Source organism: Silene latifolia, chromosome 1 (genome assembly GCF_048544455.1).
Source record: "Silene latifolia isolate original U9 population chromosome 1, ASM4854445v1, whole genome shotgun sequence".
NCBI classification, from domain to species: Eukaryota; Viridiplantae; Streptophyta; class Magnoliopsida; order Caryophyllales; family Caryophyllaceae; genus Silene; species Silene latifolia.
The window spans coordinates 51,702,321-51,774,409 of NC_133526.1; the positions used below are offsets into that span (position 1 = coordinate 51,702,321).

Here is a 72,089-nt window from a genome sequence, read left to right on the forward strand (position 1 = left end):
TCGATCGTCCACTGGACCAGATCCCCCCGTGGGGGACCGCAGCCGTACCCACCAAATCCCCGCTCATCATACCGAGCGATAACCCCGTCCATTAATGTGCACATCCCCTTTCGTGGCGGGTTCCACGAAAGGCGAAACTAGGGCGTGAAGCCACTCCCGCAAGTGACCCCACTCAGCCGAGACGCATCTCGAGAACCAGAGACAACAACCACAATCACCATCACAATTGTCGCCATACAATTACGACACTAAGCAAACACCAAACAATCATAACAACTGACACGCTAGACCATCTACAGAAACTGAGTAGGCGAACCTACCTTTAAGCCACCGCAACCAATCCACGCCGACAGATAACATGTCCAGCGACCAAGCAACGCCTATAACCAGAATACCATTATCTATTACTAACAGGCAAACCCTAACTAAAAGAACAAGGACACGGATGATGATTATGACATACCTATTAGGGAGAAAACTCAGCAGGAGACCGCTACCCGACACAAGTGACGCCCTCCTAAGGTTCAAGGATCTTCAAAAAGGCTTCCATGGAGGTTTTGAGGTGAAGGGAAGGGAAAGAGGCGACTGAAGGATAGAAGGAAAGTGGCGGAAGTGATTTGCGGATTTAACAAAACGCGATATAAAACCCTCGCTGAAAACTAGGTACTCGATCGAGTACCCAACATACTCGATCGAGTGGCCCCCTACTCGATCGAGTAACCTAGCTACTCGATCGAGTAGCCTCTACTCTATCGAGTACCACTCTTAACACGCAGCCCAAGATGGTTTGGCACACTTTTCTAAGACTACTCCCGCTCCCACGGTCAGTCAACGCTGGTCAAAGGGTCCCTAAAAGGGCGGGTATTACAAGATGGGTGCTATGAAGTGCCCTGCAGCCCTTGCAGCTATAGCGGCTAAACAGCCGCTTAGTATAACATGGAACGCGAAGGGTTTGCCTACTGGTCCAAATGCGAAGGATTTATCCACTTGGATTGGATGTGTAACAAGACAGTTTGTGCCTATCCATTTAGATGAAATGAGGAATTTGAATCCTGTATTGGAGAAGTTATTCTTGGATCGTATAAAGGTATGATAACTTATGTAGCGAAACAACATTTTATTTTGGAGGTACATTGAATGCTATGTAAATTGAATGATATGATGATGCAGGAAGCCTTTGATATTGCCGAATGCTATGATAAGTATTTAATAAATAAGGAAGGGGGTGTCTTAAGGCAGTGGAAGTGTGACGTTGGTAAGTATTGGTTGTATGTGGACAAAACGACGGGGGAGATGCGTAAGATCCCACCGTCAAACAAGTGTCACACCATCACTCAGGAACAATGGGATCTTTTCAAAGCGATTCAAGCTAGTGAGAAGTTTGAGGTTAAGTATCCTCGCCTTTTAATGATTTACCTATCATTTTTTTAATTAATGAGTTCTCTATAATTTTTTTATTATCTCATCTACTTGCGCTTTTATATAATTTGAAGTCCGTTAGCAAAAGAAATCGTGCTAACATTTTATGCAAGAAGGGGTTATGGTATGGTTCTCGAGGCGGTTACAGATTGATAGAAGACCAACTCGTAAGTAGCATCCCCCTGTTTATTTGATTTTTTTAATCACACTTGGACTTGATACACATCTATATATATAACTGTTACCATGTTAATGTGTAGATGGCAAAAGGAGTGACCGGCTTGAACCGGCACGTAACTTATAAAGAAGGGCACACGCCTAAAGGATCCTGGTCATGTGACAAATATGATCAGGAAGTGTTGGCGAACATAGTAAGCATTATTTTATTAAGACGAGTTCATTACTAACTTTATTATTTTAGTCACAAATATAATTTGAAGTTTATTTAATATATTATAGGAGAAGGTATTGAAAGAGGTACAAGAAGGGAAATTCACTCCCAATGGTCGTGATGACGTTCTTGCTAGAGCGATCGGCCGACCCAAACATCCAGGTCGATTAAGGGGCGTCCCGTTACATGTTGGAGTCACGAAATATTATGGGACAACTGCCCCGAAAAAGAAGAAAAGGAAGGCTAAGGCTAAGAAGGCTGACATGGTACCATTTATTCTATTATTTTCATTTAAGTTCACATGTTATTGTTTTAAACAAATTGCTTAAACATTACATTTTTGGCACGCAGGTTCAGTTATTGGCATCCGTGATACTAAAGATGAATTCTGGAGGCAAGCCTTCCGAAAAAGAATTGAAGATGATGGAGGATGTCATTAAAGGGGGTAAGGTACAACAGATTGGTCAAGAGGCCGAGAACACTACTAACTTGGCAATACATGAGGAGGAAGTATCGGTCAACGAGATTTAGAAAGATCAGGTACCTACTGCTTCAGAAGTTTTAACAACTAAAGCCGATAAGGTAAATATATGACTTCCTTATTTTTGTTTTCTTTTTTTTGGGTAAGATCAGGGGGTGTGTTCCATGCCAGCTCTAATGCTATAACTTCTGACATCGTGCCATTGGTTAATTTTATTAGGTAAATGAGTCTGATGAAAAGGGGATGCAACTTGAGTTATCCGCCACAGCTGACAATAATCAGGGGATACAACTTGAGAAGACGGCTTATGAAAAACAGCAGCATACATCCCCTTCAAATCAGTTCCCAGTTTTCGGCAAGGTATGCATGAAGTCTTTAGTGAAATTTATATGAATTATATTAAATTTTGGGATATAATGTATAATGTATGTGTATTCTTCAAGCCATAAACAGGAAGGTAGTTATTCTTACTGACCCTAAATCCGCGAAACATGTGCGTGTTGGCCGGGGTCTCGTAGACTTGCCCACCAAATCAGCGGAAACTTTATTGGTTCATGGCAAACCACTTTTGCCGAATCATAGAAAAGTGGAGATAACTGAAGTCCTTGAAGGCCATGAAAAATTTCAACTGCCCGTCCCAGTCCGTGACGACATTACCATTCTGGCAGATGCGGTTGGAAGTTTCATCCAATGGCCTTTTTCTCACATCTTCCTGGCTAGTTCGTCTCCGACTCAACCGAAAGCAGTTGGGGTTAGAAAAATACCTTTATATGTTAAATTTATATGTTATTTTTTTTTGTAGGGAACAAAAAACACGGATAAGCCGGATAAGCCTAAGTCCCCAGACATGCCAACTACCTCGTCGAAACAACAACTTGATGAGGTATTTAATTAACTTCTCCATTTTTTAAAAAACCTCTCTTTATTTATGTTTTTTTCTGTATTTCTAAAAAGCATGGAAATTTTGTGTAGGGGACAAAAAAGACGGATAAGCCTATGTCCCCAGACATGCCAACTACCTCGTCGAAATAATAACTTGATGAGGTATTTAATTAACTTCTCCATTTTTTTAAAAACCTCCCTTTATTTATATTTTTTTCTGTATTTCTAAAAAGCATGGAAATTTTGTGTAGGGGACAAAAAAGACGGATAAGCATAAGTCCCCAGACATGCCTACCACTGCCTTATCATTGAAAGAGAAAGTTGATGAGGTATTTAGTTAAGTACTCTTTTATTTTTATTACTCCAACTAGGATATGTTACCTTTGGATTTTTTATTATTTTATTTATCTACATGTATAGGCTGGTAATACTACAAAAAGAGAAAAGCATTATTTCCCCGAACTGAAAGATGTTAGGAGTATAACCTCCACTAATTTTTCTGGGAGCGAATACATGCAAAAAGTAAGAACGCTGAATGAGGGAACTATATTTGGAGGATAGCCGTCGCATAGCAAACGAGCAATTGATAATTATTTCGCTCGATGAGGATATTTTAGAGATTGAGCGTGAAGCAATTCTGTCATGGGAGCTGCTGGCCATTTGGGCTGGCCTTCTCGAGATTGATGTCCAACACCTATTTGTTTGTATGAAGTAAGTTTCTTAATAAATCATTTCATATTCTAATATTCTGACTAGATAGTGTTTTAAATACCGGAATTAATACCGTAATAATGTAGGTTCTTGAAATCGAGAGTGATGCCCGAGAACAAGATTCCATGTGATCTATACGGATTCCTGTGCCCCTATATTTTATCTATGCATATCACGTTGATTTCGTACGAAGATCGGATAGATTATATTGCTCGGGAATTGGCGACAAACAAAAAACTCATTTTTGCCCCTTATAATGAAATCGGGTAATAAACAAATTAATATTACTATTCCACCTACAATTGCATTTTCATAACTAATATATGTACTTGTTAATAGTGATGATGTCTCTTGATGTAGAAGTCATTGGGTGCTAGCAGCCATCATGTCGACCAAGAAGAAAGTTTTTTTGTTGGACTCTTTGCATAGAGAACCAAGCGAGACCTTTAAGGGCTTGATTATTAAGTAAGTTTATAATACTGATTTATTTATAATAACATTAAGTTTCAATTTTTATTTATAGCAAAAAGCTTGTTTTTGCCCTAAAAATATGAGTTTCTGCCTCCTTTTTTTTATAAAAAAGGGCCTTTGAGAAGAAAAAGAGCTAACGAGGATCAACCCACGAAAGATTCTGCTGATGACCCTACTTTTATTACGATAACAGGGGTACGTGCTCAAATACAATACCTTAAGTGCAAAAATCTGTCTTTAATAATAATACGTGCGCAAATACAATACCTAAAGTGCAAGATTCTGATGTGGGCCTTCTCGTCTCTTCGTTTTTTATGTAATAATAGGTCCCTCGCCAGCCGGATAGCATACAATGTGGATACTACATTTGTCGGTTCATGTTGGAGGTTATTACGCGAAGATATATCCTTATTCCAGAAAAGGTTAGTAATTTAATAATGTGTTTATTACTTTTTTAAAATTAGAGCTGATGTTGTCTTGCTTGCTGCTATACCATGATGTTGCTATGCTGAATGATGTATGTTGTTACACTAATGAAAAACACTAATGCTGCTGTCAATCAATAATGTCTTGTCTTTGTTTTTTCCGCAGTATGTAATCAATGCGCCACAAGTACCTGAGTACAAAAGGCACCGAATAGACGAGGTAAGGGACTTGTTGGGCAAATACGTCTTAGAACATTGCAATGAAGACTAAATGCATGATACTTAGAGCTTAGATCAGCTTAGTAAATTTTTTGTTGAAGTTAGGGAATGATCTTTGTAGATAGAGCTAGGGGGATGCACAGTTTTAGGAATCTTAGTTCATATAAAGTGATCAAATTGTTAGCATGAATTAATCTGAAAGTGAAACGAATTGTAAGTATGATGCTGCTGTTGTGGTTGAATTGTATGTATTGAGTTCTGATGAACCCAGCTCTAATTTATGTTGCTGCTGATATATACAGGATTTTGAATGGCATGAAACAAATTTAATTTAAAAAAAAAAATTACGAAAAAGTAATAAAAACGGTTACTAAAAAAAACCGTTGTAAATACCTTTCACAAATACCCGCGCATAATATTCAACAACAGGTTTTAAAAGAAGAACCTTTGTAAATACCTTTCACAACGCGCATAATATTCAACAACAGGTTTTAAAAGAAGAACCGTTGTTACTAACAATTTCAACAATGGTTATGTTCCGTATACCCGTTGTTAAAAGTCTTCAGAATTTTGGTGGGAAAGATACAACAATGGTTTTTTATATTGTAACCGTTGTTATATCTTTCCCACCAAAATTTTGTCAAACTTTCCACAACGACTTACTCGCAACAACAACGGCTTTTAACCGTTGTGAATAATTTCCACAACGGTTTTAGTAAATAACCTAAACGTTGTAAATACCTTTTACAACGTCCGCTTTAATAACGCCGCTTTTTGTTTTAACAACGGTTTTTACCCGTTGTTATAGCATGTATTTGTAATAGTGAATGGGCATTTTGTGAGAGGAAACGGTATCCGTCACAAGCTTGTGACGGATATCGCCCGTCTTCAATGAGATTTTGTGAACCCGTTAACCTTTTAACTCCCTTCTTACTGTCAAGATAAAAACACTAAACTTTATTTCTCCCAAATCTATTCAATCTATACTAAATAATAAAACAACAATCACCACAATTTTTTTCCCCGCCTATCTACACATACTTCTTTTTAATTAAAAACTAATTTTTCCTATAATAACTCCTAAATTAAATCCATAAAGAAAAAAATATTTAAGTTTATTTCCCACTTTTCAAAAACCATGCATATATATTTTCAAAATTTCTAAGTTTTTAGGCAATTAATGTATTAAAATGTAATCTGTAACTATCGATTGATTTCGACGTTCTTTGTTCGTATTATACAATTATCTAGCCTTACATGTAGCATCTGGTAAAAAAATAATAATAATTAGACAATAAGTCTATAGTGAGAATCATGTTTGTTGTAACAATTTACATGGAATTATTTTTACTGGTAATATCATCTATGAAATAAATCGAATTTTGGAATCTTAAATAAATAGTTCGGACTGAATGTCTCAATTTTATTAGACTTCTCTACTTTTGAGCCATCTGTGAACAATATATATAGAATCATTTTTTTTTTTTTTTTTTTTTTTTTTTTGGTGTAAGGTAAGAATATATTGATATCAATAAAAGAATACATCCCAAGGTATGAGTTCAGATCATCTATAAGGTATACAGTAAAACACTAGTTATCTAAATTGAGATACGACTTATCCAATCACTATCCCTAGCAGTAATAGTAGAGTAATTTCGACTCCAAAATCTATTAAGCACTGACTGTAACACTTGATGCACAACTGTTTTTGGATGACGCACATGAAGCTCTAATCTTGCTTTATTTCTGATCTGCCATATGAAATAAACTAGACCCACATGACAAGCACACACCAGACGTCTGATCAAGAGACTCTTCATTCTGGAACTCTTACTCCATTGGACTAGCAGTTCAGGGGGGAAGTTCACCTGCAGAGACTTTTGAAGAAGGGAGACACATAATTTGCTGAAGGGACATTGATAGAAAAGATGAGAATGGGATTCATCTTCACTACCACACAAGAAACAGAGAGGATCATGGAGAATACCCATAGCCATTAATCTGTCTTTAGTAAGAAGTCGTCTGTGTTGTAGAGCCCAGAAAATAAAGGACCATTTAGGTACATTAAGTGAGCTCCAGCACACAAACCTCCATTGAACTTTGGGACAGGAAGGGGAGAGCCACGATAGCCGGCGGCTACGATGTAAGGACCATCCTTGCTCAGCCATTGATTGTTGGTATATGCAGATTTGAAGGTGGACATAGTGTGGGCAATTTTTTTCCAAGACCAGCTACAGTCATTAGGAGGATTGTAGCTTGTCCAGGAATCAGTGCTCATATAAATGTGACTAATCCACTTCACCCACAAATGATCTTTCTTACTGGCAATCCACCATGTGTATTTGCCCAACATAGCCTTGTTCCAAAGACGAGAGTTTTTAATCCCCAAGCCTCCAACATCTTGGGGTCTGCAGCAAGTTAACCAGTTTACCTTGGGCGTTTTCAGATACTTATCATTTCCCCCCCACAGGAAATTCCTACAAAGTGCATCAACTTTAGTCATAACACCAGCAGGGAGGAGAAAAATAGCAGCCCAATAGGAGTGGAGATTGGTGAGGACAGAGTTAATTAAGGCAAGCCGACCTGCATAAGAAAGATGTTTGGCCCCCCAGGATCTTATTCTAGTGGTGATCCTATCAGTGAGTTTTGCACACTCATTTTTAGATAACTTCTTAGAGGAAATAGGGACACCAAGGTAACGAAAGGGAAGGGTACCCAGCTTGAATCCAGATACCTGCATAATATCTTCCATAATATTCCCAGGAACACCATTAAAATAGATGTCAGATTTCTCTTTATTTAAGCATAAACCACTGGCAGCAGAGAAAGTGGAAAAAGCGCGCAGAATCCACATAATAGAGCCAGGATCTCCTTTTGAGAAAAACAGAAGATCATCTGCAAAAAGCAAATGATTCAGCCTAAGGGATCCACATAAAGGATGGAATCTGAAGCCTTCTTGCCCCCCTACTACAGTGAGAATACGAGAAAGATACTCCATACAAATAGTAAAGAGTAGAGGTGATAAAGGATCACCCTGTCTAAGGCCTCTCTCCCCTTTGAAAAACCCAAAATTGTTCCCATTCAAAGCAAGGGAATAAGTAGGAGTGGTGACACAGATCATAATTTTGTCAATGAAGTCTTTAGGAAACCTCAGAGCTTCCAGCATTTGCCTCAAAAAAACCCATTCCACAGTATCATAGGCCTTCCTTAGATCAATTTTAATGAGACATCTAGGGGAGGCACTTTTCCGCTTATAAAGTCTGACCAAGTCTTGGCAAATAAGGACGTTCTCGACAATACTCCTCCCTTTGACAAAACCTCCCTGACTAGGATTCACAATATCAGGTAGTATCTCCCCAAGCCTAGTGCATAGTAGCTTTGCAATGCACTTGTAGATGAGGTTACAACAAGCTATAGGCCTGAACTCAAATACAGAAGTAGGATTATCAACTTTTGGAATGAGAGTGATAGTAGTAGTGTTTAGCTGTTTCAGAAGCTTGCCAGTATGAAAGAAATCCATGATAGCTTCACAAACATCATGTCCAATGAGGTCCCAGGAGTCCTTAAAGAATTGGCTTGTAAAGCCATCAGGTCCAGGAGCTTTGGTAGAAGGAATAGAAAATACACACTCCTTTATTTCCTCATAAGTGACAGGTCTAGAAAGCATAGGAAGATGATGGGGTTGAACCAAATTACCAGTTTGAACAGTAGAAAGATGCACAGGATGAGTCTCTTGCCTGGATCCCAAAAGATCAGTATAGTAATCCAAGAAAGCCTTCTCAATGGACTGAGGGTCACTTTGAAGAACATGCTGCTTATCCTTAATGTTGAGAATTTTGTTCTGATATTGCTTTGCTTGAATATGTCTATGAAAATAAGCTGTGTTCTCATCCCCAGCTTTGAGCCAATCCACTTTGGCTTTCTGCCTTAAAAAACTGAGATGAGCTTTGTGCAAATTATAATAAGTATCAGCTGCCTCTTTTTCCTCATGAATGAGATTCTCATCAGATGGATTCATATGGAGTCTTGTTTGGATAGAATCAAGTAACACTCTTGCAACAGAAGTAGCTTTTTCAATGTCTGAAAATTGATTCCTATTAAGAGCTTTGAGAGGTTTTTTGAGATTTTTCATTTTGGTAAGTACTTGAAACATTTTAACCCCTGTAACAGTAACACCCCATTCATTCTGAATAATGCTTTTGAAATCAGGTGCAGTTCCCCACATATTGAAGTATATAAAGCTAGGCTTCCTAATAGGGCTCTCACTCCTCCTGTAGCAAACACAGGGAGTATGATCAAACAATCCCTCATTCAAAAAATAAGCATAGCTACCAGGATAGAGAGAAAGCCAATCCTTGTTAATAAGGAATCTATCAATTCTGGAGTAAACTCTAGTATCAGGCCCCTGCTTATTAGTCCAAGTGAAGAAAGAACCTTTAGCTTTAATATCCATGACATCACAGTAGTCAACACACTCTCTAAAATCTCTGATTTCATTCCATAAGACAGTGCTCCCCAGTCTCTCATTGAAATTAAGTAAACTATTAAAATCACCCCCAATACACCAGGGTCCATTACAACTGTCCTTAATATCTTTAAGTTGCTGCCAGAGCTCAGTTCTTTCAGTATCAGAATTAGAACCATAAACAACAGTCAACCAGAAAACATCCCCAGAAGATATTTCAGTAACAGCTACCGTCAAGTGTTGATCAGAGGAATAAAGCAACTGGATATGAAAAATATGAGGCAACCATATGATCCAAATCCTTCCCCCAGGATGATGATTATTATTATTGATACCATTCCACCCATGCCCAAGATTATTAAAAATAGAAGAAAAATTAGGAGTTTTGATTTTTGTTTCTACTAAACCATAAAGCCCAATCTTATTTTGATGCAAAAACCACTTAATATCTATTTGTTTATTGATGTTGTTCATACCTCTAACATTCCAAAACCCCAAATTATCCATCCCCTTGATTTACAGGTGGTACAGTGCCCTCTTTCAATTGTGTAGATGGTACTTGGCTAGTATCCTCTGGCATTTGTGATTGAGATTCAGTAAGTATAAGGGAGGTCTTTTTAGTTGGAGAAAGTATAGCTGCATAAGAGGTGCCAGCAGTACACTCACCTCCAAGACTCTGATGCTCCGTCTCACAATTTGAGTAATATTTGAGGGTGGGGATAACAAAATAGAAGAGTCACAGACTGTTGGTCCTCCATAAGGTGCAGGAGTTTTAGTAACTGGCTGAGGTATAACCTTAGGTTTCCACACTTGCACAACCTTAGGCGCTACCTGAGGTGCAATTGGCTTCTTCCTACATTCTCCTGTGGCATGCCCAACTCCTTTACAAAGCGAGCACAACATAGGCTTCCATTCATACTCCACCAGGACACAATTCTCAACCCCAAATTCATCATTAAAATAGAGTTTATCAGGGAATTCCTGACCCACCTCTACTTCAATCATTAGCCTAGCATAACCCAGACGAGTTTTCTCCAAAGTAGCTGTATCAGATCGAACATACTTACCAATGAGAGAGGCCAATTTCTCCAAACATTGACTACCCCAAAATTTTAACCCAAGTCCACATAATCGAAGCCATATGGGAACTGCCTTAACTTTTTCTTTAGTGAGTGTAGTCGCTGGAGTCCATGGTTTCACTATTAGGGGTTTGTTGTCAAACATGGGGAATCCCTGCTTAAGAACAAGATTGCGACATTCCAAAGTGGGAAACCTCACAAGGAACACACCATTAGGAAGAAAAGACAGTTTATCAAACTTATATTTTCCCCACAAACGTTGAACATGCCCAGACAGCAATTCCCAAGGTGGATTTCCTCCTAACACATAACAAACTACTGCATACTCCAAAGAATCAATCTCGGGTTTCACATCTTCTGCAGAAATTGAAGGATTTTCTTAGCGAGGCGAGGAAGGGGCGAGGCGATTTACCTTTTTCCTAGATACTTCCGTCCAAGCTTCCTGGTTCGACCTCGGTTCACTTTCAATTTCGCTAGCATCTTCCACCACCGGGGCTGGTTCAACTATAGTATCAAGATCAATTGTCGAATTCCCACAATAGCATTCAACGACTTAGACGTTTTGGCATTCTCGTTTGAGGAATACCGAACTCGAAGATCGGCAAAGACCATTGGGATATCAGAGTTATCTAAGAATTGATTGTGAATATTACTGAAAGACATGTTGAGCCTCTTTTGAAATGCATGCCACGTGTCATGTCATATGTTATTGCCACCTAGCATACCTATTTATACAATAATAAATCAATAAATAATAATAATTTTCTTTTGTAAAAAAAATGAATAATAATATATTTTCACTTAATAATACGGAATAAATGCACATAAATCTAAAGAAATCAATAGCTATTTTCCTACCCTTCAATCTTCCCAAGAAAAATATTAAAAAGTCATAAAACACTCTACATAATAATAATAATAATAATAATAATAATAATAATAATAATAATAATAATAATAATAATAATAATAATAATAATAATAATAATAATAATAATAATAATAATAATAATAATAATAATAATAATAATAATAATAATAATAATAATAATAATAATAATAATAATAATAATAATAATAATAATAATAATAATAATAATAATAATAATAATAATAATAATAATAATAATAATAATAATAATAATAATAATAATAATAATAATAATAATAATAATAATAATAATAATAATAATAATAATAATAATAATAATAATAATAATAATAATAAGGGAAGGCGATTTTTGAGAGTGTGGGAAGGCGATTTTTGAACGAGCTGTTGCCATCATCTCTGCTGACGTCAACGCTCTTGCCCTCGACTACGACACCGTTGCACCTGTCTCACGCCGGCCATCATCTTGTCGGCTGTCAGGTTTCCCGGTGTTGGGTTTTAGGGTGTCTTGTAACGGGTTTGCGTGTTGGGTTTTTTTGGTTTGCGGTCTTTACCCAACAGTTCCTTCTGCCCCTTTACACCATCAACAACCACCCCGGGTCGACCTTCAGACCGCACGTCACCGGTCGAGGGTGGTCGTTTGTTGGTTTACTATGTGGGTGCTGTTAGGGATCTGCGACGGGTGCAGGTCGACGGGAGTTGTCGGTTTTGAGATCTTTTCGTTTTCGGCTACTGCGTTGGTTGTTGTCGGCTTTGCTCGACGTTTTCTTGGCTGTCGCTGCCGTCGATCTTCACTGGCTGTCGTCTCCGGTCAGGTTCGTTGTGTCAAGGCTTTCCTTTTGTTTTTTTTTTCGGCATTTTTGTTTTCCTTTTCCTCTTTGTGTCTCCTCGGCCGCTTTCTCCGGTGGTGGTGATGCCTTCTGCCCGATGCTTTTCCTCGGTCTGTTTGGGCCGTGGTGTTTAGGGTTCAGTCTGTGGTGGCCGCTGCTGGTTTAGGGGTTACTTGGGTTCGGTGTTTTGGTGTGTTGTAGCGTGGTGCAGGTTAGCTGGGGTATTTGCAGCGTTGACTTGTTGCGTTGATTATGAGTTGACCTGCTTCATGCTGCTGCGTTTTTGAGTATTTTTATTTTAAGCTTTTTTGGTGTTGCGTGGGTCCCTGCATGTGAGGAGGAAGGCTTTTATTCCTTCTTTTATGCCTGAGCTTGTGCGGTATCATTGTCCCTTTTCGGGTCTTCATGCGTGTCGGGATGGTTTTGGTAAGGGCCTTACTAAGGCTGCATGGCAGAAGCATTTTCAGGACCGACATTGTCATGAGGGGGCGTTGGAACTTACACGTCAGACTCTTACTGATAGTTTGACGGTTTATTCTAACGCCGAGAGTTATTTGAGACGGATGGGGCTCTGGTTGTGTGGGGTATGTTTTAAAACCCGTACTACTCAAGCTAGATGTCGGCATAGTCGGGGTGATATTGTGAAGTATCCGGAGTGTGTTGATGGCCTCTACACCTTTCATATTTATGGTATTCCGAGACCTTTGGCTCCTTCTACTTCGGTTTCTTCTGATGATAGTATTGAGCTTGTTCAGTGGTCTATATCTTCGCTTGATCGTTTATTGTCGTTAGGACTTCGCACCGTGAAATCTATTCCTCCTAAATGCCGTCTTGGGTTTGCTCGGGCTTTGAAAGGGGCCATGGATGATGTGGCTGGATTACCTGGTGATCTCTCCCGTTGGGTTCGTTTGCTTGTTCTACCGCTGTGTCTGCTTAAGACTTTCTCTCCTCGGAGTAATCATGAGTGTAGGACTGCTATTCGGCGTCAGCGTCAGGAGGAGAGTATTGCCAGGGCTATCCTTGCTTTGGGGGGTCCCAGGGGGGGGTTTGCGGTTTTGCGCGAGTGTTTCGATGAGGGTCCTTCTTCATTTACTGTGGACGAGAATCTGGATTTGAGTGAGCTTAACCTCCGCCAATGTCGGCGGAAGATTTGTGACGGCCACTATACTGCTGCTGTCAGGGTGCTTTCTTCCTCTGGTGTCGCCCCCTACTCCGATGCCACTCTTGTGGCCTTGCGTGAGAAGCATCCTGTCGCCCCGCCTCCTTCTTTGCCTCCTTTGTCTGGAGATCATCATCCTCTGGTTGCCTCTTCGACGGTGGTTTTGGATATGATTCGTAGCTTCCCACGCGGTACTTCTTGTGGGCGGGATGGTTTTCGTGCCCAGCACCTTATGGACTGTTTGAGTGGCGCTGCTGTGGCTATCTCTGATGATTTGATCACTTCTCTTACTAGGGTGGTTAATCTTTTTCTTGAGGGCCGGTGTCCTCTTCCTCTGAGTGAGTACATTGCCAGCGCCCCTCTCACGCCACTCGTTAAACCGGGTGGTGGGGTTCGTCCTATTGCTGTTGGCACGGTCTGGAGACGGCTTGTCTCTAAAGTTGGTGCTTTTATGGTTGGTCCTTCTTTATCTTCATATTTTGATGGGCTTCAGTTTGGGGTGGGTGTGTCCGGTGGAGGAGAGGCTATCTTGCATGCCTTGAACCGGCTCATTGAGGCTCGGGGTGCTGAGGTGGGGCTTTCTATGTTGCTGGTTGATTTCCAGAATGCGTTCAACCTTGTTGATCGTGTGACCATGCTTCAGGAGGTCCGCCGTCGTTGTCCGGTTCTTTCCCGTTGGGTGGGGTTTTGTTATTCCAGCCCGGCCCGTCTTTTTTATGGGGAGCACTGCTTGTGGTCTTGTCAGGGTGTTCAGCAGGGTGACCCGTTGGGCCCTTTGCTTTTCGCTTTGGTTTTGCATCCCTTAGTATGTAAAATCCGGGACACTTTTGACCTCACTATGCAGGCATGGTACTTAGATGATGGCACCATTGTGGGTGATACTTTGGAGGTTGGGAAGGTCTTGAATTTGATTATGGTGGATGGCCTTCGTTTTGGACTGCATCTTAATGTCTCCAAGACGGAGGTCTTTTGGCCTGTTGAGGATCCCCAGAGTCGGCTCCCTGGAGTTTTCCCCCCTTCTATTTCTCGGCCATTGCGTGGTGTTACGATTTTGGGTGGACCTCGGATTGTCCTGGTTTTGGCAGTGAGATTGTGGCGAAGAGAGTAACTAAGACCATTGAGCTAATGGACTTGGTTGCGAGGATTGAGGACCCGCAATGTGAGTTGCTTCTACTTCGAGCCTGTACTGGTATTTCTAAGCTCTATTTCTCACTTCGTACTTGCTCCCCTAGTGTTTTTGGGTCTGTCCATCTTCCTTTTGATGCCGCTCTTCGTTCAAGCTTGGAACGTATTGTCACCGCGTCTGGCCCGGGTTTTGGGGATTGGCAGTGGCGCCTTGCTACATTCCCTTTTCATCTTGGTGGTCTTGGTGTCTATGCGGCGGGAGATGTTTTATTTTATGCTTTTATTGCGTCCCGTTTGCGATCTGCTTTGGTTTGCGGCTAAGCTCCTCGGCCCTTCCGGTATTGTAGGCTGGCCCTTTTGATGATGCCGCACGGGTTTTTACTGCTACTACGAGGCTCGGTATTTTAGGTAACCCTAGTGAAATTGCGCCCCCAAACTTATGAAGAAATTGCGGACATTTATTTCGCGACGGTTCTTTCTTTGCCTCGAGTCTGTTTTCACCTTGACACCACGACTGCTTGCTTTATGGCAGTCTCAGCAGGGTTCTCACTCCTCTAATTGGTTACGTGCGGTTCCTATCTCGGGTTGGGTCAGACTATGAACGGGAGGACTTACCGTAGTGTGCTTGGGTATCGTCTGGGTGTTCCGTTATTCATGGTATCTAGGCCCTGTCCTGCTTGCTCTCGGGTTTTTGTTGAGGATGTTTTTGGGGACCACGTTGTTTCTTGTACTGGTACTGTGGGCGTTAAACATCGGCATAACCTTGTCCGGGACACTCTTTTCGACATCCGCTTTAGATCCGGTATTCTTTGCGGGAAAGGAGGTTGATATCGGTTTGGTTGATGGGCATGGTGGCTCTCTTCGTCCTGCGGATTTATTGCTTTATTCTTGGGACGGGGGCGTGATGTGTGCGTCGACTTGACGGTTCTTCTCCTTTGACTCGGAGGATGACGGATTTTGTGCACTGGCCGGGTTGTCGGCCCGATCTTTGCTCAGCGAAAGTGTGCTAAGTATGGGGATTTGTGCGCGATGGCGGGTTATGGTTTCCTTCCTTTCTCTTTCTCTTCACTTGGGGAGCTGGGTTCGGATGTTGTTGCCTTGCTCAAGCGGATCCAGAAATTCTCGGTATCTCAGGATGCAGGGGCTCGGGTGGCCGCTTACATTTTTACTAGACTTAGCTTTGCTGTTGCTAAGGGTGTGGGAGCCCAGCTTGTTTCTCGGCTCCCTACCAATTTCATGTAAACTTTTGTTTTTCATTTAATGAAAGCTGCGCGCATCCTTATATAAAAAAAAAAAAAAAATAATAATAATAATAATAATAATAATAATAATAAATAATAATAATAATAATTATTATTATTATTATTTTACAAAAAATGAACAATAATAAATTTTCACTTAATAATACGGAATAAATACACATAAATCTAAAGAAATCAATAGTTATTTACCTACCCTTCAATCTTCCCAAGAAAAATATTAAAGAATCATAAAACACTCTAAATAACTCAATAAATAATACAGTAATAATAATTTTTTTTTTTTACCAAAAAATGAATAATAATAAATTTTTATTTAATAATGCCGAATAAATGCACATAAATCTAAGGAAATCAATAGCTATTTAACTACCCTTCAATCTTCTCAAGAAAAAAATTAAAGAGTCATAGAACACTCTTTCACAATTTTAATGACCTCCATAACTACAATCCCTTCTATATAGTGTCATCTTTTTATTTTTATCTTCTTTGTTTCCAAAACATAATAATAAATTTCAAGTATAAATAAGAATCAACTCAAAACACATTTTATCATTATTCTTATCATAAAAACAAGGTAAGTGTGAACTTTTTTTTATTTAAATGTTATGATTATTAAACTAATCTGTGTTTATCTGTGTTTTGATAATATTGTTTTAGATTGAAAGTTTTAATCATGGAATGCTTTAAATTGTCTTTCAAATGAGGTATTCATCAAATTTATTTCTTCCATTATTCAAGAATTGAGCTTATTTAAACATATATTTTTTGTTTTTCAATTAAGCGAGTGTCAAAATATGTTTATATACCGGTTATAAATGATTAAAATTTGAATGGCAGGGAAAATTAAAGAGCAGAGGAGAAATCATCCAAAGTTGAAGAAAAAAGTAGAATATGAAAGAAATAATATAATTGGTTAGGTGAAGACTTTCCCTACTACTTTGAGATAAAACACTTTTCGTTTTTAGTTTTGAATCAATTGGCACAATAATCTGCTGTATGTAGTCAGACGATTTGGTAAATTTGGTATGTAAGTTTCTGAATCAATTGGTATGATAATTCATCTTTTGAATCAATTGGTATTTATGTATAAAGTTGTTAATGGATAAGACATTATTCTTGTGATATCGAGTTTTATTAATGTATTATTACGGATTATTTCTAGGGAATAAGATGGAAATTGTGATAATATGCGGATTTGGAAAACAATTTACATTTTCGTAAATTTCTAGCTAATTTATCTGTTAATATTTGTTACTTTTGAGCTCTCATATTTTGTTTGCTATATTAATTTACCGGTCATATTTTTTTCGTTTATTTAGATAAGATGCTTTCTTTTTAAGATTACTTTTTTAATGCATATCAAGTTCCACAAACTCCAATACGATTGAAATATCTTGCCGATGTTACTACATTTTCTTACTTTTCCGAGGGCCGAGGTATTTGTATCATGTACTTCCATTTATGAGATACCTGGAGTTGAAGTTATAAAACCTACATATCTATCATTTGATCAATTCATGATTAAAATTTTTATTAAAACCACGCAAGAAAATCATATAGTAAAAATATAAACCTAAAAAAAGCCTTTAAAAATCCCGTGATTTTCACGGGATACAAAACTAGTTTCTTAAACAATGAAAACCCTAGATTAATTTCCCCAATTTGATTTCCTCTTTTAACTGGGGTGCAAATTGATCAACAAGTGCAATTTTCATTGTCATGGCAACCCGTATCTCTTATTTGGTTTATTCAACTCATCAAAAGCAACAATTTCCCTTTCCTCATTTTCAATCCTCCTTCTCGACCTCCTGATATTACGACTCACAAGCAGAAAAGCCATTAGAGCTAGTCCTAGTCTTGCATCTCCTCCTAAGATCACCACTCAGTTCCTTAACCATATCATGACGGTCAGAAAGTCGAGTCCTGGACTTTGCTTTCGCAGAGGGAGATAGATGAACACAACAATAATATTAGTCTTGATAATTGATTTCAAGAATATGTGAAGAAAATTGTTCCAAGATTTTGATTGACAAGTAGCTAGAATGATTGAGTGTCCAAGATATTTTTATGTGTATAATATGTATATCATGCAAAATGTTTCACTCATTTGGATTGACTACTTAGTTTTGATTATGGGATGAACTAAAATTGATATTTGGCTTATGAACCAAATGTGGGGGTTAAATAGTTTTTTTTTCAATTGATATACATACTATCTTAGAAATATTTGTGTGTGCGACAAATGTTGAAAATGAATATTTGTCAAAGCTTCATAAAAGTAGATTATGGAGATTATAAATTGTCATGTACAATTATATGATAACTAAAAGTTGAGATGATTAATGAAGGAATAATGTGTATATTTTGTTTGAACGAGTATGTTTGTCACTAATTTGTGGCGTGACAACATGTGGGGGAAGACGTTCAATTTATTATTTGATAAAATTATTCATCCTGTTTAGATTTGATATTTCAGTTGTGTGGAGTATGTATCTAAGAAATATTTTGATTGTGGGGATACATAGAAAATAACGAGTGTATGTTTTATACATGATTAACTGACCAAAATATTGTAGTGTATTTTGTTGGTTACGTCACTTAGCTTATACCATACTATATGAGATTATGATGATTGTTATTATATGAGTAAGGTGTAAAATTCTTTTTGTAAAATATTATGGATTTGCAAAGAGTAAATATAAGTGAAACAATCATCGAGATTCGTTGTTTTCTAATATAAGAATGATGATGTATATAGAGCTTTTAGTAAATAATATGATTTTGGGTGCAAAATCATAAACACTAAGTGTATGCTTTATTCTATGCCAATTTATTAGAAAGAGAAAATAATAAAGAAGATTATTTATTCTTTTAAACGACATGAGAGTGGAGCTCTATATTTAATTAGAACAATGATGCTAATGAGTTATAAGAGAACATGTTTTGACTATTGTGAGAAGTCTAATATGTATAATTATAGTTGCTTCAATGTAGCTTATGCAGCTAAGTACATTTTGTTTGTGTATTCATTACCAAAGTTATCATTCACATTTGGTAAAGTGCCTAAGGCGCAATATTAAGAATTGCACTATGTTGAGTATCTAGAAAGATATTGGATCTACCAAAAGGTAATGACGATCGACAAGGTGAGATCTATGGTGAATACTATACATTTCCACCTTTAATGGTGATCTTGTTTTAAGTCTATTGAGAAGACTATTATAACCTTGTCTATTATGTAAGCATATTATATTGCTCTTAATCTTGCAGGGTAAGATGCAGGGTGATTGTGAAACTATTATTAGCTACTACTTAATTGTGGGGGCATGGAGTTTTGCCTAATGTTTATCGTTAGCATAATGCTAATATCAACTTAATAATGCTAAAATAATGTGTATAATGACTTGCAGATTTACACATTTTATGCAGATTTGATTTGAGAAAGTTGATTGAGAATAATATGCTCACAAATTAATATCTTTGTGAAATTTGAGTGGAGCATATTTAAGCTAATGGACTAAGAAAGAAATAAGTCCTAGAATTGCCGAGGGGAATGGGGCAAAAGCCTATTAGTTGAGGAATTTGTGGTGGATACCGGAATTTGCTATGCAAGGGTGGTCTAACGAAGTCATAGGTAACTCATACTTGTGTACACATCCCATTCCTATGACATGTACACTATTTTGGAAGGTTTAGCATATAGCTCTTAATGGTCTTAGCCCAAAATTGGGTGGTCCTTGTGAGACGGACTTGATAAGATCACCGTAATGATGGAGGTTGAGATATTTCTCTTAATAAATCTATATCCATTTATTTGGGTGGTCCTATTGAGAAGGACTTGATGGATTCACCGCAATGTTGAAAGGTTGAGCCTTAGAGCTTTTAATGAATCTATATCCTTTTATTTAATTGGGTGGTCTTATTGAGAAGGACCTGATGGATTCACCGCTATGTTGAGAGGTTGAGCCTTAGAGCTCTTAATGATTCTATAGCTCATGCGTGAGTGGTTTATATGGAGATAGACTTGTTGGAATCACCTACGTGAGTGTGAAGGATTGGCCTCCTTTTATGAGAGACTAGGCTATCTCTCTAGAGCACTTGTGAGAATCCCAAGGTTCATTTGGCCATAAATTTGTTGAATTGTATCGCGGAACTCGTCTGGAACTTAAGGTGAGATATGTGTTTGGAATTTACCCCGGAGTCTAGGAGTTCAAGATTCATTCACTCTCTAGGTGATGAAAGAATTGTTCCATTTCACTATGTGTTAGTTCAAATCGAAAGATACTAATGCTTAAGTATCAATCCTTATTAATATGCTCAGAATTTTGTATATCCTTTGCATTAGTGGGGAATTGTTGGAAGTAATGCAAAAGGCTAGTAATGTTATCTAGATACATTACATTGTAGAGAAGCCTTCTATTACCTCGTAAGAGAATCTCTCCACTCTCTCCACTAAATGCATGTTTATAACCCCATTAACTCCATGTTTATGGTAGTGGTTATGCCTCTTATAGTGCTAATTAATCACTATAAATATGAGAAGTATATAGTCATTTGAGACATACATCTTCATATATCTCTACTACTTCTCTATGATAATTTTGAGCATACCATATGAGTTTCAACTTCTAGTGGTTGAGTACACAACTTTTAGGAGTGTTGTGTGACCATGGGGGACGACGCCAATATCGATTTGTACAGTAGTCGGGGCGATTTCGTTTCTCATTCAGTGGCCTCCATACCACGACACAACAACAAATACTCTCTAATTATATCTTCGCCCCTATAGTGATACTATATTTCCAACATTAGTAAATGAGAGCTTTGATGTTGGCGGGGTTTTTCGAGGTTTCGTAGGAGATGGTGAAGGTGCATATTCAACTTGGTAATGTGGGATTTGATGGGTCTCCGATTCGCTACCTATATCGAGATTCTTGGTTAATATGTGAGATAATCTTGATGCTGATTTTACTTTGTTTGATGGAGGAATTCTTATTATTGTTGCTGATGCTTCCATTGATGAAGAATTGATTAGGCTTTTTAAAGAAAATGTTAGATTAAATGCAAATAAAAGAAAGAAGAAGAAGAAATAAAAGAGAGAGTAAACTGAAGAATTGAAGAAATTAAGAAGAAGAAACAGAAAATTGAAGAAATGATAATGTAAGATATGAAGATTAAACAGAAAAAAAAAAAAAGAATAATGGGACCCATATGGTCACCTGTAACGCCCCGTAAATTTTGGACCGTTAATATATTTCGAAAATAATTTATTAATCAAATAAAATTTGATATTTAAGTATTTAAAGTAAAAATAATTCAAAGAAATATAATTTTAGTATATTTTGAAGAAAAGTATTTATTTTGATAGTTTCGAAATGTTTAAAAATAGTTTAATTTGTGTAAAACTTTTTATTTCGAAATAAGGGCATATCGGGGGGAAAATGACAATTCTTTTGAACGTTGGGTAAACGAATTTGGAAATGGGTCGTATGAGTATTCAATTTTCTTGTAATCTCGTGTTTAAGAACTTTGGTCTTGTCGGAATTTGCATTTGACCTACGGTTTTAATTATTATCGAAACGAGCCAAAACCGACTCGTAAAATCCCGACTCAAACCCGCTCTCCTCCTTTCCTTTCTCCCTTTCCCGCGGACAAACCCCCTTCCCCTTTCTTTTTTTTTTTCTGATTTTTCTATTCTTCATCTTCTTCAACATTCTAATCTTCCCAAAACACCATTTTTATACATTTCAAGCTAAAAATCATCACATCTTTCTCGTTTCTTATCGGATTTTCACGAAATTTACATTTCCGGAATCCTCTCGTCGAGATCTACAACCTGGTATAATTTAATTTCAGTTTTCTTGAAGTTGTTTTAAGACGAAATTCGGTAATTTCGGTATTTTTATGCTTATTTTTGTGTTTTATTTGTTTATTTAGGTGAAGAATTGGAAGACGAGTTTGGGGACTCGTATATTGTGGAGGATAGCGGCTAGTGCTTGTTAGGGTTTGGGTTTTAAGGTGCTAATTGCTCATTTTCTAGCTTAAGGTAACATATTTCGAGTTACTCGACGAATAATCGTCACAATCTTTGTTGTTTTTGTATGTTTTGTGATTTTCATTTAAGTAGTTAATTCCATATGATAAAATGGTTGCATGCATGGCTAATTCATGTATTTTTGTTAGTTTAAGTTAACATGTTAGTAGTGGGGACGATTAATTATGTTTCAGACGGTCTTATACTGAACAAAAACGGAAAAAAATGGAGGTGTGGGGGTGGGGCAGCAGGCCGGCAGGCCCATGGCAGGCCCACGGCTAGCCCGGGTCGGCCCGTTACTTGTTTCGTGATTTTTCATGCAACATTTGTCATTTCGGGTTCATTAATGATATGTTTAGTATAAGTTACACTTGAGTACACTTTGAATTGAATCATGTTAGTGGTGAAAATTGGGTTAATAGTAAAAATTATGCTTATATTAATAGTTTTCACATGTTAGGGTAAATTATAAAATGAAATTGTAACGATTAGGCTCAAAATTAATTATATAGCTATAATTGTAATGTTTTGATGATTGTGCCGAAAACTGAGCCTTGGTCCCTTTGACTGATTCGATGTCAGTCAATTGTGTGATTGGTCAGCCGCAATTTAACCCGTACCTGTCGCAGGGCTGGGGTTGCGGGTAAAAATTCGGTTGGATGAAGTTTTATATGAATTGGATAATCGGCCTTTTTCTTGTTTTAGGCCATTTATTATATTTATGTTTCACATGTGTAGTTAGTTGATTTGAGTAGCTACTTATATTGTAAAAATGGCCCTAGTTTCCCCTAAAGCCTTTAATATTGTTAAAATTTGCTAGAATTGAAATGGGTATTGAATATCTCTTGCAGGTTGTTGTGTTTGTCATAGATAGGTCCTTATAGCCTTTGACGAGTATATGTTCACTGCTTGATAGCCTTTGTCTTCCTGACTAGTGGATTTATATCCAAGTTGGGGCATGACCTTGTTACTTATTTTGATAGTAAGTGGTCAGCTTAAGTACTAGCCAACCCTTTGGTGGACTCCTTAGGGTACTCACTTTGTTTTAAAAAAAATTGTGGGTCTTGGGTGCGGTGGTGTGTATCCGCATGTCTAGGTCTGCGCAGATTTTAGGCTAGGGTTGTGTTGTGTCTTGGCCATGTTTTATTAATATGAACCGCTGAGCCAAGATACCGGTTCGATTACCTTCCCTACCTCGTGGTATAGACTCGAGTTACAGAGTGACTATTGACGGTACTAAGAACTTATGCCTGTCTTTGATATATTGCCCTTTCTTGTATGGTGATTTTATGAATTTTAATAGGTGAGATGTAAGCCGGTTACAATTGATAAAGTTTGGATTACAATTTGTTATATGTTTCACATGATAGTTTAAATTGGTCAATTTAGTATTCATATGTTATAATACTTGGAAATTAGATGAATTATCATTTGGTTCACATGTTTTACTACATGTTACATTAATTATGACGATTCGTGGCTGGGAGGACTCGAAGTTACTCCCCACTGAATTGTGGCTTTCGTGTTTGTATAAAATGCGATTGACAGGTTGATGATGCTTTGTTGGGGTCACAGACGAGCTAGTGAGCATAAGGAACCTTGGACCTAGTTTGGGCTATTCTTATAGTAAACCTTTTAACTTTTGGTTTTGTATATAATTTGAAGGGACATATGTCTCCCTTTTCTATTTTGGGTTTGTATCATTACATTTTCTTATCGTTAGCTATAGCATGTAAATTAGTTCGTTAGCATTGCAGGTTTTGGCACCCGCCTCTTGGGAATGTTGGAAATGTTGTGATTGGTTTAGAAAAATTTTTGAAATTACAGGTTTTTATATAGTTGGACCAATTACAAACATATCCTACCAGTTTTTCCGTAGATTTTAGGTGTTAATTATCGCATTTTTAAGGGTGTCACATCACCTGTTTAGAAACTGGTACTAACAGGTCAAAAAAGAGGTTGGTCTAATACAAGTTAAACACAAATTCTCATTTGTGACGGCGATATCCGTCACAAACTTGTGACGGATACCGTTTCCTCTCACAAATGACCCATGAGAGGTGAGTGGAGAAGCACATGGGGGGTGCCCCACCTTGTCCCCTCTCCCTTTTTGTGAGAGGTCACAAGCTTGTGACGGGATTAGCCCGTCACAAGCAAGACTAGCTGCAAGTTAAATGAGGTCAAAGACGAGACTATTCTCAGTTAAACGTTAGGATAGATTAATATGAGAAGAGGGGGAATATGATGGATTGTTCTCATGAAAAACCCTAAAAAAAAGTTTTTAAGCTTGTTTTCTTTAGGTTTTAGATTGAAAACTCATGATTTTACCTTGGAAATATTGAAATAGCTCTCACCTTAAATGTGGGATAAAACTCATCACTTTAATTCTAAGAAACTTGTGTTTTAACTTGAAAACATCATGTTTTAAGTTAACAACTTGAACTTAAAACTCAAAGTTTACAATATATAACTATGAGTATTCAAATTATAACCATTAATTAAAGTTTAGAAGTATTGAATTTTTATTTAAAGACATGGGTTTTGAAGATCATTTTCCTAACTTACTTGGTGGTGGTTAGCTACAACGGATCGACAATGATTATTGACGGTCTTGATCTTTTCGTTTGAATGATTAACGGAGGGAGAGAGAGGGTCGAAGTGTTGGGAACGAAAATTGCAAAGGTGGTAAAGGAGATGGTGGCAGACTGGTGGCAGTGGTGGTGGGGATGAGAACGTGGAGAAGCGGTGGAGGAATAGTTTGCATAGATGGTGTCGTATTGAAGGTGAGGAGGTGGGGTGGGTATGAGAGGGTGAGACTTGAGAGGAGTTATGATTTGCACAGTTTACTTTTATTTTGGGCTGACTTCTTCTATTTGGCCCGTCCTATGTTATAGGACGGTCCTATAGGAGAGTTACTGTTTGAGAAGAATAGTAATTTGAGCGGTAAATGGGTACCTGGCAAACAGGTCAATCAGTCGGGTTTAGGTTGGGTCAGGTTGTTTTCAAGTTATTTGGGGATAACAATTAGTTTTCAATAATAAACATTTGGGTTGGCCTGACTAAGTTGGGTCAATTTGGATTTTGGATCAAATTCAGATCCTTAATTTGGGTGCAAGTTGGGTTCGACTTAGATCAATCTTGTCAAATCTATATAAGGCGATGGGTAGGTTAATGGGTACTCATATGAGTACCAACAAGGTGGTGGGAGAGGAAATGAGTACTCATCTAGGTATTCGTAAGGTTGTGGGGTTATTAGTTACAGTTATTACTTTATACTCAGTTGGTAAGTCTGAGTGCAAACGTACATCATCATAAGTGGTGGATCAAATGTTAGTAGAGTCGTGCTTTTTCACATACGAGTTTTACTCTTTCACATACGATTTTTTACGATTTTATCCTTGTAAGTTTTTCTAATCCCTCCTCCCCTTAAAACCAATTACCCACTTCTCCATCAGTCCATCCTTATCCATTGCCCTACCCTCCTATCGGCTTACCCCTGCCCTTCAAGCATTCAACATACACTCCTGTCCGGCGTCCGCTGTCCCGGCCACTACGAACTCGCACCACAAATTTGTGTGGGGTCAAATTTGGGCATGTCGCATCATCACTTTGTTTATTGAAATTTGGAAACAATATTACGAATTGAAAGGAAGAATATATATTCTATAAACAAATTGACAACAAAAGATAAGAACTGAAATTATGATAGTAATCCTAAAAACAAGTACACTCAGTGATTAAAGTTGATTGTCTCGAGTCTCGACAGATTACATGGTATCTATCCGTATAGATACACTAAAACTACCGCCCTAATTTGAATAATTGAATAAAAACTCAACAAATTCTAATTTCATTTTAAACAAACAAATAAAATTTGATTACTTAAGTAAAACTCAACAAGTAAATTACTTCATTAATTGGAGATCGAGATTGATTATTCAAGTCCATGGAGCAATCAGATTAGGTTTAAAAGAACAATGGATATAGAAATTAATTTGTTTAACTATTAGATAAGAAGGGTATTAGATGAAAACTTAATGAAAAAATGTATGTGAAAAAAGTAAATTCCGTTTGTGAAAAAGTAATTTAGTTAATTTATGGATGTAGGTTATCAATTCTACCGCCAGCCCCGTTCGTTAATTTATGGATGTGGATGTAGGATATCAATCCTACCGCCAGTCTCGCTCCAATAACATTCCTAATTTGGACTTCAAATGGACCATCGCAAGACCAAATCCATCCCCCTTTAATACTAAGAGAATAAAAATTCTCTTAGTTTTCCCTCCAAAATTCTCTTATTTTTTCTTAAAATATAATTTTATTATAATTATACTCTAATCTTTTAATTAAATTCAAAATAATAATTTTTTTATTATAATAAAATAAAATTGATATAAACTATAGATATAAGTTCCTAAATTTTTCATAATTCAATAATGATTACTTTAGAAAATAACTTAACACATACTTACTATTAGGTTCGTGACAAAAAAAGTTCATTAAAAAATTGGAGAGAATTATAAAATGAAAACCGTAGTTTTATGGTAAAAAAAAAAGTACTTTCATAAAAATACACATTTCATGCATAACTTTACTCAATTCTCTTTGATTAGTTTTTCAATTTCAATTTTTTTTTTGTTTCATATCAAATACAGTGAAGTGAAATATATATATATATAACTGGGTTGAAGCGTTGTGAATGCGCCACGTGTCAACTCAGCCATAAATACAAGTATTAATTACAACAGAACATTAAATACAAGCATAATAAATGTTGTATAAATCTCAGCAAAATAATAATTATAGCTTAATAAATTTTATTATAAAATTATACTCCCTCCTATTCATTTTAACTTTCCCCTTTCAAAAGGGCATGCAAATTAAGAGGATGATTATTTTGTTGTAAAGTATTGTGGTGGTGTAAAGTAATTGGAGAGAGGGAAGGTATTATTGTGGGGTAAGATGATTAAAATAAGTATTGTTGTGGGGTAAGATGATTAAAATAAGATAAAGTATGAGTATAAAACTTTACTAAATAAGAAAAGGGGGAGAGTTATATGAATAGATGAAAAAGGAAAGGGGGAGAATTAAAATGAATAGGAGGGAGTATTAAATAATTATGGTGATTTGATTCTAAATTTATTAAAAAAATATTTTGATAAAAATTTTAAAATGTAAATAATTACGTTCATTGCGAAAAATGCTTCAAATAGAGTATAATTTTCATTGTATTTATTAAAAAAAAAAATTATTTGTAGAGATGATTAAAGTGAGTGTCTCATAATGTTTTATGTTTACGTACAAAGATATTTTGAAAAAGTTATAAAACTTAGACCATTAAATATTAAGAAAAATATATTTGGAAGAGTCGTTGTATTTCTTAAAAACATAACTTAAATAAAACTACTAAGAGATAAGATTTTATATGAGAATGAAAATAAAATATATTGCGAGAAATTAAATACATATGAGATTTTAATAGATTTAAATAGTGTGACAACGAGTATGTATACGAGTATGTATGTACACAATGATCACGAGTGCATTTGAATAATCAAAATAGAAGTAATGATTATTAAATAATATATACTGTACTATAAACGACATGAAAAAATAGAAAAAACGTTACATTTTACTTTAATATCTTCAATTAAAATATATATAAATATTGATTATGACTAACTAAATATTACTATTAGCTAAATATTTTATATGTTATCTTTTAAATACTTTGAAGTTAAACCTCAAAAAATATTATTTGAGAAAGTTTAACCATTTTATTTACAGGTAAACTCTAAAACATCATTTATATATAGTTGTTTTAAAATACAAAAGATGCAATTCTTATAGAATAGATATGTTTGACACATAATACATTAATACATGCAAGACACACTCAAAACATTTGAATATGTTGAGTTTGAACTCTATATGTTTGATAGATAAATATCACGCGTTATACATAAAAAAAAAATTACATAAAGTTATATTCACAGCATTTTGAACAAATATTAATTGATTTGGAACATAACGAATCGTGAAATGATATAATTTGAGAACTTAATATTGATTGTTGCATTATTTGAATAAATTTTATTTTAATTAATATGATATTTGATCAGTCACAAAATAATTTATAAAACGTTGATCATGCATAATTAATTATCACTTATTAGTTTTAATTAAAATTGTATGTATTTTATTTTAAAACATTGAAGTTAAACCTAAAAAAATTAAATTTGAGAAAAAATAATTTATTTTTATTTATAAGTAAAAATATTAAAGGTCATATATAAAATATGTTATTTTTCTTCAATTATAATAATAAAATTTTAAAACAGGTCGCGCGAAGCGCGGGATACTACCTAGTATTAAATATTAATAAGGTGTCGATTTAAATAGTACCTTAAAAAAAACGGTGTTGATTTTCACAGTACATGTTTTACTCATTATAGTACACAACAATTGACATTTTATCCCTTTCATTTTCTTCTCTAATTTGTCTTTGATGTACTCTCTCTAATTTCAATCAGTCAGTCCCCTTTAATTTCACATACACTATTTTTGACAGTTCTTGTCGAAATTAGGGAAGAGGATTTGTCGGCCGATTAAGTCGCGGTAGCGGGTTTGCTAATGTGTACTACATTAGTTTATTTACATTGAACAATATTTTTTGCACTACAATGGCGGCGTGGGATTTGCACTGTACTACATGAGTTTACTACATTGGGTACTTATTTTTTTTTTTCTTCAATCTAGTACGTAAATAATTCCCAAATCAGGGGCCTTCAAGCGGCAAACGTCAACCACATATGTCTCCGCCGGCAGACCTACCTATATCGCCGGTGACGTCTAATTACCCCAAACTATTCCACTCCAATTAACCCCTAATAAATTTTAACATAAACTCTAATTAAAATAAGATACAAACTTATAAAAAGAGTCAATTTAATTAGTAATAATGGATTAATGAATGTCGATTAATCATTTTTTTTTTGGGTACGATATGTCGATTAATCATTAATAATTGAAAATTTCGAAGGAGGTTGAGCAAGGTTAATGATTTAACAATCTCTATATCTATCTATATATCTATCTATCTATATTAATAAAGAAAGCTTTTTTCGAGCGATTATAGAGACTCCAACCTATGTTAAAAACTTTCGACCAATAAAAATAAAATAATGCAGAGGAGATAAAAATATAAATCGGGTAAAACTCTACCCCAAATAAACCATACACAATCCTATTTGCATAGCAAAATTAGGTGCCATTGGAGTCTTAGTTATATGAATCACTATTTATATATATGTACACACGCCTATAATTTGCCATCCATGGGATGTCGAGGAGCCTTGGGGGACTATCAGGTTTGTTGCTTCAATCGGTTCTCCTTTATTACAAAGGAAAGGAGCACAACAAGATGTAGATGGTTATAACAGCTTAGGCTATCTGGAATTCCCGTAATACGGTGGTCCTGCTTGTGACCCGTAGGAGATGCTTAGAGGGCATGACGGAAAAATCTCATGCTTGGGCTTGGTGCATGCAAACAAAGGAGCAGTGGTGTCCGAGTATAGTGGAAGCAAGGGCAGCGAAGTTTGGTTTGACTATGACTCTGGCTAGGCAAATGGATCTATGTATCTCATGTGGTGCTCGAATCGGATTCCATGTTGCTGATCACTATACTGAAATCGAAGAAGTTACCTGCTCTACATTGGGTATATGGGGAGAATAATTCCAGATTTGGCTTGCTATTTTGCAGTTGTCGGGTTTAGTTTTGTACGTAGGGATCGAAACCAAGAATTTGGGTAAACTCGGGATCAAAGGTGATTGCTAATGTTATTGTGTCGGAAACATAAAGCTTTTCCCTCAAGAAGAAAAGCATTCCCTCCCATGTATAACACTACGTAAAACTCTACCGAAAGGAAAATTGTTTCCGTGATTGTTTGTCACTATAATTTATTTGTGGTTTTGTTACTTGATTGTTTATTTAAAGTTTCTTTCATTAATTGTTTAGAATGGTTAGTATACATTAGTATTTTATTGTGTGTGGATTAGTAGTTTATTGTAAACGATTTTAATAATTTGAAATACGTTCTATTTCTACTGAACTGAAGTGTGTTTGTTTGATAGGTGTTCGAGCTATGTTTGAATAGATATTTGAAAATAAAATTAATTTATCCAAGATGGATAAAATTACAGATAAGCAATAAACAATAGACTCATGATCATTTCCTAAAATTTTCTTGGTTTTAAATTGCCACGTTTTTCATAGCTAATTAAATTCACTTTTCAATTGAGAACAAAAAGAAGAAAACGACTTTTATTAACTATTGGAAAAACAAATACTAGAATAAGAGTCTACTAATCATGAACTGGACTTAATTTAGAATCTGAAATTGACAATAAGATAGACAGAGGGAGTATCATTTACTAGACAGTTAGCCATTAAAGAGAAATTGTGTGAAATAACGACTAATTTAGTGCTCAAGTAAAGTTGATTAATAATATCAAACAAGATTGTTGTCGATTATAGAAAAATCAACTTTTGTGAAATAATATGAAACTAAAATAAGAATTTGGTCTTTAGGTTAAGAAAATAATCAGTTGCAATTTAATATATGTTGGATGTTATGACTTAAATTTGTATGGAATTACGATATGATGAATTTGAACTTTAGTTCAGTAAAACAATCAGTTGCAATTTAATACTATATGTTGAATATTACTCTATGAGTTAAATTCGTACATTGATAATGATCGAATTAATATTTAGTTACCCTCCAAAGTAAAGATGATATTACATTAAACAATGGACCAGTCAACAATTAAAAAATATTATGAAAATTTTCATATAATTTGGTGGTGGTATGCGATGAATATATATATATACTAAACATGAATGTATGTATATATACATCGGAGAATTTTAAGAGAACTCTAATTTGTAAACTACAACTTTACGGTTAGCAAAACACAACTTATCAACTATTAATTAATATACTATCAATAACTGATAATGTTACCCGAGTAAAATAATATTTTTTTTTCTTAGTTAACTTTATTTGAATTTTGAATCTCCACCTTCGGTAAACTAAAGATATTATATAAAATTTCTCATACAAAAATATAGATAAAATAGTTTAAACATATTCAAGATAAAGTTTATGCGCAGTACTAAAAGTGAAAATTGATATATGAACATCTGTTGCTTTAAAGAAATCTAATACTCCTTACCAAAAGGTAAGGGGATCAATATTGGATATCAAGTAGAACAAATTAAATATATAGGATCAAGTTGCTCCTCAAATATATTACCAAAATAAAAAGGTAAACAAATAATAAAGACGGAGAACAAAGACGTAGGAAGTATAACTAAAATATCTAAAACCAAATCGAGTTGATTACTTATTTTTTGTTTTTAAATTTTTTGTTTTGGATCATTTCATTAAATGGACAAAAAGATGGATAGTTTTAAATCATAGAGCTACTAAACTCCCTACCTTAAGCTGATTAGTTATTTTAATAAGCTTAATAAGCTGAAGGGGAGACTTTTCAAGATTTGACAAAAGTAATTTATATTCTAAATCTGAATTTTCCTAGGATTATAGGTACCGCAATTATTATTGATTCAAAAACTACATGATATTACATAATGGCCCGTGCATCGCACGGGCATTAAATCTAGTATATTTATAAAAGAGGCTTTTTTCGAGCGATTTTAGAGCGTCCACATCATCAAAAATCAATTTAGGAAAGTATTATAAATAATAATTTTTGATGTAAAAAATAAAGTAGAGAATCTTTTAATTATTATAATATATATATATTTCCTAAATTATATTCAAGTGATATTTTCAATTTTTATATAAAAATTTTTCCATTTCATTTGACAACAAAGTATTGTTAAAAAAATTATGAAAATAATATAATTAGATTCGTGATAAAAAATGCTATCATTAGATTATAAATTTTATATTATTTGCAGATACTAAAGATAGTGTACCTCTTAGTTCTTAATACATTATATGTCCCACATTGAAAAATAATGTAGGTGTGGAGAATATACTACGTATAAATAATAGAGTTGTCCCACATCGAAAGATTAGCAAAGTGGGTTAATCCTATGATTATAAATAGAAGGAATCCTTGAAACTTAGTTATTAACCCAAATATTTTGAGTCTCTTAAGTATTGTCTTAAAGAACTCTTAAAAGTTTGTATCATATCTCCACAACATGATATAAAAAATAAAGTGAATATTTTTTAATTATTATAATATATATTTCCTATATTATAAATCCAAGTCAAGTTTATAATTTTTATATAAAAAAATTTTATATTTCATTTGATAAAACAATATCGTAAAAAAATTATATAATTAAATTTGGGATTAAAAAAATAAAATTATTAGAGTATGAATTTCATATCATTTACACAAAAAAAAAGAAAAAAAAGCACGATTATTAGACCATTCCCAAGCAAGGTCACCGACTGGGTCGTGACCTTATTGGGTCACCTTAATGACACCTTAAATTAGGATTAAGGGGTTAATTTTGGTGACCTTCAACTACTCAGGGTCAATTGGTGATCTTGAGTTGAGTTGGTGACCTTGTTGGTGACCCGCTAGGTGGCACACTCCCATTGGCTGGAAACAAAAAAAAGGACAACCGTCAAAATAAAGAGAAGGTGACCTTTGGTTGAGTATGATGACCCGGTAGGTGGCACTCTCTCATTGGATGAAAAGTGAAAAATAATTGGGTTGGTGACCTAGGTCATGACCTTCTGCTTGGGAGGATGAAAGTGGGTCAAGATAATTAAGGTGTGATAATGGGGAAAAATATTGGTGACCCGATTAACTCGACCTTATGCTTGGGGATGGTCTTAATACACAGTATAGGATGTCGAACTAGGTGAGAAAAAGAAGACGTGTTTCTTAGTATATTATATGTCACTATTGAAAAATAATGTAAGTGTGATGAACATACTACATATAAATAGTAGAATCGTCCCACATCGGAAAATTACCATAAGGTGGGGTCATCGAATTATAGATAATAGAATTATCCCACATCAAAAGATTAACATAAGGTGTGATGATCCTATGATTATATATTTATATATGAGTCATCCTTTGAACTTAAATTCAATCCAAAATATTTTGAATCTCTTAAGTATTGTCTTAAAGAGCTCTTATATGTTACATTTGTTGCGCTCTAACAGTTAAATTGATACAAGTGACCTTGATTTTCTTGATTCAATTATCTAATTATATTATACTTTAATCTAACAATCGAACGCCGCTAAGACTGACTAACAAATGTAATAATAAGTATGCATGACCTCCATAATTAATAAGTCTTAAAAGCGATTAATATTGATTAATTCAATTTAATGAGAATGAGAATATAAAAATGAGTTATGATTTCTTTACAATGGGACCAACTCACTTAATATTAATCAAACAATTAAGCGGACATCAGTTGAAGAAATTCAAGTATAGCAAAGAGCTCAAGGTTCAGCTACCATATTAGCTTTAGGGACTGCCAACACACTCATAATAAAATGCAACAAAAATATTTTCCTAAAAAATCCATAGGCCATAACAGCTTATGTAGTCTTAATACCAAATTTATTTGTATTTTATTATCCACAAAATTTTATTTAAGACGGAATTATCTGTCTTCAACCTTTTTTTTTTTGTTTAAATATGTACTTAAATTAAAAGACTTACAAACATAGTTCATACATCAATTAAGGAGGAAAAATCCAAATAACAAAATGTTATTAAATCGAGTTGGATGTCGAACTAGGGGCGAAAAAGATGATGTACTTCTTAGTATGTTATATGTCACACATTGTAAAATAATAAGATGTGGTGATCACATATATTCTTCGTATAAATAGTAGAATTGTCCACATCGGAAAATTATCATAAGATGTGGTCATCCTATTATAAATAGTAGAATTGTCTTACATCGAAAGATTAATATAATGTGTATTGATCCTATTATTATAAATAGTAGAATTGTCTCACATCGAAAGATTAACATAATGTGGAGTGATTCTATGATTATAAATATGAGTCATCCTTGGAACTTAAATATCAATCCAAAATCTTTTGAGTCCCCTAAGTATTGTCTTAGATAGCTCTTATAAGAATTTGTATTATTACCTCCACAATAGTGAAATTTATTTGTATTATACTTTTGATTTTGGTGGTTTCACAATTATATACTGTTATATCATCTTCTTTTTTACACAAAATTAGTAGTTTAGCAATAAGTTACTTATTTTTTATATTTTAAGCTGAATTTTTAAATAACGAACATACATCGGTAGTATTCTTATTATATAAGAGACTTTAAAAGTAACGTTACATAATTTAAATTTTTCATGTTAATTTTTCATGTTTTAACATTTTTTTCACTTAGAAAGTCCAACCTTTAAAACTACTTAATATTTATAAGAAAAAAATGTTAATTTTATCTGTAAGAAAAACTTTGAACTTTAGATAAGATTAGTTTGTTAACAATAAGATAAAATTGCACAAATGCTACCTATATACGTGCGAAAAAAATTTAGACTCTAGATAAGATTAGTTTGTTAGTATTGGCTCATTATTAATCGGATTGGATGTTGAATGTAAGAATATTAACATATAGTATTTGCTCATATAATTAAATATTAAATATAACTACTATTAGAGATAATGAGCAGCAATTGTCCGTATTTCGGGATTTGGGTTGGATGTCGAGCTAGGCGTGAAAAAAATGGTGTATTTATTAGTATGATATTTGTTCCACATTGAAAAATAATTGAGGTGGTGTGAATATACTACGTATAAATAGTAGATTTGTCCCACATTGAAAGATTAGCATGCATAAGGTAGAGTGATCTTATGATTATCTATAGAAGTCATCCTTGAAACTTGGGAATCAACCCAAAATCTTTCGAGTCATTTAACTATTGTGAAAGAGAGCTCTTAAGAGTTTTCATTATTAACTGTTAAAATTAAAATTTAACAAACTATAATTTTGTTGTCATTAAATTGTATGTTTGCTTATAGTGGCAAAAAATATAGACGGGTTTATCTTTTACGCCTTTACGGTGGAATGATAGCAATAAGATGATCATAGGAGTATACATTAGATGTGCTTTCTCAAATAAAGAACATAAAAATGAACTATGTGTATCAGTAATTAGAAGATTAATTATTATTATTATTATTATTATTATTATTATTATTATTATTATTATTATTATTATTATTATTATTATTATTATTATGTAAGACGGTCTTATTAATTGAACAAAAAAATTTGAAATGACTAACTTATAAGAATGACACGTGTAAGTGAATTATCCATATTTAAAGGGTAGGTATATGGTTCGAACAAAATATATACTCCCTCCGTTTCAGTCAATAGTTTACATTTGCTTTATTCACTCTCACAAAATACAGCAAATGTAAACTATTCATTGATTTCACACCTGTCTTTATATTAATCATAAGGGCTATCAAAGCGGCCCGATTCCCTTACACTTATGATGATTAGTACTCAACAAATTTTGCTAGAATTAGAGATAACAAAGCTTTAGAGGCCACTTAATGCTTAAAATCAAGTACATAACAAGAGACCATAAGGGATTAGGATATTTCATTTTTTTTAGAATTATGTGACACCCGGATTTGAACTTCGAAACACCTATTCGATAATGTTCTATAACTTAGTTTTAAAATAATCAAGGTCATTAACCCGTACGAAGTACGGGCTTTCAAACTAGTAGAGAGAGGAAAATATAATTAGGTTTGATGTTTTTTAGGCAACGGTAGATAAATGGAAAATTTAATGCAAAAAGTACTGTAATAAGCAAAAATTGTACCGCGAAAATAAATTCTGAAAAATAAATATTTTATATATATATATATATATATATATATATATATATATATATATATATATATATATATATATATATATATATATATATAGGAATGGGATCATATGAGTATGACTCATATATTTGAGGATTGAGGATTAATACTAGCTGTCAGATCTAAGAGATCCAACGTCCATGATTTAGTGCGGATAAGTAAGGGTAATATGGTAATTTTGCGGACGCACATATATACTCCTTATTCCATCGAAACAAACGTAATTCATTCATTCTCACCCAAAGTCTTTCTCTCTCTACCTTCCATCTTCTTCGATGAATCCCTAATTTTCCTGTTTTCGTGATTTTTTTTGTTTCGAATTCAATCTCAACTCAATCATTTGTCATTCTTCTATTTCTTATCAACGATCATACTCTTTCAATCGAAATTGCAATGTCAGGTACATCTACTTTATCTTTAGTTTTTAATTTCAGTTTTATTTTCATGTGATTGTTGTTTCGCTACATATATTTGCAATTACTAGTCATCTTACCACGTTTGTTATGATTTTGTAGCTACTCATCGTGATTTCAATGCTTTGTATCTCCTTTTCCTAAATTAGGTTTAATTTGTGAGGATTTCATATGATTTATTGGTCTTCTTTCTCATATATCTAGGTTAATTTAATTCGAACAAGTTACGAATTTGTTATATATTCAGTAATTTTTCCTGATCTATGTTAAACTCACCTGTTGTTATGATTTTTTTGTTCTCGATTTATAATTTTGATGAGATTGATTCATAGTCTTGTTATTTGATTGCGATTTTAAATTTTTTCACTTTGTTCGAGTTTTGTTGTCATGTAAACCTAATTTACATGTGTAGTATCTTGTTTCAAATTTTTTTAATTTGTGTCAGATTGATTTACATCTGTTTTACATTGTTACTCTTTACTGTTAGCTAGTAGTAGTATACATTTCGCCGATTTAGGTTCTAAATTGTTTGACATCTTATAAATATCACGTATTTGCTGCTAAAGTATCCAGTGTGATATTGTTTAGAAGACTATGTGATATTGTTTAGCGGATCGTGATATTGTTTTATTACATCCCTTTTACTTTGATTGTCAGAAATCAATTACTACTTGTTTGTTTACATTGTATTTTTTTGTGCTATTTTTTGTCAGATCATGAAAGTTGTTTAGCTTTGAGCGGCCTATTGGACAGAGATATTACTTGGTCCAAATTGGCCTAAGAAGCTTTGGGCTTAAGGCTTAATTTACCTGCCAAATGAGTCTCCAAGTTTGATGTATGTTTGGCTTTGGTATAGATTTGATGTTGAGTTGTCATCATATGTTTCTGATTTACATTCTGCTTGTTTATTGAGTTGCGGTATTTTGTTTGACCATCACCATTTCATCTTGTTGAGTAGCAAGCACAACATAAATTTTAAGATATTGTTGTTGGTTCTTCTGATTCCATTGTTTTCATCAGGTATTGAAAAAAATTAGATCGGATTTGTCTAATTTCAGTTGTGGCCTTGCTCATATTTTCTGTGAGTGCTCTTAATTCATTGGTGGATTCGAGTTTTGATTAATCTACTTTCTTCTATTGGTACAATAGGTTGGACTTTGTTCCACTAGATTGTTGGTTGCGTAAACCAGGTTGTTTAAGCGGCTTAAAGGTGAAGAATCATGCGGAGTAAATGTGTTGGCCACCTTTTCTTTCTTTGAGATGGATCATCGATGAAGTGGAAGTAGACGCCAAAACACAGTATGGTTCATTCCTCTCGACGAGCTTTATTTTGCATCCTTGTATATCTCTCTCACATGTTTGCTTACTGGGAATGGCAGATCCACTTTGAAGGGGATATGAAGTCTCATGATGCGTCCAGAGAAGCTAATTGATAAAACCAAGTCAGAAATGAAGCTAAGGATCAGTGTTACTTTCCAAGGGGATATGAAGTTTCATGATATTTTTCATTGGTGTCGTACTAATGGTTTGATGTAATTGAGTTCCTGAAAGTTAAGTAAATAGTCAGGTGGCTGCATTAAGTTGAGTCATGGTCATGAAATGGTTATATAAAACTGTTGTACTGGTGTTTAAAACAAGATGAGGTTGAACAAACGTCAAGCAAGAAGTTGAAGATTGTGATGGAAAAAGATGCCAAAAAGGATAATAAAAAGAAATTGGTAAAGGTAGAAGAAGAGAAAGGAACTAATCTGTGTACTCAGATTGTGTTGACAGAACTTTAATTGAATATGCACTGATTGATGTAATTTTGGAAGGATAGTAATCTGCTGTAGTCGTTATAAATTAATATTATTGTCGTTGTAATTTTGTGATACTGTTTAGAATCAGCAATGATATTTTATCTTATATGCTGTGATATTGTTTCTCAATAGCAAAAAGTTTGAGTGTTTCAAGATTCCTTGTGAATGTGATATTGTTTTGGATAAAGTGTGATACCGGGATGTGTGAAGTTTGATATTGTTCGGTAATGCTTCTAGAACAATATGACGTGATACTTATGAAGATATATATTGTTTCTTATAACTGTTTGTAAACTAGCAAATAAAGATAAATATATGATATTGTTAATAGCATAGTGTGATATTATTAGCACAATAACTTGATATTGTTTACCATAGCATTTGATATTTTTTTTGAAAGAACTAAATCATTTGATATTATTAACACAATAATGGTGATATTGTTTTATGATATTCTTTACCACATCTTGTGATATTGTTAAGTCAGTAGTGTGATATTGTTTACCACATCTTGTGATATTGTTAAACTAATAGTGTGATATTATTCTCAAAGTCATTTGATATTGTGTCATGAAAGGTGATATTTTTTATAATTAAATGTGATATTGTTAAAACAAACGTGTGATATTGTTTACCAAAAAAATGAAATACTTTAAGAACCATATATTCTCTATTTTTTAACATAAAAAAAGAGGCAAATCCTGATACAACTATAATATTGTTACCATTACTTTACATTCCAACTCCAAAATGCAAAAAAAAAAAATACAAATTTATAATCGCTTGAAACAATATCTAAGAATACAGAATTTGTCTTTATAAGAGAAATGAATAAAAAAACATGATTTGTTTAGTTGATCATGCACTATAGACTTCGCCAACATGCACACATACTCTTAAGTAACCTCCAAAAGCGAAGAAATCTGCAAAAAAAGGAAAAAAAATGTACAAAACATCATCTTTCAGACAAAAGAAAATACAACAAATATAAAAAAACACACCATATTACAGCATTTACAGCAACACTTTACATTATTTTACTGCAAACAAGTGACATTTTACAGCGAAAACACCATACTATAGCATTTTAGTGCCTTGATGACATTTTACAACTTAATTATGTAGTAGTCAACCTGCCAAAATGTATGAAAATAGAGTACCACGAATATTCACATTCAGTATCACATCATACAAACAACAGTATCACACGTTTTCCGTTATCATAGCCAACATGTAATTCGACATTACTCATTTTACTGAACACAAACAATTACTTCAATTCTATCATATGAAACTGTAATTTTGCACAATTAAACAATGTTAAACCCTAACTTTCGCGATTAAAACAATATGAAACCCTAATTTTAACAATTAAATAAAGTTGAACCCTAGTTTTCACAATCGATCAATATTAAACCCTAATTTTAGCGATTAAAATAAAAAAGACATCTTACAAACAACTAAAACTTCAATTGATGATAGTAATTGATTCAATGTGTCGATATTATGAACGAAAAAACGTTTAAAATCATTTATAAGTAAGATATTTAGAAATTTACAGCAAGAACACGAAAGAACCCTAAATAACTCGATAATTAGTTCGATTTTGTTGATTTAATCCTATTAAATTCATCTAATTCAACATACATATAATAATTTCGAACAAAATCAAAATGTATAATCAATTTATTGCTACAAAAGTTGAAAAAAATCGCATAAATGGATAAAGATGAGAAACAAATGTACCTCAATGATTTTGGAGAGAATTATGGTGAGATTATTCAATCTAGTGAACGAATACATCTATAATGTTGAAATGAAGTTGAAATCGTCTTTGAATTTTAAGTTTTTGCGGATTTTCGGCGAGATTTTAGAGAGGATTTTGTGATTGTTTTCGTTTGAGATGTTTGATTGATTTTGGTAAAATTTTTAGAGAGAGAAATGACGATTGATTTTTTGAGTTTTAGGTGGCTTTGTTTGTCAATTTTCCTCGCGATATTGTTTTGTATATGGTGTGATACTTTATTCGTTACTCAATCCTCAAATATTTAGGAGTTCTCACCGGATCCCGACTCTCTCTCTCTCTCTCTCTCTCTCTCTCTCTATATATATATATATATATATATATATATATATATATATATATATATATATAAAATTAGGATCACATGAGTCCTACCTAATTATTTGAGTCCATGAATCCATCGACAATATCACACATGAGTCATAACAATACTGCTTTATATCAAGCTATTAGTAAGGGTATTTTCGTAATTTCCTAAAGTTGTTATATAAACCCTATTATCAGCTCAAATTCACCATTTGAATTCATTTACTTTCTCTCTCTTCTCTCTCTCTTCCGCAATTACACTCTTCATTCTCACGCCGTCAATTTTTCGCGCGTAGTTGTCTTCTTCGCTCTCGCTGTCATCTTCACCTGTGTTCATCATCATCCGTGATTGATTTCCAGCGATTTCTTCAAAATTCGTCTCAGTTGCTTATTCTCCTTCACTTTTTCTTCATCATTCGTCTTCATCTATTTTTTCCTCAATTTTAACATATTCAATGTCAGGTAATTCATCGTTTTCTGCTTCTTTATTTTTATGTTTTAATTTTTTCATTCTCGTTTTCTGTTTTATTGCACGATGTTTAATTGTTATTGTATCTTCGATCAATTCGTTGTGTAATTACTGGTTTTTTGTTATAATTGATGTTATAATTCATCAACATCAGTCACGTATTCATCAATTCGTGCTATTTTATGTATTAAAATCATGTACTGGTTATATACTTTCTTCAACATGTAGTTTTTGCTATTTTTGTTGCATTTAAATTTAATCTCTGTTTTTTTCATCTTCTAATTGACGTATAACAAATAATGTACTCATTGTCTGTTTTGTTTATTATCAAGTTTATTTTGCATTCACTGCGTGTGTTTACTTCAAGTTTAAATCGTTATTTAACATTTTCCTTTTGTATCACTTTTTATTCAGTACAGTATCATAACTAATTCTGAAAAGTATCACATTTCGTAGTTTTTGTTTGCCGATTCACGCTCATTAGAATCGCTTTCCTTATACAATATCACATTGAGTCCTTTACAAAAGATCATAGGCTTTAGTACATGACTCGCAACTACTTTTTGTGCATTAGTATCACAATGCTTTAGAATATCACATTGAATTCTTTACAGTATCAAAGGCTGCAGTACATTACTGGTCATTACTCTCTGTGCATTAGTATCACTCGTTATTGAGTCCTTTACAATATCATATGCTGCAGTACATGCCTTGTAATCAGTTTCTGTGCATTTGTATCACATGTTATGCTCCAGAATATCATATGTATTCCTTCAAAGTATCATAGGCTGCAATACGGTTGCGTATTTGTTTTATATTCATCAGTATCACATTTTATGTTGCACAATATCACATGCATTCCTTCACAATATCATAGTTTGTTATGATCTAGTTATATTTGTATCACATGTTATGCTCCGAATATCACATGTATTCTCATCACAAGATCATAGGCGCAATACGGTTGCGTATTTATTTTATATTCATCGAGATCACGTTTTATGTTGCACAATATCACATGCATTCCTTCACAATATCATAGTCTTGTTATAATCTAGTTATATTTGTTATAATTTGTTTACTCAACTTCTCTTGTCTTTAGAAAATACTCTTGTTGTCCCCGTGGGTACATGTTCCTTCTCCACAATGCATAGACATTGATGAGGTGCATCTTTGGGAATCGTCTTTCTTTGATGGTGACGCCTGGAGGTTCTCAAGAGTGGGTCGAAATATTGCAACTGAATTTACACCTACAATAGGACAAACTTTTGCTACGTTAGACGAGGGTATACAGTTTTATGAGACTTATGCAATAGCATGTGGTTTTGAACCAAGGAAATCTTCAACGAAAAGGTTTCGTAGTAGTGGAGATATTAGGACAAAATTGATTGTGTGTCACCGGGAAGGATTTAGGGATTCTAAGCCGACAATATTACCCATTACTGGTGAGGAGGAGGAGCCAATGGTCAAGGCCTCTAATCCGAAGAAGACTAAGGTTACTAGGATTGGTTGTAAAGCTAGGATTTTCTTTAGATTTGTTATTAAAAAAATTGACCAAGTTCAAGTGCCATTCTTTGTTGTTGATCAGTTTCATGCTGCCCATAACCACCGTCTTTCTCCACTCAAGTATAGAGAATTTCAGAAAAAATGTAGGAACCTTGCTTTGCAACATAAACAAACCATCGTTGATAATTGCAAGGTCAATATTGGCCCAACCTATACTTTCAGGTCCGTCAAGGAATATGTTGATGGCTATGAAAATATTGGAGCTTCTTTGACTGAGTTTAAGAATTTTAGAAGGGAAATCAAGTGTTTTATAGGTCTTAAGGATGCTCAAATGTTTGTAGACCAGTTGGAACACCTTCATGAAACCCAGGAAGGTTTTTATTTTGCCTATGATATTGATCAGAATAAGTGTTTGTTTCGTGTATTTTGGGCGATGCAAAGAAGACGTCGTAATTACGCTCTATACGGTGAGGCGGTGACTTTTGACCCAACCTATTCAACTAATAAGTACGACATGATCTTTGCTCCCTTTACTGGTGTTGATCATCACAAGAAGTCCGTCACTTTTGGCGCTTCGCTTATGTCTAGGGAGAATGACCAGAATTTTAAATGGATTTTCACAAAATTTTTAGATTGTATGGGTGGGAAAGAACCCCATTGCTTTTTTACCGATCAATGTCCTGCTATGAAAATTGCAGTCCTCGCTTTTTACGATCGCTGCCCATCGCTATTGCATGTGGCATATTATGAAGAAATTACCTGAAAAGGTAGGCACGACATTGACCAAAGAGATCGACTTCGTCACTCGTCCCCGAGTTCGTTGTTTGGGATTCAGAGTTAGAGCCTTCTGACTTCGAAGAGAGGTGGTGTTCGTTGATCAGTGAGTTTCAATTGGAAGATAATACATGGTTGCAATATCTGTTTTCCAGGCGGCAACGTTGGATTCCGGCGTATTATCGTGATATTCCTCTTGGTTGTCTTTTAAGAACAACGCAACGCTCGAGAGCGCAAAACGGCTTCTTTAAGCGGTTTGAGAATCCTCATGGCACACTTGTTGAGTTTTGGATGCGCTTTCAAAGTGCTATGGATCAAAGAACGCTACACCCAAAAATCTCTTGACAGAGATAGTGATCACTCCCTACCTCAAACCAAAACCCTTCTTAGCCTTGAGGTTCATGCATCGACTGTTTATACGCACGCTCTCTTTTATGAATTCCAACAGCAGTGCGTTGATTCTCTAAACTCATGTAGTGCGGATGATTCTTCAAGGGAGGGCAGTACAAGGTTCCTAGAAGTTGAAGATTCTATCTTCAATAAGACTTACACTGTCGCATTTAATCCTTCAACATTTGATGCAACATGTTCCTGCAAGCTGTTTGAGAGGAAGGGCTACATATGTAAACACATCATCTGGATTTTATCAGGTAAAGGGATCAAAAAGATACCTGATAAGTATCTTCTCAGTAGGTGGACAAAGAACACTAAAAAAATGCCCTTGTATGATGCTCACGGTCAATTGTTGGATGATTTTACTTCGTCGGATGTCACTAAGCTTCAGATTTCGACTGTCTGGTCTGAATTCTACTCAACATTAACACTGCTCAAATCTCTGCCTGAAAATCACATAAATGAACTGACTTCATTACTGAAGACATTTAGACAAAATTTCAAGTCTGGTGCTGAAAAATTGACTAAACACCAAGAGTTGGAGATGCTCCTTGGGGTTAAGTCTTCATCTGAGGTCCGTATACTACCTCCTGTTCAATCAAAAAACAAGGGTACTGGCAAGAGGTTGATGTCCAAGAAAGATCAGTCTGTTGCAAAGGCACAAAAGCCGAAAAGATTTTGCAATAATTGTAAACAAATGGCACATCATGATAAGCGGAATTGCCCTAATCCAGCTGTTGATACATCACAACACTCGTTTGATCATGAATCCGATGTAAGTAATTTGTCTTACACCTTTTATTATTTCAGTTTTACGTTTGCTATACCACAATTGCTGAAGTGTGACCCTGATAAACAATATCAGAGTCCACGCTAAAAAATATCACATTCTATGGTAAATAATATCAGTACCTTGTTACCCACTATCAGAATATACACTTGATTGTAGACAATATCATCCCAATATTAAAAGTTGTCTACTTTGAAACAATATCACAATAATTTAATAACAATATCACTTGTCACTGGCAACATTTATCAATTTTAAATCCCTATCTATTTTCAGAATCAACCAAACAATATCAACACGTGTATTCAAAAATATCACAGTATGTACCCCAACAATATCAAACAACAAAAGGTTTTTTAAATCCTTAGCCTGTGATGTTGTTCCTGAGTATTAATATCACAACAACTAAAACATAATATCATACAACCGTTGAAACAATATCACAGTTTACCAGAAGTTGATCAAAAAGAAGTTATACTTTGTCAAACTTCTTGCTAACGTTATGTCACTGTTTTTGTCTGTTTGTTTTGCAGATTTCTTCAATTGTTGATAGTGATTAAGGGCTTCTGCATGCTGAGGAAGTTTATTTAACATCATCAACTTTTCAGAATTGACTTTTCATTGTTTATACTATTTAATTTTTTCCTGTATGTCATTCCACATGGCATCAATTTTGTATTCTTTCCATTTTGGGTATCAACGTTATAAAAACCGCATAATTACTAATGTCGTTTTGTTGCCATTATTAAATGCTATCCCACCTCATTTGAAGGTTTATCACACTTGATACACAAAAACAATATCATCATAATAGTTAAACAATATCACAACATTACAATTGCTTGTATACGTATTTTATTATATTGTATTATATTGTAAAATACTTCTAAGGAATATCACATCTCAAGTGAAATAATATCACCAGTATTCATAAATATTACCACTACAATTGGATGTTTTAAGGAAACAATATTACAAAAGTATGATTGAAATATCACATTAAATACTAGACAATATCAACCACTGAGTGCAATAATATCACAATTACCAAACAATGTCAACATGTGTTTTCAAAAATATCACAGTATGTACCCCAACAATATCAAACAACAAAAGGATTTTTTTATACCCTTAGCCACTTTGTTGTTGTTCCCGAGGATTAATATCACAACAACTAAAATATAATATCATACAACCCTTGAAAGAATATCACAGTTTTCCGAAAATTGAACAAAAAGAAGTTATACTTTGTCAAACCCTTGATATATCACAAGACATACTAGACAATATCAACCAGTGAGTGCAATAATATCACAATTTTGTCTGCTTAATAATATCACAACTTATCCAACTAAAAAGGAATTTTCAAACCCTACCCCCTGATCTATTTTAGAGAATAAATACAACAATATCAACATGTTTACAGAACAATATCACACTGAGTACCAAAACAATATCAAAGAGAAAAAGATTTTAAGAACCTTGATCTATTATTATTACGATAACTAATATCACAACAACTTAAGCAAAGTATCACCCAACTCCTGAAACAATATCACAGTTTACTAAGAGTTGATAAAAAAAAGTTCTATTTCCTACCATTGTACCTACAACAATATCACACAACTCCTGGAACAATATCCCTTGTTTGTCCTACCAAAGATTACATTCCTAGCCCTACTTTTGTCCTCTTCCTCTACCTCTCCCTCTTCCTCTATTATTAGGATTTGCAGTTGTCTTCAGTCGTTTATACTGGATTGTGGGTGTTTCTGCATCATCTCCACCATCTCCTTTGGATTCAGGTAGTCTGTAAAAACAGAAATGGCATGTTATGGTTCTATGTGAAATTTTTACCTTTGTGTCTGTTGCAAATAAAAGCATAAACGTAATACTATGATTCTATATCAGAAATATAAAAGTCGGGTTTTTTGTTTTTACCTTCTGATAGGAGATTTGCGAAGAATGGGTATTTCTGTGTTAATTGTTGGCATTCTAGTAGCATCCTCCTTGGCTTTTGTTTGAACATTGGGCTTCTCTTTTGGCGGACCTTCTGCCTTTGTTTTTTCCTGTTCCACAGTATTGTCCTTCTCAACAACCTTATCCTTGACTTTTACCTTATTGCCCTTTCCTTTTGCATCTTCGTTATTCTTCCTCATTTCCTTCAATCTATTTAAAAGCTCCCCCTTTCCCGCTGTAAATTCTTTAACTTTCCCAATCAGCGCTGTCCTCATGTTATTTATGTCAGCTAAAAGTAATGCCGCTGCTATTTCTAACCAGTAGTAGCGCCTATGCACTTTCGACTGCAAATCAGCTTCAAACAACTGCCCCTCATAGCGAATCATGTGCATCATTAAGAAGTTTCCCGATTCAGTATTGTTTGCTTCTTTCTTTTGCCAATTGAAACTCGTGTTGACAACATCAAAATCTATTACGTTATGCGCTCTGTCAACATTTTTCCCTGCTAGGAAATCACTCATGTGATAGGCCTACAATAATTAGTTATACTATTAGTCATTATTTTGTCAAACAATCATATTCATTGACTGTATACACTCAACCTATCCTAGCCACAATATCAGACAATTGTATGACATGTCACTAGCAAGAATTTCAATAAACCATACCACTGAATCTGCAGCCTTGTATATTTCAGTCTGCTCCCAGTTGTCGTACTCTCTATTGTTTAACACTTCAATCGTCCCGGTTTTAAAATTTACACAAACACAGAAGTAGTGTTCTTGCAACACCATCGGAATAAAAACCAAATCTGCTTCCATGTTACATGGAACTGTGTTTCTTCTTATGAATTTGTCCCATTCTTCGAATATCTTTTCCCTCTTCGCTTCTTTGCCTTCGGTAACATCTATTATTGATTCCTGTAGTGTATATATATGTATATATATATATAAGTTAAGAAATCCTTTACATTTAAGATTTACTACATTTTAATCAAAACGTGAATATGTATAAACAATATCACTTTTACGTTTGCTATATCACGCTTTAAAGTGTGACCCGATAAACAATATCACAGTGCATACTAAAAAAATATCACAGTCCATGGTAAATAATATCAGTATGGATGTGGACCAATATCAGAACATTATACTTGATTGTAGACAATATCATCGCAATACTAAAAAATATCAGTTATTTAAAAGGCGTCTACTTTGAAACAACATCACAATCATTTAAAAACAATATCACTTGTCGCTGGCAACATTTATCAATTTTAAATCCCTATCTAATTTCAGCATTAACTAAACAATATCAATTTGTGTATGCAATAATATCACACTATGCCCACCAATATCACATTTTAAATAAGTGCTATTTTTAATCAAAGCGTGAATATGTATAAATCAAAACAGAATGTCAGCTTACCATGTGTCGAATTCCAAAAAACAATAAACTTGTTTCACAGGGTTCTGTGTGCTCAATGTGATTAAGAATTAGTGACCAACATTCAATCACATTGTTGTTGACATGTACACTTGGAAGCAACGACAATATATCCTGTCTTGCAAGGTATTGATCATCACTGAACTTGGCAACAACCTCACTGCTCAAAACATTAACACCAATGTTCAAAAATTGTCAGATTAACTGTGACATTGATAACCAATATCAAAATTAAACAATATCACATATTTAAAAGGTGATCCTTATAAAAAATATCACAGTCCACACTAAATAATATCACAGTCCACGCTAAATAATATCAGTACCCTTCTGAATCACTATCAGAACATCATACTTGATTGTAGACAATATCATCCCAATACTAAAAAATATCACTTATTTAAAAGGTGTCTAATTTGAAACAATATCACAATCATTTAAAAAAAATATCACATTTCACTGGCAACATTTATAAATTTAAAAGCCCTACTTATTTTTCAGAATCAATTTAACAATATCATACTGTATATGTAACAATATCACACTATGTACCACAACAATATCAAAATTAAGTGAACAAAAATCAGAACAACATCTTTCTTTATGTGACACTTGATTATATACAATATCATGCTTTTATACCAGTTTCTACTCTAAAACAATATCAAACCCATTAACGTACAATATCACATGACACTAGCAACAATATCACCTTTTGTAATTCTTTTGTCAAACTTAGATATCATTGCAAATATTATCAGACCATTAATAATAAAAAGTTGCAGAAAAATATATGTTTTTAAAGAACCTTTTATTTTTGATAGCGGGGTCGTCCAATAGGCAGTAGTCAATCACTTCTTTCCTCGTAGTCAACATGTTTGCACACAAATGACTTGTTTAACTTCATAAATCTTGAGACGAACTCAAATTTAGGATCAGCCACACCACAATTCAAAGTGCATCCCAGCCATCGGATTTCCCCCTTTTACCGCTACCAACGACAATCGCGAACCATCTTCTCCGGTGCTAGAAACGTTTTATATTACAAAGATTTAATATATATTTTGTATTTATAATAATAAAAAAAAATTCAATGTAGAAGTCGGTGTTTAAAAATATAACCTTTCATTTTTGATACCGGGTCCGAACTTTGTTTTTCCCACCTTTTTCTCTCTTGCTTTGTTTTTTCCCTCTTTGTCTTTTTGCCAAAGAACTTAGTTAACAAGATACCTTTTGTGGCAGTAAAGGTCGTAACTCTCTTCCAGACCTGACTCCTATCTTTATTCAAATCACTCAATACGAGCGTTGCTGCCACCTCTCCCCTGTATAACTGTCTCATGTTTGCATCGCTTAGTTCACAATCAAAAGGCTCACCAACAAAGAACATCATGTGAAACATCATGAATAGTCCACAGTCCAGGTTCAACTCTTTCGATTGCCAATGAAACTTCACATTATTCATTTCGTAGTCCTTCACCTCTAGCCCACTTTCAATACCTTTCCTGTTGAGGTAGTCACCATAAAGAGTCGCCTGTATATGATTAATGTAAACAACTTTTCAATTTCAAGCTTATCGAACAAAACCATTATACCATTAGTTATTTATTTTCAATATTGTACTTACAGCCATATGAGCCATGTGTACGTGCTCCTCGTCTTGGAATTCGTCATACTCTCTGTTGTCCAAATAGAACATTTTCTGCCTCTTTAAATCAACACAGATACAGACGTAGTGCTCTTCATAGACCAAAGGTATGAACACCTTTACATTAAAATAATATTAGGAAACAATTTAACAAAAATCTGAATAAAAATATCACAGTACATACTAGACAATATCATTCTTAATAATATTTTTTGTCCCTCTGAAGTTTTTTTTGTATCTTGTAATCAACCAGTGTACCCAATAATATCAGAGTCTGTACCAAACAATATCAATGTTACCAGATTTTTAAATCCCTATCGATTGTTGTTATTTTTAAGAAGCTATAAAACAATGTCAACCATTGTACATAATAATATCACACTGTCAAATATTAGGGAAAAAAAAAGTGATTCATTTTCATTTTTTTGGGAGACAATATCACAATTAAGAAGTAACAATATCACACAATAGTATGCACAATATCACAGTTGATTTTAAGAATTGTTTTTAAGAACAATATCAACAGTAATTGCTAACAATATCATACATAATACATAACAATATCACTGATAAAAGTAGAAATGTCTCACCATATCTAAATTCAAATTCAGTGGCTCCTTAAAAAGAGCTGACCACATGTCCCATGTGTCATATACTGTTTGCTTAAGTTTTGCCAATTCATCAATATTATCTTCATCGAATTTTAAGATTTTTTCTATATCACCCTGTTGTTCATAAGGGCATCTTATTAGTCTCCATAAAACACATTCTACAATACCTAATTTAAAAGATGATAAATGTGTGTGTGTTTCCATACCGAGTGGGCAATGCCATAGAAAATTCTTGTCAATTTGTCGTTTCCCTTTTGAGCAATTTGGAACTCATTGAGCAATATTGCCCATGCTTCAATTACCACTGCTTCTATCTTCGTGTTAGGCAACAAGGACTCAATATCTTCCCTTTGTACACAATGGAAAGTTCCAAAGTTGCAGACAATTTCTCTATTCCATTTGCAAAAATATTAGCATATTAGTTATTTTTTTTACAATACTAATATGGTGCAAGTTAAGTCATGTCTTACATTTAAAAAATTGTTTAAAGAGTGACTTACAAATTGCTGAATGTATGGTCCGTAAGGAAGCAATAATCCATTACGTCCTTCCGATTCTTCAACACAGTTCAAATAAATTGCTGCTTCAACATCGATTCGATACAAGGATATCATCTTTGACTGGCAAACCACATTGAAAAGTACACCCCAAATTGTGAGGTACCATATCGGTGACAAGCAGTACTACTGTCGAGTGCAACAAATATTCCCGATATTTCCCTTCCTCGTATATCTAAACCAAAGATTTGTTACAATTTCTTTTAATTTAGTCACCACATTACTATCGTCATTCATTTCATCAACTACAAGTTCTGTTTCAACAGGCTCCTTATCAATCACAACATCTTTTTCAACTCCCTTTCCCGAATTGAACGATTAACGACCTCGTCCAATTGAGTCGCCACTTCGTGAACCTCATTGGCCTTCTCTTTCTTGGCCTCTTTTTCAACACAATGCTGATATGTTGTATCATGATAACGTCTTCATTTGTTTTGTCTTCAACAGTCGTGTGTTTACTCCAAAATCAACATTTGGAAGAACCTCCTCCAATTGAGTCACAACATTTGTACCCTGATTTTCCTTCTCCTTCTCTGCTTTTTCCCCTGTAGCAATATCAACCTCCTCATTGATAACCTCATCTTCAACATTCTCGTTATTTTTTCCAGCCTCTCTATCAATGTCCTCTTGATTTGTTGAACCATTATTACCCACCTCATTGTGTGCCTCTTGGACAGTCTTCATAACTCCCAAACCTTCATTTGTTTCCAAATTAACGTTTTCATTCAACCGAGTCAACACATTTGTCTCTTCATTAATGGTTTCATTATCTGTTTTTGTCTTTGGCTCTAGGAGTTGTAACACGATTCATATCCTCCCTAGCTCGTCCTCCTCCAAAAACAATATTGTCTACTATGTCATTCAAATTTGAATACATATCATAATCCTCATCATCTTTTTTTCCATCATCAGCAGTATTCAAGTTTGTAATATCAATAATTTCTTCACCTTCTTCCTCGTGATCACTGCTGATTTGAAGATCTTGATCTGTACATCCTCCATATTTTTTGTTCAATTCCGCGTCTTGAATTTTTAACATGTCGGTCAAGACATCAAACGAGGAAGCCCTTCTTTTGCTTTCGCCCTTTCATAAGACCTTGCTATCAACCCATCCATAAAGGCATGATATCCAATATCTTTCATGAAAGGCAAAGTTTGTGTATTGGGAGTATCTTGTTCTTGCTTTTCGATGTATCACAATTATCGTGTTCTCTTCAGCACTTCTTTTTTTCAGTTTCAACATCTTTACTAAAGTCTTTTGTGGCGTGATTTGGGTAGAAATAGTTCTTTCATCTATTGAATTGCTGGGTTTCGTTTTGATGAACTTCTTCATGTTATGTACAAATCTTGAAAAGAACAACTCGTTGTCCTTCTTTATACGCAGATAAGCTTCATGAGCACTCTGCCAAATGACAAAATAAAAATATTAAACAAGAGTATTAAATATTTAATTACAAAGAATATCATAATTTATTGAAAAAATATCACCATTATTCTTTAATAATATCACAACATTACACTTGCTTGTAGATGTTACCTATTTGTGTGATATTGTTTTACAATATCACACTTTATGTGACACAATATCACTCTATTTGTCTTACTGTGAATCAATATCATAAGCATTACAATTGGTTGCTATTATGAAAAAATATCACAAATAGCCACCATAAATATCACATTAAGTAATGAACAATATCACAGTTTGATAAAATATCATTATCATTAACAAAATTTAAACTCCCTGGCGTTTTAGATTATGGTAAAATAATATCAACTTGGGTTAACAAAAGTATCACAATGTGTTCAAAACAATATCAAAGTAAGAAGAAAAGGAATAGATGTAACTGTAAGGACAACAAAAAGACATTAGTACTTACATCCATTGCTCTTGCTATCATAAGCATTACAATTGGTTGCTATTATGAAAAAATATCACAAATAGCCACAATAAATATCACAGTTCGTAATGAACAATATCACAGTTTGATAAAATATCATTATCATTAACAAAATTTAGTCTCCCTGGCAGTTTTTAGATTATGGTAAAACAATATCAACTTGGGTTAACAAAAGTATCACAATGTGTTCAAAACAATATCAAAGTAAGAAGAAAAGGAATAGATGTAACTGTAAGGACAACAAAAAGACATTAGTTCTTACATCCATTGCTCTTGCTTTGATTTCTTTATCAGTTTCACTCCGATAGGCACCTTAATCATGATGTAGCCCTCTTTTCCTTCAGGTTCAGCTTCATCATCATCTTTCTCAGAGGTTTGTGTAAGTCTCATCTCCGGTTCTTCTGAAAAATTAATCATCTCTTGTTAGCAACTGAAATTTTATCTTTATCAAAGACTCAAAGAAACATACTGTAACAGGTTGAGTACTTAATCATAAATATACATAGGAATGTTGTATTGTCTCCTGACCTTGATGTGATAAACAAATTGGGTACTCAATTTTCGAAATTGGTGCATTCCCCAATATTGCTATTTGTTTCTCATCTTCAACTCTTGATGCCGATCGATCATCCCAATGTTGGATTAGCGGTAGAGTGTATTTCATAGCGTTGCCCTTAAAATTGAACCTATGGAAGTATGCTAGCATAATCACTAGTAGGCAACCGGTGATATTCGACTTCTTTTTTTCTTTCCATCCCTTAATACTAGCAGTCATCTCATCAAATACATAATCACACCAATCATAGTCTCTAATTTTATTCACATCCGCAACAGACTTAACAAGTTTTAAATCTAGGGTTTTATTTGTATTTGGCGCTAGGAAAATGGACATGCTATACAGAACAAACATTCTCTTAAACTCATCACCACCTCGGACACGCCATCAATCTATCATGTACATCCTTCACATTAATTGGAGCAGAAGTACCTTTCACACCAAACTTCATCCTCCAATCATTTTTCATTTTGGTGTCAATCAGAGTAGTGGCATTCCCCCTTTTTGTGGTGGTTACTTTATCACCTGTCCTGGGTAGTAGAAACATGTCATGGACATCATGCTTTGACAGCAGAAAATCCATCTTCTTTATTCTAAACATATTGCTAGAACAGTCATATGCTTTCAAGACCCGATTCAGGATTCCATGTGGTAGTTGAGTTACCTTTAACTTTAACAAACCTCCAAATCCAATATCCCTTACAGCGTTTTGTTGTTCTTCATTTAAGTTCTTAATCAACTCAACCAACTTTTTTGGCCTGCACTTAGTCCAAATTGTTCCCTTCTTTTTGGGTACCTTAGGCTGCTCAACTTCTTGAATTGCGACTTCTTTGTTCGTGTTTTGTTCTACCAGCTCCATAGTATTGTTTTCTTTGTTATTCCTTGTTCTCCTACGTTTATACTTCTTTAATGTAGTATCTTCAACATTATGAATTGCTGCTATTGGCCTCTTTTCGCTAATGGTTATGTTACGTTCATTTGTAACTGCCAGTTCCATTTTCTTGCTAGTAACAATCTGCATTTAAAATTTTATTAGTATCACATTCTGTGCTTAATAGTATTAGATCATATAAACAACAGTATCAAGTTACAAGATATAGTATCACTACCAATTCTTAACATGTCACACCTTATTTTTTACGGATCATCCTTTGGTTAAAGAAATGTTTCTCAATTGACCTAAACTATCAAAATTAAATAGTATCACTACCTACTCTTAATAGTATCACACTTAATAGTATCAACAGAGAACGAGACTTTCCTCATTAATGATGCGTGTCTTTTATATAAGATTTTCACCTCATTTTTACACGCATTTCTGTGCTTTTTATGTAGCATCTGGCTACAAATACCCCCGAATATTCTACTTTGGTCCGTTTATTGTAATTTGCAGGAATTGACCAAGGAGGAGCTAAATCAGGCCTTAATTGTCCCAATTGTACGCATTCATGGGAAATAAGGAGCCGGAGCTTAGAAATCTTGCACTTGGAGGACGCATGAGCTGAGTAGAGGAAGAAATTCAAGTCCTGACATGCCTATGTAGCTCGATCGAGTGGTTTACTGCTCGATCGAATGCTTTATACACTCAAGACTGGTCGATCGACCAGTTTAAGGAGTCGATCGAGGAAGTTCAGCAAGCAGTGCTCGATCGAGAGGTTGTCCTGGCTCGATCGAGTGATTCGGCCCTCGATCGAGTAACCTTTCTACTCGATCGAGGGGTTTTCGTGTGCTTTTGGTTTATTTCCGCCTAATCTTTTATGGGCTTTTGTAATCAGTCCATAGATTAGGTTTAAGACAATTTTTCAGTATAAGACTGAGGAGAACATCACGTTACTTCCCTCTCTTGACGACGTACATTTCGACTGTACTCCCTGTCACTGTTCTTTGGATTTCTATTCTCTACTTTGCTACTCGGATTCGGTATTATCAATCTAGTTATTTCTTAATAGCTTTTAATTCCTTTTCTCTCCTTGTTTTATAATTGTTCAATCAATCTTTTAATAGTTGTTCATCATGCTTAGTTTTAATTATTTGGTTATTGTAATTGTTAATCTGACGATTATGAGTAGCTAATTTCCTATGCTAAGACTATAGGGGACCCATGATTTGAAGGGAGAGTAATCGATTTACTAGGTTAATGCCGCATCTGTCTTTGTTGTTTAAATGCTACAAATAACTGTAATTGCCTAATTGAGTCGACGCAATTAGACCCTTATTCTTAGTGGACCTTAACCTGGACCGAAAGGTTGGAAGAGGCAGACTAGTAGCGAACAATAGAGTATTGCAGCGAGGGCGAAAGTTAAACTGTTTACACTTTAGGGTGAATTAAGGACCGAAAGGTGACGTTCGCTACCCCTTGGACCGTATTGCATTGACCTGGGACCTAGATTACTCGACCAGATGATTATGGTGAACCGTTGTCTTAGCTATTCTCTTTTATCTGTTAAACTCCTTCTTTTTATTTCTCTGTCCCTTATTCTCTTAGTTTAGAATTCATCTTTTATAAACCCCCAAATTGGTTACTTAGACGAACTTAAATTCAGTTGACAAATTCCTACCTCTCTGTGGATTCGACCCGACTTCCCTAGCTATATTAGTTAGTTAGAACCAGTTGGTTATTTTTGACAGGTACGCGACAGACGTGTCAAATTTTGGCGCCGTTGCCGGGGAGGTGGCGCAATTTTGTTGCTTAAATTAAGTTTGTCTTTTGTCTCAAGGAATTCATTCCTTGAGACTGATCTCATTTTCTGCAAAGTTTTGATCAGTTTTGCAGATTAGCTGTTGCTTCGAAAGTTGCTTGACAATATGCCTACGATTACATTGCATACAGAGCCATGTGGTAGATGTGGCGAGGAAGGGCACGATCTTTTTTAATGCACGGCAGGTGTAGAGCGTGCTCTTGCTTACAAGAAGTACAAGCAAGGGGTTCCTTTTTCTCAGCTTTATGAAGAGATAAAGAGCGTCTCTACCCCTTCTACGCCAATACCACAACCGGTCTCCCCCTCTACAAGAGAAGAAATAGCCGAGTTGAAATCCATTATGATGAGTATGTCACAAAAATCTGATACGGTTATATCGGAGTTGAAAGAGCAAGTCACGCAGTTGACGCATGCGACGGATCAAGCCAAGTTTCTTCCAATTTGCGATCCAGCCAGTGCGATGAATTTTCAGAATGACCTTATTCAAGAAGAAGACGAGGTTTTGGCAGCTAATGGTGACTCAGATGATGATCTAGACGAGTTTTTGCAGAAAATACTTGCTGCGTGTGCAGAAACCACTCGATCGAGCAACTCATCCACTCGATCGAGCGGTTCTAATCATCCAGTCACTCGATCGAGTGACAATGGCGGTCGATCGAGAAGTACAGAACTCCAAGTTGGTCGATCGAGTAACTATGCTGAAGAAAACACTCGATCGAGTGTCAAGACAGGTCGATCGAGTGAAATTGAAGAAGAAACTGGTCGATCGACCAGTAAAAGTACTCGATCCAGTGCATTAAGTGGCGGAATTCCTAATCCAGTATCTAATACCGCCACCGTGTCATCTTCCCTTGCTGTGGAGACGTCATGCATTGATAAGGGTAAAGGAAAGGCTGCGGGACCGCTCATCGCTACCAGGGTACCTTTCCCAAATCGTCTGAAGGACGCAAGGGTCGAGCAACAGTACGGTAAGTTCGTGGACATCGTGAAGAACCTTCAGGTAACTGTCCCTTTTTCTGAACTTGTTACTCAGGTACCTACTTACGCTAAGTTTATGAAAGATATCGTGACGCGTAAGAGAAATTTGAGTGAATTTGAGACAATTTCATTTATGGAAGAGTCTAGTAACTTTCTTTAAATAAGGCCCCTCCTAAAATGAAAGACCCGGGCAGCTTTTCTATTACTTGTGTCATAGGTAATATGGTTATTGATAAGGCCCTTTGCGATTTAGGTGCCGGTGTCGGTGTCATGCCCCTTCCTGTCTGCAAGAAATTGAAGATGAGTCACTTCAAGGTGACTAACATTACCCTACGATGGTGATAGATCTCGTTAGGAGACCTTTAGGTGTCTTGGAGGATGTGCCTGTGAAAATAGGCAAGCTTTACATCCCAAAGAGATTTCATTGTTTTGGATATAGCCGAGGACACCCGACCCAAATTATTTTAGGAAGATCGTTCCTTTGTACAAATGGGGCCGTTATTGATGTCGAGACAAGGGCGTCGACTCTTGCGAGGGGATGACGCTATCACATTCGGTTTGCCCAAGATTTAGCCCACCCAATGATAGAGGACACTTGTTATTCGGTCGATATCATTGATGAGTCTATTTATGACTTCTGGTCGGGTTCTTTTATGAAGGACCCACTGGAAGCTCTCATGCTTTTTGATGAGTGTGCAGATAGCCCAGAGAACGATGACGCTGCGTTGGATTTGCTTGTTGATGATTTAGATGAGCATGAGGGAGAGCAGGTGGAACAAATGATCAGCACTCTTTGCTCCATTGAGGTAAAGGTACCGGAACGTAAGCCTCTCCCATCTCATCTTAAATATGCCTTTCTAGATGATATAGAGCAGTATCCAGTCATTGTTAGTGCTAAGCTTAGTGATGATCACCGACTTCTTTGTTAGTCGTACTTAAGAAAAACAGAAAGCAATGGGCTATTCATGGATGATATCACGGGATTAGTCCCGATATTTGTATGCACAGATAGAGTGAGGAGGATCACAAACCTTGCAGACAGGTCGGCGTCGGCTGAACCGGAAGATGCGAGGATGTTGTGATGGCTGAGGTAATGAAGCTGCTGGATGACGGTATTATTTATTCTGTAGGTAATTCTAGATGGGTAAGCCCGATCTGGTAGTCCCGAAGAAAGGAGGGACAACTGTAGTTAAGAATGAGAAGAATGAATTAATACCTACCCGAGTAGTGACCGGCTGGCGGATGTGCATAGACTACGATACTAAATGCCGCCACTAAGAAAGATCATTTCCCCCTTCCTTTTATTGATCAAATGGTAGAAAGGTTAGCTTCTCATAAATTTTTCTCGCTATTTAGATGGGTATTCAGGGGTTCTTTCAGATCCCTATCCACCCAGACGATCAGGCCAAGACTACATTTACCTGTCCTAAGGGCGTTTTTGCTTATCGCAGAATGCCTTTTGGTTTGTGCAATGCCCCTGCCACCTTCCAAAGGTGTATGATGGGGATATTTTCAGAGTATATTAAGTCTATCATGGAAGTTTTTATGGATGACTTTAGTGTATATGGAAGTGATTTTTCCGATCGTCTGTCTAACCTTGAGAAAGTGTTGCATAGTACAGTATTGAGGTCAATCTTGTCTTTGAATCGGGAGAAGTGCCACTTTATGGTCAACGAGGGAGTTGTCCTAGGGCACTTAGTTTTCGATAGGGGAATAGAAGTTGACAAAGCAAAGGTGGAAGTGATTCAAACTTACCACCTCCCGTTAATGTTAAGGGGGTGAGGAGCTTCCTTGGTCACGCTGGCTTTTATCGCCGGTTTATCAAGGATTTCTCCAAAATTGCTAAACCACTTACACAAATGTTGCTTAAAGATGCCCCTTTTGTGTTTATCGATGCTTGTCTCTCTCGCTTTAACAGTTAAAGCGGGCCTTAGTCTCCGCGCCGATCATACAAACCCCCCAACTGGGACTTGCCGTTCGAGATCATGTGCAACGCGAGTGACTTTGCACTAGGAGCGGTGCTTGGCCAGAGGAAAGACAAAGCCTTGAATGCTATTTACTATGCGAGCCGAACTCTGGATGAGGCTCAAGTGAAGTACACTACCACCGAGAAGGAGTCGTTAGTCGTAGTTTATGCTTTAGAAAAGTTTCGTACTTATTTAGTTGGGTCGAAGTCACCGTTTTTACCGACCATGCAGCTTTGAGGCATCTCCTTGCTAAGAAGGAGGCTAAACCGCGGCTACTGAGATGGATACTCCTTCTTCAGGAGTTTGATTTGCAGATTAAGGACAAGAAAGGAGCCGTGAACGTTGTAGGCGATCACTTGTCGCGATTGATGCGACAAGAAGGGGAAGATTCTCTACCTATTGATGATTCTTTTCCCGACGATACTTTAATTGTCTGTTATATCGTCTATTGTTGACCAGAACCTTGGTATGCAGATATAGCTAACTTCGTTGTCGCAAAGTCGCCGCCCGACCTTTCTCATCGCCAAAAAAGAAGCGTTTTACGTCAGATAACGCTAAGCAGTATTTCTGGGATGACCCTTACTTGTTTAAGGAATGTGCAGACGGTCTCTACAAACGGTGTATTCCGCAATGGGAGACTAAAATAGTCCTGGAAGGCTGTCACTCCTCTTCATATGGTGGTCACCACGGTCCATCGCGCACCGTGGCTAAGGTACTTCAGTCTGGTTTTTACCGGCCTTCTTTGTTTGTCGACGCTAAGTCTTTTGTTTCAAAGATGTGATGCTTGCCAACGATCGGGGAACATTTCGAAGAGACATGAGATGCCACAAAACGGCATCCTAGAGGTTGAGGTTTTCGATGTCCGGGGCATTGATTTCCAAGGACCGTTCCCGTCCGAAAAAGGTAACAGTACATTTTAGTAGTCAGAGACTATGTGTCAAAATGGGTTGAGGCAATTGCTTCACCTCATTGTGATGGTAAGACCGTGATAAAAATGTTCAAAAAGATCATATTCCCCCGTTTTGGTGTCCCTAGGGTCGTCATTAGTGATGGGGGATGCATTTTAAGGAAAAGAAACTCACTTCCATACTCGTCTAGAGTTGGTGTCCAACACCGGCGTGGTTTGGGGTATCATCCCCAAACTAGTGGTCAGGTAGAGGTCTCTAATCGTGAGCTGAAAGAGATCTTGTCTAAAGTAGTTTCTAAATCACGAAAAGACTGGAGTCTTAAGCTAGATGACACGTTATGGGCTTATAGAACTGCCTTTAAGACACCAATTGGTGCATCACCATATAGGTTAGTTTATGGGAAATCGTGTCACTTACCTGTTGAGCTGGAATGTAAGGCCTGGTGGGCAATTCGTGAGCTTAATTATGATCCTAAATTGTGTGGTCAGAATCTTCTTTTGCAGCTAGATGAATTAGAGGAGTTTAGGCTTAATGCCTATGACAGCTCGCGCATTTACAAGGAAAAGACGAAGAGATGGCATGACAAGAGAATCTTACCTCGGGAGTTTCATGTGGGGCAGAAGGTGTTGCTGTTTAATGCCCGGTTGAGACTATGTCCCGGGAAGCTGAAGTCCAGATGGAGTGGTCCATACACGGTGACAGCTGTTACCAAATTTGGATCCGTGGAGCTTGAAGACTCCGAGGGTCACAGATTCAAGGTGAATGGCCAATATGTGAAGCATTACCATGAGGCGAGTGAAGCGGACAACCGCGTTGAAGTCTTGCGCTTCGACGAGCTCGACGCGCCAGTAAATTGATGCCAGAAAGGTCGTGCGGGACCTCTTAAACCAGCGCTCTCCGGGAGGCAGCCCGGACAGTTTTATTTGTACTTTTGTTGAACTATTTAAATTTTCTTAGTTTTGCGTTGAACTTTAGACGCTGCTTTATGAACAATTTTTGTGCTTTCCTTGCTTTTATGCGTTTTCTGCGGGTTAAAGTACTCGATCGAGTGCTTTGTGTTCGATCGAGCACTTTCTGATGCGGCTGCTACTCGATCGAGGGATGATGTCCTCGATTGACCAGATCCCTACCCATGCTTACTCGAACGAGTGGGTTGCCGCTCGATCGAGCCCTTCCAATACACTAGTTCACTCGATCGAGCTGTTCCAGGCGCTCGATCGAGTAGTATTGACCTCCAGCCGCTGTTTTACGTCTACAAAGCCACTGTTTGACTTTCTTTGACCTCCCATGTTCATGGTCGGTTTGGGGAGGTCCCGCTATATGACGTTTCGTAAGTTTTCCGACTCCACTTCTCCTTTTCTTTTCAGTTTGCATTTCTTTCCCTATTTTTGGTACAATGAGGGCATTGTACGGTTTGGTTTGGGGAGGTATGCATCCATATCTGTGTCTGCATGTTTCTTGCATTTTTGCTTGCACGTTTATTTATTTCCGCATGCATTGTTGTTTTAATTAATTCAAAAAAATCATATAAAAAATCATAAAATTCAGAAAATTTCAAAATTTTCATGTTTAAATTGAGTCGGAACGTTTGAACATTGACGCTACTTTGAATCCTTATTTGAGCCTTGCGTTTTCTTGACATTTAATTGGCATGATTATGTGCATAATCTACGAGTTTTTGTTTCTCGCTTATCTGAACGAATAGACTTGATTCTTTATGTCGGCAAGCTACATTACATTCTGAGGTTAGAGCTTATTAAACTGGTGACATTCATGACCGGTTTCATTTAGGATGTGAGTAGTACTCTCTTTAAGACATGTAACATCAATTTGCATAAGCATGAGTCCAGTCTTCTTAATACCTGTATGCATTCGGTCTGTGGATGGTGACACGCGTTAGGAGAGGCAGTTCCCCTTAATTCATTCTACCCATGAGCCTCACATAGCCAAATTGCCTTTTTGTCCTATCAACTACTTTCTATATTATTTCCTACCCTAGCTGAGCTAGTAACGAGTAGTTCTTGGAATGTGTTATTGCAATATGGTTATTTCATCTGATTTCAGAAGATGGAGGAAGAATTGAAGGGAAAGAAAGAAAAAATGTGTTGAATTGTGAAAAAAATGGAACGAAAAAAAAAAGAAAGAAAAAAATACATAAAAAAAAAGAGTGCGAAAAAAGGAGACAGAAAAATTCAAAATGAAAAAAAAAAAAGAATGAGAATTGCACAATGTTTCACACTCCCATGCCTTATTTATATCTTATGGGGAGTTGACGACTTTTGGTCTTGTGAGTTTAGTGCATAATTTTGCACCGTTTCATCTTGCTGTTAAGAGTACGAAGTTGGGATGCAGTCTATATTTGGATCCGTTGTTGCTAGCTTAGCTATTAACCCCACATATCCAAATTCTTTTTAGCCCCTTCTTACCCATTACCTCACTAACCCAAATGTAAGTCCTCGGCACGTGTCTTGGTCATTAGTATGGTTGGAATGCATATGTACGGTTGTAGAAGACTTTATTCATGTTAATTGCATGCATGTTCTTATAGGTCGAGTTAGGTGAGTGTCTTGCTTCTTCCTATCTTTCACATATATACTCACCTTGTACCTGATTTTGAGTGACGAGCGACCCGTGAGAGTCCGACATCTTCGAATCTTGCAAGGTCGACGGTTCAGTAAGCCTGAAACATTAATTTAACTCGTTTGCACTTTTCAGTTGCCGCTTTGTCATTTTGCTGCATTAAATTGGTTCTAGTGGATGATTTGTAGCTGATGCATTGGTCCCGTTCCATTGTTCACCCTTAGTTGCATTCATATTTGCTTGGGGACAAGCAAAGGTTTGGTTTGGGGAGATTTGATGCGTGTCTTTTATATAAGATTTTCACCTCATTTTTACACGCATTTCTGTGCTTTTTATGTAGCATCTGGCTACAAATACCCCCGAATATTCTACTTTGGTCCGTTTATTGTAATTTGCAGGAATTGACCAAGGAGGAGCTAAATCAGGCCTTAATTGTCCCAATTGTACGCATTCATGGGAAATAAGGAGCCGGAGCTTAGAAATCTTGCACTTGGAGGACGCATGAGCTGAGTAGAGGAAGAAATTCAAGTCCTGACATGCCTATGTAGCTCGATCGAGTGGTTTACTGCTCGATCGAATGCTTTATACACTCAAGACTGGTCGATCGACCAGTTTAAGGAGTCGATCGAGGAAGTTCAGCAAGCAGTGCTCGATCGAGAGGTTGTCCTGGCTCGATCGAGTGATTCGGCCCTCGATCGAGTAACCTTTCTACTCGATCGAGGGGTTTTCGTGTGCTTTTGGTTTATTTCCGCCTAATCTTTTATGGGCTTTTGTAATCAGTCCATAGATTAGGTTTAAGACAATTTTTCAGTATAAGACTGAGGAGAACATCACGTTACTTCCCTCTCTTGACGACGTACATTTCGACTGTACTCTTGTCACTGTTCTTTGGATTTCTATTCTCTACTTTGCTACTCGGATTCGGTATTATCAATCTAGTTATTTCTTAATAGCTTTTAATTCCTTTTCTCTCCTTGTTTTATAATTGTTCAATCAATCTTTTAATAGTTGTTCATCATGCTTAGTTTTAATTATTTGGTTATTGTAATTGTTAATCTGACGATTATGAGTAGCTAATTTCCTATGCTAAGACTATAGGGGACCCATGATTTGAAGGGAGAGTAATCGATTTACTAGGTTAATGCCAGTACCGTCTTTGTTGTTTAAATGCTACAAATAACTGTAATTGCCTAATTGAGTCGACGCAATTAGACCCTTATTCTTAGTGGACCTTAACCTGGACCGAAAGGTTGGAAGAGGCAGACTAGTAGCGAACAATAGAGTATTGCAGCGAGGGCGAAAGTTAAACTGTTTACACTTTAGGGTGAATTAAGGACCGAAAGGTGACGTTCGCTACCCCTTGGACCGTATTGCATTGACCTGGGACCTAGATTACTCGACCAGATGATTATGGTGAACCGTTGTCTTAGCTATTCTCTTTTATCTGTTAAACTCCTTCTTTTTATTTCTCTGTCCCTTATTCTCTTAGTTTAGAATTCACCTTTTATAAACCCCCAAATTGGTTACTTAGACGAACTTAAATTCAGTTGATAAATTCCTACCTCTCTGTGGATTCGACCCGACTTCCCTAGCTATATTAGTTAGTTAGAACCAGTTGGTTATTTTTGACAGGTACGCGACAGACGTGTCAATTAACAAGTCCAAATTTACTGGTTAACAATAGATTTCACATTGAACAATAGTATCACTACCTACTCTTAATAGTATCACTACCTACTCTTAATAGTATCACACTTAATAGTATCAACAGAGAACGAGACTTTCCTCATTAACAAGTCCAAATTTACTGGTTAACAATAGATTTCACATTGAACAATAGTATCACTACCTACTCTTAATAGTATCACTACCTACTCTTAATAGTATCACACTTAATAGTATCAACAGAGAACGAGACTTTCCTCATTAACAAGTCCAAATTTACTGGTTAACAATAGATTTCACATTGAACAATAGTATCACTACCTACTCTTAATAGTATCACTACTTACTCTTAATAGTATCACACTTAATAGTATCAACAGAGAACGAGACTTTCCTCATTAACAAGTCCAAATTTACTAGTTAACAATAGATTTCACATTGAACAATAGTATCACTACCTACTCTTAATAGTATCACTACTTACTCTTAATAGTATCAACAGAAAACGAGACATTCCTCATTAACAAGTCCAAATTTACTGGTTAACACTAAATTTCACATTGAACAATAGCTAACCCTATTTTTCGCGATTGAAACAAACAAAACAACTAATAATCATCTCCAACTACGATCGATCATAGTTTTTTGTTCAATGTATCCATGTTATCAACAAAATACTGTTTAAACTCATTAACAACTAAGACACTGTATAAATTTACAACAACAACTTGAAAGTAAGCGTTTAAACTCATTAACAAGTCGAAAATTAGTGCTTAAATGCTATTTTTATCATATAATTGAACTTAATTACAGTAATTAAGAACAAAATCAATATGTATAATCAAATTAAAACTGCAAAAGATGAACAAAAATCGCAAAAATGTAATAGAAACTGATTAGAGCGTACCTCGACGATTTTTCAACCTAATTTCGAAATTCAACTGATATTATGCAAAAGATTGAACGACTGAATCTATATTATTGATATCAAGTTGATATCGTCTTTGAATTTTTAGATTTTTGCGGATTTTTAGTGAGATTTTTGAGGGAGTATTTGTTTTTGTGTGATTTTTAGAGAGAGAAACAGTTTTTAAAAAAATGAACGGTTTTGTTTTGTTTTAGAAGTTTAAGCGCCATTTTCCTGTCAATATTCAGCGTGATATTCTTTTGCCTTACGCGTGATATTGTAGATGGACTCATGGACTCAAATATTTAGGTGGACTCACCGGATCCCGCCTATATATATATATATATATATATATATATATATATATATATATATATATATATATATATATATATATATATATATATATATATATATATATATAGGGTCGAGATCCGGTGAGAACCACTAGTATAATGAGAACCATGAGAACCACTATTGAATCTAATAATAATACGGACGACTTTACTTTTGAAAAAAATCAAACGAATTCCAATTTTCCAATCCCAGTCATTTTCCACTTCTCTTTTCTTTCTTTCTCTTTGACTAACAACATCTTCGACTCTTCTTCAATCAGATCGATCGATCATCACATAACGATCAATCTCTTCAACGATGTACCTCTTCGACTCTGCTTCAATCAATGGAGCGTACTTACCTCTTCGACTCTGCTTCAATCAATGGAGCGTACTAATTCGAGGTAAAATTTCGAAATTGATGATTATTTTTTTTTTTGTGAGATTAACGTTTATGTTTTGATCTCTTTGTAATTTTTCAATTAAATCGTTTAAATTAGTTGAATTGAGGGTTTGATTATCGTGTTAGATTTTTTGTGAAATTAGGTTCAGATTAATTTTTTGATTCGCCGATTAACTTTGTGCTGATGAAGGGAGTTGAATTGATACCGACAATGTTTCAAAGATAGATAAGATTACCATAATGGATTCTTCCTTCAAGTTATTCAAGAGATCCTTGATGATGCTGATGAAGGGAGTTGCTCCTATGCCTAGTCCTATGAGCAGGAGAATGTCGTATTTTTTGTAGTTTTGAGCTGGTGCTCCATATGGACCCTTTATGATTACTAAAGGAAATCTGCAAATGAATTTTAAACTCGATAACTTTTTTTAAATACCCTTAAGTCTATGACATTGTTTCATCTTCTCTTACTTGATTGGTTGAGGGTCATAATCGGTCACTGCTTTAGTCTCCATTCTCAACAGTCTCCCTTTTTGTGGCTCCTCTGTTGGAGGCTCACAGGCCTACATTTCACAAGTACCAACTGTCGTAACATTTTCAAGGTCTTAAATTTCGGCAATGATACAAAAAAATGATACCATTGCGAATCTATCTCTAAGTGCTGTGGTCCAGTCTCCCAAGGCTCTAATGTGTACACTCAAGTAGGGATCGCCTGGCGCTGATGTGATAGAGAAGGGATGCCTGTTTGTACAGTGTGGAGAAATAACCTGTGGAGATGGCCGAGAGCGATGTTAGCAAGCTCTTAGCCGCTAGGCAGTGTCTAAGGGAAATAGATTTCTACGGCTGGAGGGGATGGGACTACAAGAGTGGTGGCTGGGGGAGGGTGGCTGATGGAGTGAAGAGAGCAAGGAGTGTGATTAGGGAGGGCTCTATGCAATTTCTTAGAAAATAATGTGACTACTAGGAAAAGCCTTTAACTCAATGTTGCTGCAGTTTATGACCTTACTTTATAATTCTTGCTCTTTCACAATCCAAAATCCTAACTCTTTTCTAGATTAATGTTAAAACCTTGATTCGGAACGAAGAATTTGAGCAACAGTTGTAGCCTACAGGCAACTGCGATTCTATGAGGGCAACGGATGGTCAGAACTACTATGATAGTTTTTATGCGATAGTTAATTCTTTATGATTAGTATGAGTTGGAATCAAGCTGGTTGTTTGAATTACCTTAGGTACCCTGATGCGTGTCTTTTATATAAGGTTTTCACCTCATTTTTACACGCATTTCCGTGCCTTTTATGTAGCATCTGGCTACAAATACCCCCGAATATTCTACTTTGGTCTATTTATTGCAATTTGCAGGAATTGACCGAGGAGGAGCTAAATCGAGCCCTAATTGTCCCAATTGTATGCATTCATGGGAAATAAGGAGCCGGAGCTTAGGAATCTTACACTTGGAGGACGTATGAGCTGAGTTAAGGAAGGAATTCAAGTCCTGAATGCGCCTATATAGCTCGATCGAGTACTTTGGTGCTCGATCGAATGCTTTACATACTCAAGACTGGTCGATCGACCAGCTGAAGGAGTCGATCGAGGAGGACCAGCGAGCAGTGCTCGATCGAGAGGTTGCCCTAGCTCGATCGAGTGACTTGGAGTTCGATCGAGTAATAATCTTACTCGATCGAGGGGTTTTCGTGTGCCTTTAGTTTATTTTCCGCCTAATCTTTTATGGGCTTTTGTAATCAGTCCATGGATTAGGTTTAAGACAATTTTCAGTATAAGACTGAGGAGAACACTACGTTACTCCAATGACTTTTACTACGTACATTTCATCTGTTACTTTGTCACTGTTCATTTGGGAATTCTACTCTCTACCTTGCCACTTTGATTCGGTATTATCAATTTAATTATTTCTTCATCGTATTTATTGTTTTTAATTCCTTTTCTTTCTTTGCTTGCTAATCGTTCAATCAATTAGTTTATTCGTCATGTTTAATCTTAATTATTTGGTTATTGTTATTGTTAATTTGATAATTATGAGTAGCTAATTTCCTATGCTAAGACTATAGGGGATCCATGATTTGAAGGGAGAGTAATCGAATCACTAGGCTAATATCGGTACCGTCCTTGTTGTTTAAATGCTACAAATAACTGTAATCGCCTAATTGAGTCGACGCAATTAGACCCTTATTCTTAGTGGACCTTGACCTGGACCGAAAGGTTGGAAGAGGGAGACTGGTAGCGAACAATAGAGTATTGCAGCGAGGGCGAAAGTTAAACTGTTTACACTTTAGGGTGAATTAAGGACCGAAAGGTGACGTTCGCTACCCCTTAGACTGTACTGCATTGACCTGGGACCTAGATTACTCAACCGGACGATTGTGGTGAACCGCTTGTCTTAGCTATTTTCTTTTATCTGTTAAACCCTCTTCCCTTATTTCTCTTTCTCTTAATCTATTAGTTTAGAAATCACAACTTAGAAACCCCCAATTTGGTTACTTCGACGAGCCTAGTTTTAGCATACAATTCCTACCTCTCTGTGGATTCGACCCGACTTCCCTAGCTATATTAGTTAGTTGGAACCAGTTGGTTTATTTTTGACAGTGCACGCGACGTACGTGTCAAATTTTGGCGCCGTTCTTGGGAGGTGGCGCAATTTTGTTGCTTAAATTAAGTTTGTCTTTTGTCTCAAGGGATTTATTCCTTGAGGCTGATCTCACTTTCTGCAAGTTTTGATAGTTTTGCAGACTAGCTGTTTGCCAAGATGCCTACGATTACAGAGCATACAGAGCCATGTGGAAGATGTGGTGAAGAAGGGCATGATCTCTACGAATGTGTAGCGAGTATAGAGCGCGCTCTTGCATATAAGAAGTTCAAGCAGGGAGTTCCTTTCTCCCAGCTATATGAAGAGATAAAGAGCGTTGCCGCCCCTTCTACGCCAGTATCACGACCGGCTTCTCCCTCTTCAAGAGAGGAAATTGCCGAGTTGAAGTCCATTATGCTGAGTATGTCACAGAAATCTGATTCAGTTATATCGGAATTGAAGGAACAAGTCGCACAGTTGACACAGGTCACGGATCAAGCCAAGTTTTTTCCAATTTGTGACCCGATCGGTCTGCAATGAACTTCCATCATGAAGAAGACAAAATATTGGCATCTAATGATGATTCAGACGATGATTTGGACGAGTTCCTGCAGGAAATGCTTGCTGCGTGTGAAGTAACCACGCGATCGAGCAACAAAGCCACTCGATCGAGCGGTTCTAATCATCGAGTCACTCGATCGAGTGACAATGGCGGTCGATCGAGAAGTATAGAACTCCAAGTTACTCGATCGAGAGACCATGCTGAAGAAGACACTCGATCGAGTGACAAGAGAGGTCGATCGAGTGATATTGAAGAAGAAATTGGTCGATCGACCAGTAACGGTACTCGATCCAGTGCAGTAAATGGCGGAATTCCTAATTCGCTATCTAATACCGCCACCGTGTCATCTTCCCCTGCTGTGGAGACGTCACGCGTTGATAAGGGTAAAGGAAAGGTTGCGGGACCACTCATCGCTACCAGGGTACCCTTCCCAAGTCGTCTGAAGGACGCAAGGGTCGAGCAACAGTACGGTAAGTTCGTGGACATCGTGAAGAACCTTCAGGTAACTGTCCCTTTTTCTGAACTTGTTACTCAGGTTCCTACTTACGCTAAGTTTATGAAGGATATTGTGACGCGTAAGAGGAATTTGAGCGAATTTGAGACGATCTCATTTATGGAAGAGTCTAGTAACCTACTGTTAAATAAGGCCCCTCCAAAAATGAAAGACCCGGGCAGCTTTTCTATTACCTGTGTCATAGGTAATTTGGTTATTGATAACGCCCTTTGTGATTTAGGTGCTAGCGTCAGTGTCATGCCCCTTCTTGTTTGCAAGCAATTGAAGATGAGTCACTTCAAGGTGACTAACATTACCCTACAGATGGCCGATAGATCTGTTAGGAGACCTTTAGGTGTCTTGGAGGATGTGCCTGTGAAAATAGGCAAGCTTTACATCCCAGTAGATTTCATTGTCTTGGATATAGCTGAGGACACCCGGACCCAAATTATTTTAGGAAGACCTTTCCTTTGTACAATTTGGTGGGTTTATCGATGTCGACAAGGGCGTCTGACTCTTGCAGTAGGGAATGACGCTATCACATTTAGTTTGCCTAGCACTTTAGCCCACCCAATGATAGAGGACACTTGCTATTCGGTCGATATCATTGATGAGTCTATTTATGACTTCTGGTCGGGTTCTTTTATGAAGGACCCACTGGAAGCTCTCATGCTTTTTGATGAGTGTGCGGATAGCCCAGGACGATGACGCTGCATTGGATTTACTTGTTGATGATTTAGATGAGCATGACGGAGAGCAGGTGGAGCAAATGATCAGCACTCTTTGCTCCATTGAGGTAAAGGTACCGGAACGTAAGCCTCTCCCTTCTCATCTTAAATATGCTTTTCTAGACGATACAGAATAGTATCCCGTCATCGTTAGTGCCAAGCTTAGTGATGATCAGCTAACTTCTTTGTTAGCTGTACTTAAGAAAAACAGGAAGGCAATGGGCTATTCACTGGATGATATCACGGGGATTAGTCCCGATATTTGTATGCACAGGATAGAGTGAGGAGGATCACAAACCTTGCAGGCGGGGTCGGCGTCGGCGAACCGAAGATGCGGGATGTTGTGATGGCTGAGGTAATGAAGCTGCTGGATGCAGGTATTATCTATTCGGTAGGTAATTCTAGATGGGTAAGCCCAGTACAGGTAGTCCCGAAGAACGGAGGGACAACTGTAGTTAAGAATGAGAAAAATGAATTAATACCTACCCGAGTAGTGACTGGTTGGCGGATGTGCATAGACTACGGACAAATTGAATGCCGCCACCAAGAAAGACCACTTCCCCCTTCCTTTTATTGATCAAATGGTAGAAAGGTTAGCTTCACATAAGTTTTTCTCGCTATTTAGATGGGTATTCGTGGTTCTTTCGGATCCCTATCCACCCGCACGATCAAGCCAAGACTACATTTACCCGTCCCAAGGGCGTTTTTGCGTGCCGCACGAATGCCTTTTGGTTTGTGCAATGCCCCTGCTACCTTCCAAAGGTGTATGATGGGGATATTTTCAGAGTATATTGAGTCTATCATGGAAGTTTTTATGGACGATTTCAGTGTCTATGGAAGTGATTTTTCTAACTGTCTGTCTAACCTTGAGAAAGTGTTGCGTATTGTATTGAGGTTAACCTTGTCTTTGAATCGGGAGAAGTGCCACTTTATGGTCAACGAGGGAGTTGTCTTAGGGCACTTAGTTTCGACGGGGGAATAGAAGTTGACAAAGCAAAGGTGGAAGTGATTCAAAGAATTACCACCTCCCCGTTAATGTTAAGGGGGTGAGGAGCTTCCTTGGTCACGCTGGCTTTTATCGCCGGTTCATCAAGGACTTCTCCAAAATTGCTAAACCACTTACACAAATTGTTGTTAAAGGATGCCCCTTTTGTTTTTATCGATGCTTGTCTTTCGCTTTTAACAGTTAAAGCAGGCCTTAGTCTCCGCGCCGATCATACAGCCTCCCAATTGGGACTTGCCGTTCAAGATCATGTGCGACGCGAGTGACTATGCACTAGGAGCGGTGCTAGGTCAGAGGAAAGACAAAGCCTTGAATGCTATTTACTATGCGAGCCGAACTCGGACGAGGCTCAAGTGAAGTACACTACCACCGAGAAGGAGCTCTTAGCCGTAGTTTATGCCTTAGAAAAGTTTCGTACTTATTTAGTTGGGTCAGAAGTCACTGTTTTTACTGACCATGCAGCTTTGAGGCATCTCCTTGCTAAGAAGGAGGCTAAACCGCGGCTACTGAGATGGATACTCCTTCTTCAGGAGTTTGACCTGCAGATTAAGGATAAGAAAGGAGCCGAGAACGTTGTAGTTGATCACTTGTCGCGATTGATGCGACAAGAAGGGGAAGATTCTCTACCTATTGATGATTCTTTTCCGACGATACTTTAATTCTTTGTTATATCGTCTATTGTTGACCAGGAACCCTGGTATGCGGATATAGCTAACTTCGTTGTCGGTGGCAAGTCGCCGCCCGACCTTTCTTCTCGGCGAAGAAGCGTTTTCTCTATAACGCTAAACAAGTATTTCCGGATGATCCTTACTTGTTTAAGGAATGTGCGACGGTCTCTACGAGACGATGTATTCCGCAGTGGGAGACCAAAATAGTCCTGGAAGGCTGTCACTCCTCTTCATATGGTGGTCACCACGGTCCATCGCGCACCGTGGCTAAGGTACTTCATCTGGTTTTTACCGGCCTTCTTTGTTTGCTTGACGCCAAGTCTTTCGTTTCACTTGTGATGCATGCCAACGATCGGGGAACATTTCGAAGAGACATGAGATGCCACAAAACGGCATCCTAGAGGTTGAGGTTTTCGATGTCCTGGGCATCGATTTCCAAGGACCGTTCCCATCCGATAAAGGTAACAGTACATTTTAGTAGTTTGTAGACTATGTGTCAAAGTGGGTTGAGGCCATTGCTTCACCTCATTGTGACGGTAAGACCGTGATAAAGATGTTCAAAAAGATCATATTCCCCCGTTTCGGTGTCCCTAGGGTCGTCATTAGTGATGGGGGGATGCATTTTAAGGAAAAGAAACTCACTTCCATACTGTCTAGAGTTGGTGTCCAACACCGGCGTGGTTTGGGGTATCATCCCCAAACTAGTGGTCAGGTAGAGGTCTCTAATCGCGAGCTGAAAGAGATCTTGTCTAAAGTAGTTTCTAAATCACGGAAAGACTGGAGTCTTAAGCTAGATGACACATTATGGGCTTATAGAACTGCCTTTAAGACACCAATTGGTGCATCACCTTATAGGTTAGTTTATGGGAAATCGTGTCACTTACCTGTTGAGCTGGAATGTAAGGC

At 36.2% G+C, this 72,089-nt stretch overlaps 2 protein-coding genes and 1 long non-coding RNA gene across 3 annotated transcripts; 2 read left to right on the forward strand and 1 right to left on the reverse strand.

Annotated features, from left to right (window-relative positions):
* The first annotated feature begins 12,085 nt into the window (after positions 1-12,085).
* Positions 12,086-42,840, forward strand: LOC141646690 (protein FAR1-RELATED SEQUENCE 5-like). The gene is made up of 2 exons (XM_074454598.1): positions 12,086-12,247; positions 41,674-42,840. Exons 1-2 carry the CDS (start codon positions 12,086-12,088, stop codon positions 42,838-42,840), a joined length of 1,329 nt encoding a protein of 442 aa, XP_074310699.1.
* A 279-nt stretch (positions 42,841-43,119) lies between these two features.
* Positions 43,120-44,594, forward strand: LOC141646700 (protein FAR1-RELATED SEQUENCE 7-like). Its single transcript, XM_074454608.1, has 2 exons — positions 43,120-44,019; positions 44,568-44,594. Exons 1-2 carry the CDS (start codon positions 43,120-43,122, stop codon positions 44,592-44,594), a joined length of 927 nt encoding a protein of 308 aa, XP_074310709.1.
* Positions 44,595-65,389: 20,795 nt separating this feature from the next.
* On the reverse strand, positions 65,390-65,882 carry LOC141588723 (uncharacterized). Its single transcript, XR_012519793.1, has 3 exons — positions 65,784-65,882; positions 65,617-65,708; positions 65,390-65,541 (listed from the first exon to the last, which is right to left on the reverse strand). It is a non-coding gene; the product is annotated as an uncharacterized LOC141588723 (long non-coding RNA).
* Positions 65,883-72,089: the final 6,207 nt, after the last annotated feature.

Coding starts and splice junctions, on each gene's coding strand:
- LOC141646690 (XM_074454598.1), top strand. CDS start 12,086: ATGTGGGTGCTGTTAGGGATCTGCGACGGGTGCAGGTCGACGGGAGTT. Junction 12,248..41,673: donor TGGCTGTCGTCTCCGGTCAG/GTTCGTTGTGTC, acceptor TCTTGTCTTTAG/AAAATACTCTTGTTGTCCCC.
- LOC141646700 (XM_074454608.1), top strand. CDS start 43,120: ATGGCACACTTGTTGAGTTTTGGATGCGCTTTCAAAGTGCTATGGATC. Junction 44,020..44,567: donor CGTTTGATCATGAATCCGAT/GTAAGTAATTTG, acceptor TTTGTTTTGCAG/ATTTCTTCAATTGTTGATAG.